Consider the following 69,914-nt stretch of genomic DNA (forward strand, 5'->3'; position numbering starts at 1 on the left):
CTTAGTTTTTTCATCTCTGTCTTGAGTCTCTCTATGTCTCCAAGTTTCATTCTCACAGTTTTTATAGAAGACACATTTGCATTGAAAAATTTAACCCTTAAGAAAGTGTTTTGATAGAAGGAAGTAGACCTTCAAGTAGCATTTATAAATATTTATCTGTATGTTTTGACAGATTGGGGCTAGCTTGATATTTTAACTTGAGTCAAGTCTGAAAAGTAGTATAGATTATTAATAAATTATTAATGCATGTTTTCTGTGTATTTTCCTTGTTTTGTGATGTAATTTCTTGGATTTTGTTGTTAACATATTAGATGAGTGGTTGCGTTAAATAAATTCTCAATTGCGGTCTCACCTAGAAGTCTATACAGTAAATTAATGTTTCCAATTTGTTTGATATTATGAAGAAGACCGTGACTACAAAGGAGTGTTTGCATCGGTTCTGTGCAGATTGCATTATCACAGCCCTTAGACGCGGCAACAAAGAATGCCCTACCTGAAAAAAAAATTAGTTTCTAAAAGATCTCTAAAGCCAGACGTAAATTTTAACTTAAGTTTTAGTTTTCACTTCTGCCTTGAGTCTGTATATGTCTCCTAAGTTTCTGTTCTCACAGTATTCACAGAAGACACGTTTGCATTGAAAAATTTAACCCTTAACAATGTCTTTTTAAATAATCAAGTAGACCTTTAAGTACCATTGTAACTAAGTCTGTTCAGTCATTATAAATATTTATTTATTTTTGACAGAAATAGGCCAGCTTGACATTTTAACTTGAGCCGAGTATGAAAATTTAAAGGCTTACTCAATTTTTTATTAAAATTTTATTAAAAATTTTTTTTAAAAAATTGAAATCTGTTTTTAGAGTTTCTTTGGTAATCTATGCCACAAGATTTGCAATCCACGAAAATATAAGAACTTTTATACCAAATTCTATTTCTGGAGTAATATTATGTTGCATAGTTGATTAATGAAGGTTTGCTGCATATAACCCTTGTTTTTGATGTAATTGCATAGATTTTTGTTGTTAACATATTACATTAGTGGTTGTATTAAATAAATTCTCAATGTTGTCATCAATTGAAAAAATAATTTATTTACTGCTTATTATGTATGCAGTGTTCTTCCTGCATGCATGCCTGCATAACAGAAGAGGGCACCAGATCTCGTAGATGGCTGTGAGCCACCATATTATTGCTGGGAATTGAACTCAGGACCTCTGGAAGAGCAGCCAGTGCTCTTAACCTTTGAGCCATCTTTCCAGCCCCATGCTTCTGCATTTTTTAAAATATTCATTTATTTTATGTATACAAGTATGCATACAATCTTCTGTCTGAGTGTATGCCTGCAGGCCAGAAGAGGGCACCAGACCCCTAGACCCCATTACAGATGGTTATGAGCCACCATGTGGTTGCTGGGAATTGAACTCCGGACTTTTGGAAGAGCAGGTAATGCTCTTAAGCTTTGAGCCATCTCTCCAGCCCCACACTTCTGCATTTTTATTATTCGTGCTACACTATATATATATAGTGTGTGTGTATTAATGTATTAATGCATAAATTATTTAGAGCTAGCTCATCTAATACTTCTTGGGCACAGAGCCCAGGAGAAGGCTTAGGAAGCTACATACAGATGTGCAACAGTGTTGCATTCTCCTAAAAGAAAGTGGTCTGATTTAGAAAGTGGGAAAGCAGGGCAGTAGTGGCACATGCCTTTACCCAGCAGTCAGGAGGCAGAGGCAGACGGATCTCTGTGAGTTCTGGGCCAGCCTGATCTATAAGAGCTAGTTCCAGGACAGGCTCTAAAGCTACAGAGAAACCCTGTCTCGAAAAACCAAAAAGAAGAAGAGGAGGAGGAGGAGGAGGAAGAAGAAGAAGAAGAAGAAGAAGAAGAAGAAGAAGAAGAAGAAGAAGAAGAAGAAGAAGAAGAAGAAGAGGAGAAAAAAGAAAGTGGGGAAAAAAGAAATAAAATATCAGGTGCTGGCAGGTAGCTCAGTTTAAGTAAATTTGCCTGATTCAAAGCCTGAGTACCTGACTTCAGACTACAAAAACCATGTGACATAAGGAATCCACTCCCTCCACATGCATACTCTCACATGTCTACCTACTCAAACATAATCACACACACACATAAAAAAGGAGAAAAATGCCCAAGTATTCAATAGAATCTGTTCATATGTACACGCAGTGGTTAAGCACAGAATTCAAAGAGAAAAATTAGTAGTGAAATGGAAAAATAAAAATGGAATTTTGTGTGTGTGTGTGTGTGCCGAGGCCAAAGATGTTGAGTGCACTGCTCTTAGCATTCTCCACCCTCTCTTTTCCTCCTTCCTTCCTTCCTTCCTTCCTTCCTTCCTTCCTTTCTTTCTTCCTTTTTTTTTTTTTTTTTTGAGACAGAATTTCTCTTGTAGCCTTGACTGTCCTTGAACTCACTCTGTATATCGTGCCAGCCTCGAATTCACATGGAACCACCTGCCTCTGCCAAGGCATGCCCCACCACTGCCCGGCTCTCCACCTTCTTTTTGAGACTGGGTTTCTCCCTGAATCTAAGAACTAGTCTAGGGGCTGGAGAGATGGCTCAGTGGTTAAGAGCACTGGCTATCTTCCAGAGGTCCTGAGTTCAATTCCCAGCAACCACATGGTGGCGCACAACCATCTGTAATGAGATCTGGCGCTCTCTTCTGGCATGTGGGCATACATGGAGCAGAATGTTGTATACATAATAAATAAATAAATCTTAAAAAAAAAAAAGAACTAGTCTAACAGCCAGCAAATATACCAGGTCCTCCTATCTATGTCCACCACTCCTACAGTGGCACTAGGGTTAGTGCCTTAAAGTACGTCCATGATCTGCTTTTAGGTAGCTGTTGAATCCACATTCTGGTCCTCATGATTTTGCAGCAAAAGTGCACACATTCTGAGCCACAGGATGGTGGCACAGCTCAGAAGGAAAGGTGTTGAAATAAGGAGCGGCGGGGCTGTGTCCCCAGCACCCTGGCCGCCTGGCTAACTTATGCCTGAAATAACAACACACAAACTGTATTCATTTAAGCACTGCTTGGCCCATTTCTATCTAGCCTCTTCTAGGCTAATTCTCACACCTGGACTAGCCCATTTCTAATAATGTGTGTAAGCACCCCAAGGTGCGCTTACCAGGAAGATTCTAACCTACATCCATTCTGGGTCGGAGCTTCATCGCGTATGCCCAGGAGAGCGAAGCAGGGCCTCTGCTCCCGGAGAGCAGAGCTGTCTGACCTCGCTTCCTCTTCCTCCCAGCATCCTATTCTGTTTACTCCTCCCACCTGTGTTTTAACCTGTCAGGGCCAAGGAGTTTCTTTATTGCTTAACCAATGAAATCAACAGATTGATATATGACACTCCCACATCAGAAAGGGATTCTGGCAGTCGGGAGCCAGGGAATACTGCGTGTTACAGCTCGTGTGGGTGAGTGCAAGCCATGGTAAGGGTAGCAGCTTACATCCCTGATCTAGGGAAGGTTTCCACAAAGTGACAGTTCTGCTCCAGCAGGAGAAGGCTTCCCCAGCAAAGTTGTTACATTAGCTCTGCTAATGGAAGGCTTCCCTCGCACAAGAGTTACAGCCCTGCTCCACTCCTCTTCTGACTTTTCTGGCTAAGTCGTAACAAGTGCTGCTAGGGGAAGACTTCCCCAGCCAAAGTCCCAGGGCATCTATGCTCAGGCAAAAGAAGGTCTTTATCCAAACTTTGTTCAATAGAGTTATTGGGAGGGAAGAACCCGGGAGAGTGACTGCCTCTACCATGGTGGAAGAAGAACCACCAACTGAACAGGCGCAAGGCTTACATTAGGGCTTCTTAGGGGTGGAATTTTCCCAGGGCTAAGGAGGATTGATTAGTTTTTCCTTGCTCAGGGACTGGTTAGTTTAGTTGGTCAGGGGCAGAGATGGCTGATCTCAGGGCCAAAGTGTGTTTATTTCACTGGCCTTTTTAAGCTTTGGGGCAGGGTATATTTCTTTCATCGATTCTGACTCTAGGGGCAAAGTGTGTTTCTTTGGCACTGGTTTTAGAGTCAGGGTGCATTTCTTTGGGTCTGGGTTGAGGCTAAAGCATTTCTTTCACTGGCTCGGGTCTCAGAACCAGGTGGGTTTCTTTCACTGGCTCTGGCTTCAGAGCCAGATGGGTTTTTTTGGCTGGCCCTTTTACCCTACACCGCTTCTTCACCCCCCCAATCCCTTTTTTTGAGGCATAGTTGTTTCCACGTAGTTCTTGCTAGCACTGAACTCACTACGTAGAAGCTGGCCTCAAATTCACAGAAATACATCTGCGTCTTCCTCGCAGGCACTGGGATTGAAGGCTCTCGCTACGACGACCGGTCCTGTTTGTTTTGAGGCAAGGTCTCATTCTTGCCTAAAAGGATCTGGGACTCACTTTCTTAGCTCAGGCTGATCTAGGTTCCTAGTTAACCGTGCCCAATGCTGGGATTAAAGGCGCAAGCCTCTACTCTTGGTCCCCAGGCAAGATAAATATTATAGAAGATACAGAAGGCTATGCTGTAAAACTCGGTCGCTATATTCAGCCCCTAACATTTCAGTTAAATGTGTCCAGTTTTTGAAGATGACCCCCAAATTGGGTAGTGACTGAGCTTTACACACCCTGACAGGCCGCAAGGTATGCTGGGCTTCGTAGTCTTTTTTTCTAAGACCAATCTCAACGTCGCCTTCCGCACATGGCCTTGACGCAGCCGGAGGGGCGAGGCACATCCAATCGGAGGGTTGTAACGTGGCAGACACCCGCAGCCCCGCCCGCGGCGGCTCCTACCACTCGGCGTGGCGGCGCAGGGGGGGATCGTGGCCCGATCCTCACGCAGTGAGGCCTCCCGGAGGCCCAGGTCCACCCCCGCGCCCGGGCGGCAACGCGCGCACGCCGCGAGTCCACACCCTTTTCCGGTCCGGGCTCCCGCGACCGCTCTCGCTGCTGCCGGTGGATGCTGCGCCTCTCGGAGCGCAACATGAAGGTGCTCTTCGCCGCCGCTCTCATCGTGGGCTCCGTTGTCTTCCTTTTGCTGCCGGGACCCTCTGTGGCCAACGATAAGAAGAAGGGACCCAAAGTCACAGTCCAGGTCTGGGCTCCTCTCACCCGGCGAGGCCTGCTTCCGCCGCTTGCGATCCGGTCCCGGCCTAATCGGGTCTGGCTCAGTAGTTCCTACCTCAGCGCCCTTGTCCTAGTCCAACCCATCCTTGGGTCGGCTATGACCTCTTGGAACCAGGCTCGCCCTACCCACTCAAACTAAAGAATGACCCTGGACTCTCCCTAATCCAGCCTCCGCCCTAATCCTGGATGCTCAACTGTCCAGCCTCAAGGAGGCCCCTTTGCACATACCCTGTCGTACCCTTCTTTTACTGTGGCCACATCCAGCTTACCGTGCTTTGCAGCAAGCACAGTAAATATAGTTAAGCTTGCAAGCATAGTAATCTCTGTGTACTTTTTCCTTTTAATGTCAGTTTCTATAATCTGGAGTTATTGTAAGAGCACAGATTGCTATTCTGTAGTCTGAGAACGTAAAGTTCCTTAAAAATGTTACAGTATTTACTTGCTGGGGAGAGGGATTCATATGTGCCACAGTGCAACTGTTAAGGTCAGAAGACAACTTGCAGGAGTCGATTCTCTATTTTCATCATGTGGGTCTCTGGACTTCAACCTTGGCTGTAACCATATTTATCCATTAAGCCATCTGACCAGCCTGTGGTCATTTCTTTTGGGGTGGGGGTGGAGTGATTAATGCAGCAAGCCAAGTGTTGTGGCGTATGTCTGTAATCCCCCACACTTGGGAGGAATACAGTTTAGCAAGACCCTGCCTATCTCAGAGTATTTATTACTGGGGTTACTTGCTCAGTGGTAGAGCACTTGCCTGCCTTTCGTGGACAAGGCCATTTTGTCGGTCCCTAGTATTGGTTTGGGGAAGTCTAGAGCTTTTATTATTGTGAGCCATCATCTGGGTGAGACACGAAGCTGTGTCCTCTGGAAAAGCAGCGGATGCTCTTAATAACTGAGCCTTTTGTCCAGCCTATACATTTGATTTGTACAGAGGTTTGCCACTGCCAAAATCAGACTTAGCTCAGCTTTAGCACTTTATCCACAACTCTCTCTCACATCAGGGCAATTTGTCAGGCCCTTCCTTCTCTACCAAGGCCCCTTTAAAAGGCTAAGTGTGGCTTGTTCATTTTCTTTAGGTTTACTTTGATCTCCAAATTGGAGATGAGCCTGTAGGCCGAGTAGTCTTTGGACTCTTTGGAAAGACTGTTCCGAAAACGGTGGATAATTTTGTAGCCTTAGCTACAGGAGAGGTAAGTGGCTGGTCCAAAGGTAAGCAGCTCCACGTCTTAGGGGTGAAGCAGGTGGGACTGCGGAGTGGCCCTTCTTCCGCAGGAACTGACACCAGCTTCACTAGCTGGCTTCCCCGAGGACCAGATTGTGTGTGTTGAGAATAAAGGGGTCCAGCCGAGCGGTGATGGTACCCACCTTTAATCCCAGCACTTGGGAGACATGGGCAGGAGGATCTCTCTGAGTTTGAGGCCAGCCTAGTCTACAGAGTGAGTTCCAGGACACCCAGAGCTGTTACACAGAGAAAGAAATCTGTCTTAAGAAAGAATAAAGGGTCCAGTTTGTTTGTTCCTAACTTTTGCAGAAGGCCCTGATACTGCTGAATTACTCAAAGCCTCAGGGCCCTATTTGGGCACTGCACAAAGATCCACTTGGTTCCTCCAGCCCCTGCTGCTTTGCGCAACTGCTCACAGCACAAAACATAATCCAAGGCGCTAAAGCTGGCAGCCTCACAGTTAAGGGAGCCGTGAGAACATAGGTAAACATGGCATTATTTGACTGTAATGTTTATCTTTAACTAAATGTTAAAGACTAATCTTGTACATTTGGATTTACTTGAATGTTCTTAGACCATGTGATACAACTGCTATTGGGATAAAATAAGCTATCAAAATTTTAAGAAGAAAAAAGGGTCCAAGGGACTTGACCCTAGAACTTGGCACAGAATTTTAAGAAAATGTATGTTCTGTTTCGTGAAATTTGTATTTTAAGGTCTTCACCCATTTTGTTTTGTTTTTCCTGTATAGCCCCTGGCTGACCTTGAACCTAAAGTGTAGCTAGGGGTGACCTTGAGCTTCAGATCCTCCTGCTCCTACCTCCTGAGCACTAGGATCCCAGGCACGCAGTGTATATAGTGCTCAGGGTAGAGCCCAGGAGGGTATTCATGCTAGGGCAAATACTTTGCCTGCTGAGATGGTATCCCCAGACCTTGCACTTGTTCTTAGGATGAGAAGAACAGAAGAAAAAGACATAGCATGACCATGGGGCACGTCATTCAGGAATTACATAAGGGCAGAGGCTAGGGATCTGGTCTTTTCCAGATGTGCATGCTTTGAGCTGCAATAGCTAAACTACACTAAATGCCGAATATATCAGAACTGCAGGTGAGTTTCTATAGGGCCTGTTTGACATCTGCTTAATGCCTCCTGCAACCTCCTGCTCACTCCTTTTTCCAGAAAGGATTTGGCTACAAAAACAGCAAATTCCATCGCGTCATCAAGGACTTTATGATCCAGGGTGGAGACTTCACCAGGGGAGATGGCACAGGAGGTAACTTCAGATCCTCTGAACAGAGGCATTTAATTGGACATTTCCTGTTCCAACCACACAGTCCCAAAGAACTGACTCAGAGGCTATTTCTTATAGTGCTCAACTGGTAGCTCAGGCTTGTTACTAGATAACTCTTACATCTAAATTAGCCCATATTTCTGTCTATGCTTTGTCCTGTGGCTAATGACACATCCTGCTTGCTAGGCGGCTGGCTGGTGTCTCTCCTAACTCCTCCCTCCTCGTCATTCTCAGTCTGATCGCCCTGCCTCTACTTTTTGCCTGGCTATTTTTTTTTTCCTGGGTCTCAAACATTGGAAGAAGAGAACGGACTTCTGCAGGGTACCCTCTGACTGCACATGCACCGTGACATGAGTGCGTGTACCCGTACACATGCACAGACTAAAATTCCAGGGGCTGGAGAGAAGACTCACTGGTTAAGATGGCTCTTGCATGGGACCTGGGTTCCCTTGTGAGTTGGTGACTCACAACTGTTAATAGTTCCAGCTCCAGGCAATCCAACGGCCTTTCTCGTCTCTTCAGGTACACGCAAAGATGGGCATGTAGGCAAAGCACCTGTACACTCAAAAACAACAACGAAAACTGAGTGTGGTGATGCATGCTTTAAACCTCAGCACTCGGAAGGAAGGCAGAGACTGATGGAAGAGAATGAAACTAGATTAGTGTTTGGTTTTTGTTTTAAATAGGAGCAATTGAAATCCCATGCTTAGTTACGGTCTCTAAGGAAGTTTCTCAAATAGGAAGTCTTAGCAGTATACAGGCAAGAGTCATTGCAGGAAGCAGGCCACCTCACTCCTGCCTTGATATCTAGTCTAATCTTAGTTTTCTGCCTTCTTGGCTCGTACAATCAACCATCTCTCCCTTGTTGGCCTCTGGCCAGGGCAGGTCCTAACCTGGGGCATCCTGAGGAGCTGTGGAGTGAGCACAGGTGTGCTGAGAGCAAAGGATCCCATGCAAGTGACGTGAACAGAACGGCATTAAACTAAAGAAAATGGCTATGTCTGGAACTGAGAGATCTGCCTCCTAAGTGCGGGGTTAAAGTCAGGACAACTCACAGGAGCTGGTTTTCCTCTTCCACCCTGTCCGCCCCATGCCTGGCAGCAAGTTCCCTTCCGTGCCAAGCTGTCTCTCTGGCCTAAGAAGACGCTGCTTCCATGCTGGTTTTCTCGGGCCCTTCAGTCCATCAGTGGGAAAATAAACTTTGCTCCGTGCTTACTGTCATGGCCCTGGACCCATACCCCACACAGACATGACACACATTCATAAGCATTTTTTATTTTATGTTCCAGCCTTGATAAGAGGCTCTTGGCTCTTAAACCGAGTAACAGCCCTGTGTCCCATTTTTTTCCTCCCCCGGCCAACCCCCACCTGCTCTTCTGCTCCGCAGCTGCTCCTGTCTTGTGACTCTAGAAAGGCCATCCGGTTGGCTATAGCAGCCCTTTCTTCTGAAGGTTTCCACACCCCAGCATCACCAAGGTGCCCCTACAGGCCTCAGGACATAACCAAGATAGCTGGTAACATGTACCTCGGCAGTCATAAAACTCCTCGTAATAGTTCGCCCAAGTCAGCGTGGCCTCATACCCCAGATGGCTTGAGTAGAAGACATGAAGGCCATTTTTATGTCCTTGGCCAGTCAAGCCTGACCTGAGCTCTGAAGATCCTCACCCAAGCACCTGCCTATTTTGGTCCAACCCATTTTGTTTCAACACCATGACCTCTGATTTTCTTGCCAGGAAAGAGCATCTATGGTGAGCGCTTCCCAGATGAGAACTTCAAGCTGAAGCACTATGGGCCTGGATGGGTGAGCATGGCCAATGCAGGCAAAGACACCAATGGCTCCCAGTTCTTCATAACTACCGTCAAGACGTCCTGGCTAGATGGCAAACATGTCGTTTTTGGCAAAGTTCTAGAGGGCATGGTAAGTTTAAAAGTGAGGGCTAAACCTTGGTGGTCCTTACCAAAGATCCAGTTTGAATAGGCAGGGGCTTCAAGTAGGAAATCTTTTCCCTAAAGGCACCTAAGCCACAGATAAAGACCAGCTGTGGTTCCTCCTAATCTGGCGTAGGGATGGGTAGTGTCAAGAACAAACATCCCGACTGAGTGACTCGCACATGCCCATGGTCCTAGCTATTGGGGAGGCTGAGGCAAGAGGCTAGGCTGGACAGCACCATGAGACCACATTTCAGTGTGTCCATGGGGCTTTGGCTGCATGAAAGAGTGTTTAACCTAGCATGCATCAAGTCGTAAGTTCAGTCCCCAACACCACAGTCAGGGAAAAAGAAAAAGTGCAAGATCTTCCCAAACCCCAGACAACCTGTCCAGAAGACCTTGTTGAGTTTGTCCTGCTGTGAGGTCCTCTGTTCGGTTACTCACACCTGAGCGGTATTGAATCAGCTAAGCATCTATGCTCCGCATTCACCCTGGCCATCAGTGCCTGAGCTCCTGGTTCCCTGGGTTTTTGTGTTTATCCCATGTGGGTCTCAACCCTCCTAAGCCACTCCCTGGGGCTGTCCCACGTCCCATCAGTGTGCCTCTCGACTTCTACCCCTCCCCCTGCCTTCTTCCCTAGGATGTGGTGAGGAAGGTGGAGAGCACCAAGACCGACAGCCGGGACAAGCCCCTGAAGGATGTGATCATCGCAGACTGCGGCAAGATCGAAGTGGAGAAGCCCTTCGCCATTGCCAAGGAGTAGTGTCAGGGACTCACCCCTCTAAGCTGCCTGTGCGCAGGTCCTGTCACGACCCTCACAGGGGTGAGGTAGCCAGTCACAAGGTTTCGTGCCACTTGGCCCCAGTGCTTCCATCTGAGGGAGTGGACCCACACCCTCTCACATTCCACAGGCCTGTTTTTATATCAAACTCGTATCAGTGCTGATCAATAAAAAAGTGGGTTTTCTTTTTTTATAACTTAGGTGTGGGCTTTGAGGGTGTATATAAAGCACCTGTCCTGAGTGTGCATCCCAGCATGTCCAGGACTCTTATGTGGAGATAGATGCACCCCTTTCCTTGGGCTCCTTTCTAAGCTTGTGCCTAGGTGGTACCCACTAGTCATCAGACAGAGGCTATCCAGCTACTGTGCCCAGCTTCTGCCACCTGCCAGGCTGAGCTAGGAAATCCACCTGAATCTTCTCAGCCTATGCCTGAAATTACTTAATGCTCTTTTCTTTATCTTGGCTTTGCCGTGGCCCCTGGGCAAGTCTGCCAACTGCAGCTGTCAGTGCACACCAAGTTCAGAGCCTTGAGTGTGGGCACAGCTGAGCCTCAGCTAGTTACACCCTGAGGCTAGTCCAAGGGTCGACCTAGCTTCTTACATGGAACTCCTAGGACCGAGGCACATTAACTGTCCTGACAGGTGACCCGAAGACTGGGCTAGCCAGGGCATTGGTGATGGAGCAGGATGGCGGTTAGCCTTTGGCCGGGCTAGTGCTGAATCCATAGAGACCCTGGAGGACACCATCCACCACCACTTCTGGGAGAGGTTCTGTGGGAGAAAAGGTGAAGGAGAGGGAGCTAGCATATGATGGGCCTGGCCTAGGGCTTTAGCACTCTGAGCTGCCCACAAGCTCAGCTGTCTTTCCCCAGCCCACATTCTGTTCATATTTGCTTTGGAAGACAGGCCACAGGGGAGCAGAGACCAGGTGAACCAACTGGATTACACTAGCTTCTATGAAGTAAGTTACAAAACAGGTTATAGGGGCGGATGTCTCACCTGGGGGAGGGGTGTAAATGTAGGGGTCCATACAGAAGCCAATGACGGGCCGGTGGTGCAGCTGTGAGCTGTGAGGAGGGAGGAAGAGTCATGAGAGTGGAGGTGTGGCAGTGCAAAGACGGGACCAAAATAAGCCGGGAAAGGAACTAGGAGACAGGTTACTGGCCTGCCTCCTAGCATGTGGCCACCAGGGGGCAGCAGGCACTTAGAGCAGGACTTGGACTTGCCTGTTGTCACTAGGCAGGAATTCCCTCAGGGTGCTGAAAAGAAGAGAAACACTGTAAGCTGCTTGAGGATACCCAGGGGACTGTTGCTTCTATTTTGTAACAAGCCCAGTAACGGAGATGGACGCAGCCAGGGTATAATCAAAGCTGTCCAAAATCCAGCCCCTCCACCCTGGTCAAGAAAGTTGGTAGGGGAGGCCACGTATCAGACCAGAGCCCAGCATTTGAATGAAGAAAGGGTTCTTCAGGACCCTTTCACAGCCACTTGCTGCTGAGAGCCCTTGCCACACCCTGGCAAGGGCCATCCTTGCCTCCAGCTGCTGGCCTTGGAGTCTGTAGGGAAGTGGCGAAGCCTCAGGAATTCCAGTAACTCCTTGGGCACATCCTGATTCAGGTACAGGATGCCCTACAGAGGAAGACAGGAAGCCTGTAATCAGACACAGCTACTAATTATACAACCCATTGCAAACAAACATTTGAGGACCTTTGTTCCAAAATAATTAAGAATTTCAAGGCAGTGGAAGCAAGTATTAGTCCAAGCTTCAGGGCCATGCTGGGGAACGGCTGGACTGCAAAGGCTAGCCTCGTAAAGTGGGCAGGTTAGTTCAATGCCAGTCACTGCTGGAGGAATGTGTCCACACACACCTCCTGAAGATAACAGAGTCTTACTCTAGGGCTGGCAGATCTTGAAGGATCCACCTGTTGGTTATTCAAAACTTGCAATAATCCAGATAGAAACATGTACTCACTATTGCTCAGAAAAATGGAGCTTGGGGTGGTAAATAACAAACTCAAGTTGTGCCCCCCCCCCCATATCACTATCTTGGCCACCCCTGGTCCCTGAGACTAGGAGTAACCAAGTGTCCTGTGCACACCTGGATATAGGTCTCCAAGCCCTGCCGGCGCTGTTCCAATCCTCTGGTCCTCCAGTTGGGCAGGCGTTTTGAGGGAAAGTCAGGCACTTTGTACCGCTTCTTGATCTGTCATCAGTTACGGAGGTGAGATCCCAGCAAAGCCCTCAAGCCCATTCCACCTAGGTGATGTGTCTCCAGTCCTCCCTCTGCCTTTAAGCTCTAACCTGGGACTGCTGGTGAGAGTGGTGACGTGCCCGAAAGTAGAAAGGACACACACAGACAAGGTCAGTCTGAGCTGGGATCTAGCCACTGCGCCCTCCCCGCAAGGGGCCCTGCAGCCCTTGGGGGTAGTTGCCCATGATCTGCACCCTCCCGGGACTGGGACAGTGATGGGGGTGGGCAACCAGAAGCTGGGACCGGATCCCTTTCGCCTGCACCCAGGGGATTGGCCTGGAGCCTGATTGGTGAGGTGGGTGCCACCTCACCCTCTTGTGTAGAGCATGGAACTCGCTGTATCGCCTCGGCACCGTGTGTCTGCGTCCGCTGTACAGCACCTCGACTTGGAACACCTAGCGGGCGGAGGAGTGCGGGCGGCTGGCCTAAATGTTGCGGCAGGACCCGCGCCCACTTTCTGGCGTTCGAAAGGGACAAAGACAACTTGGTGTGCGGCCGCTCAGGGAAATCCCTCCCGCACCCCACATACACCTGAAAGAAAAGGCTGACGGGCCCGCCCCTCTGCTCCACAGGATCCCACTAGAGCCCAGATCATCATCCGAGGGACTGGCAAAGCCAGTAACCCCGAACCTTTGCGATGGGCGTCCTACCCCGGTATCCTGGTTCCCTTTTGCGCTCGTCGAGGGGATGGATTTTCGGTGGATCCCCACGCTCACCCTCCATCCATTGCTCACCATGTGGCCTTTCTCTGGGCTCTGCCTGGACTCTTCGGCCTCGGGCCCCACCGAGGGGATGTGAACTTCCAGCATCCGCGCTCTGACCCCGCCGCAGCCTCTCCTTGATTGCTCTCTAAGGCACCCGAACTCCCTAGAGCAGCCAGGCAGCCCTACGAGGCCACCCCGCCCTTGGACTCCAGGCCCTGCCCCCCCCCCCCGGCTGTAAGTCCCGCCCCATTTTCCGGTCCTTCGGGTTTAGGCTCCACCCTCTGGTCCAGGACCACGCCCTCGAATCAGTAGGCCACGCCCTTCCCTCGAGTCCCTGGCTCGCCCCTCCCGAGGCGTTCCCTGTTGCACTAAAGCTGAGGCGAAAAGATAACACCTTGGTCTAGAGAGGTCGCTAGCAGTGCCAGGAGGAGCCCTCCTCAGAGTCAACCGTTTGTCAAATATTTCTGTAGCGTGTACTACCTGCCAGGTACGCAGCCGAGCTAAAATTTCACCTGATCTTTGTTGAGTGTCCTGGATTCTGAAGTGGCAGATGAGGGCACAGGCAGGGTCCCCGTCCCGTCTGGGCGTCCACCCCAGGACTATCCTTGCTCTCGGGGAACCTGACCACCTAGTCCTTCCTCTTTCAGGTGGTCCCTGGTAGCGCTACGTAGAGACTCCAACTGAGTTTCTGGGCGAGGCTAGGATCCTTTCTAGCTTTGATGGGCACCCACAGACCCTTCATTTGCTCTATCCATCCATCCATCCATCCATCCATCCATCCACCCATCCATCCTACTTTAGCATCTCTAACTTGCTTCAAGTTTGCGTGTTGGGAAGAGGCGATTTAAAAACCCAGGTTCAATTGAGGCCAACCTGGTCTAGAGAGCGAGTTCCAGGACAGCCAGGGCCACGCAGAGAAACTGTCTCAAACCAAACCCAAACCAACCAACCAAAAAAATTCTACTACATTCCAAGAAAGACCAGCAGGGTAGATAAGAGCCACCTCCAGGACCCCCACAGTTCCTCTTCCTCACATCCTGCCCTGTACCCACCTACCTTTCTTATCTACCCACCACTGCCCACCCATCTCAGTGGAGCAATCCCCTAAGGAAGCCCTTTTTAAAAAAAAAAAAAAAAATCTTTATTTTAGAAAAAGTGGGCTGAGCTGCTTATGCTGATTTTGAGCTTCTGGTCTCAAACAATTTTCTTAATTCTCTTGCCTCAGCCTCACAATTACCCAGACACAGACCCACCCCTGTTTTGCAGACGTGTAAAAAGTCCACACAGTTCCTGATATCCAGGTTGTGTAACTTTCTTTTTTTTGTTGTTTTTGTTTTTTGTTTTTGTTTTTCTAGACAGGGTTTCTCTGTAGCTTTGGAGCCTGTCCTGGAACTAGCTCTTGTAGACCAGGCTGGCCTAGAACTCACAGAGATCTGCCTGCCTCTGCCTCCCAAGTGCTGGGATTAAAGGTGTGTGCCACCACCGTCTGGCAAGGTTTTGTAATTTCAAAGCTGAGCCTTGTTTCTGTTGCTGTTTGTTTAGTCTTTTTGAGACAGGGTTTCTCTTTGTGGCCTTGGCTGTCTTGGAACTCACTTCCTAGACCATACTCCCAGAGGTCTGCCTGTAAAAGTCAGGCACCACCACCACCCGAGCTATAGCAGGATTTTAATACGGAACTCTCACTTCATGTGACAGAAATAGAAACGACCTCCACTTCTACCTCAAACCCATAGCCCTCACTCAGCAATTCAGGAACACAATGGCACGTGTTCTGCTCTTAAACTGGGTTGTGAGTGGCTATTCTCAGCTGCCAGCACGGCTACAGATGGGATGAACTAAACCTAAGATGTTGGACACACTTGTGAGGGATTTTAATTAACAGGACCATTTGAGGTATGGAGACCCATCCGAAATCTGGCTAGACTTTCTCATGGCAGCCGATGTAAAGGACATGGGAGAAGGAAGCTTTGGCTTTCTGCTTGCATGTCCCCATTCTCCTGGACCCTGCTGCACAGGCATGTCTGAAGACCAATGGAAACATCCAGCATCAGGGACTGAATAACTCCTGGATTCTTGGACGTTGTCAGCAGACAGCCATTGTTGGACTAGATGGGCCACAGCCCATCTAATCACACACGTGCACACACACGCATACACACAACACGCACACACAACACACACACGCACACACAGCGTGTGGGGGGGATCCATCCTATTGGCTCTGGTCCTCTAGAGAACTCTGTAACTCTATGGGGGTGTCTTGAAAACTTGGCAACAATACAAAGTTTCTGAATATGCAACAACTAAAAATTGATTCAAACTCCAGCAAACCCAAGGTCTGTCTGGCAGCCCTTGCCCATGTTACGCCTTGAGACGTTACTTCGGGCTTGGCCGTGAGCACTCGACATGCAGACATGCATGCTTTGCCCTGTGCATGCTGCATGCTGCCACACCATGCACTGCCAATGAACCTCTCCTGAAACGCTTCTGTTGTAATTTGAGAGTATTATTATTAATATTAATGAATTGCTGTGTTTTTAATGTACAAACTTTTCTACTCATAAAAAAAACATAGTGATTTGATTCAAAAACCAGAGGCTTGGCATTTTCCTCTGCCCTTCTTACACGGCAGCATGTATGTGCCCTGTTTGTTCTTTGCCAGCTTGGCACAAACTAGTCATCCTGGAAGAGGAACCTTAGTTGAGACAAGGCTGCCCTCGGAGTGCCTGTAGACCTGTCTGCATTTTCTTGATTCATGATTGACGTAGGAGGGCCCAGCCCACTTTGGATTGAGCTACAACCTGGACAATGGTCAGGGGTGGTATAAGAAACCTGACTGGCTGGATGGTGGCAGCACAAGTCTTAATCCCATCACTCAGGTTCCAGAAGCAGGCCAATCTCAGAGTTCAAGGCCAGCCTAGTCTACAGATCTAGTTCCAGGACAGCCAGGGCTACACAGCAAAATCCTGTCTTGAAAACACCAAACAAAAAAACAAGACAGCAGACTGATAGCCAGATATAGTGGCCCATACCTTTAACCCCAGCACTTGGGAGGCAGATGCATCCCATTCAATATAGTGAATTCTAGGACAGCCAAAGCTACATAGAGAGACCCTGTCTCAAAACAAAACAAAACAAAACAAAAACAAGAAAAGAAAGCTTGAGGCCAGCCTTGTCTACAGAGTGAGTTCCAGAGCAGCCAGGGCTACACAGAGAAACCCTGTCTTGGGGGAAACAAAGAAAGGTGTGGGGGGTGGGGAGAAGAAATGAGGATGACAGGGAGGAAGGAAAGAAAACAATAAAAAAGAAGGCCAGGTGGTGGTGGCGCAAGCCTTTAATCCCAGCACTTGGGAGGCAGAGGCAGGTGGATCTCTGTGACCTTGGGGCCAGCCTGGTCTACAGAGCTGCTTCCAGGACAGGCTCCAAAACTACAGAGAAACCCTGTCTCAAAAAACCAAAAGAAAAAAAAGGGGACAAGCCAGTAAGTGCTGTTCCTCCATGTCTCGGCATCAGCTCCTGCCTCCAGAAGCAGGAGCAAGTGAATGTCTGTGAGTACAAGGCCAGCCTGGTCTACATGAGAAATTCCAGGACAGCCAGGGTTACATGGAGGAAGCCTTTTTCAAAAATCAAACAAAAGATTTGCATAAAAGTTTTACAAAGTTGGGAAGATTTATAGAATATCTGTACTCAGCAGGCTCAGCTACCTTTGATGGAAGAAAATTTTTCTCACATAGATCAACCTGGTCTACATATGGCTAGTTAGGGTTAATTAATAAGGCCCTGTCTCAAAGTGAAAACATTAATTAATTTCGTCTTGGGATTAGGACAGAATTTATAACAATTTCTGAAATGGCCCTACAGATACTTCCGCCACTTTTTCTATGCATTTATGTGAAGAAATGACGCTCACACCACTGATGATTTTAAACTCAGAATACTCATCAACTCTGATAAACATTGATGATGTCCTGTGTCCTACAGCATCAAACATCCAGCAAGATGTCATCTTTTTTGCTGTAGAAATAAACAAGTACATCCATCCCGTTCCTGTGCAAGCTTACTTTCCTCTTCAGTAAGCACTAAAGTTACTGTGTGTACAAAGGGATTCTTCTGTACAGACCTCTCACAATACGGCCCTGTGAAGGTGAGAAACCCTGCCTTTCAAGGTTCAGACCTGGGAGGAGGTGTTGGGGTAGGGCCAAGGTCGGACTCTCTGTCTGAAGGACTGAGGTTAGGAGCCACCTTTCTCGGGCTAGTACAGGGATGCTGTGCTGAGCATGACCTCACCAATACTGGGTCCAACATTCTCTTTCTCCAATTTTAGTGCACCAGGGCCCAGGAATCAGGAAGCTGACACTTCCCAGGTAGAGGTGGAGGTGTGGTCTCTGGAAGGGAAATGACCCACTCGGAGGAGAAGTGCTGTGGTTTCATTTCCTCTTTAGGATCTTGGTATCTGAACTGAGGGGCACTGAGTCTCTTTTACCTACAGGGCCACCCCAGGGTTCAGAGTCATCCTGATGGCCTCTGTCTCTTGGCCTCGTTTCTTTGTCTCTCTCCTGGGAGGGAGACCCGTTCTCTACTTCAGAATACAAACTGCTCTCTCCGAGAACCTGCATCCCCATAGCATCCCACTTGGAGCTGAGACCCTCACTTCCTACCACAGTCTAGGGGTCCAAACCTCACCACCCAGCTCAAGGTCACTCCTTCCTGGCTCTGGTCGCAGAAATCTCCCAGTTCTTCAAACTTCCGCATTCTTTCCTACCGGGAAGATACTTTCTCTTGACTGCTGGTGGATCTGTGGCTTCCTTCCATGTCATTATGAATGCAGTTAGTCCAGGCTGTAATTGCTGTGTGTCAGTAGCAGAGGACAGAGAAAAGGGTCAAACACTTCTCCCTCTCCGCGGTCTTGGCTAGATTTTTGCTTGTTTTGTTTTTCTGTTTGTTTGTTTGGTTGGTTGGTTCGTTTTTCAAGACATGGTTTCTCATGTAACAGCTCTTGTTGTCCTGGAACTCCCTCTTTAGACCAGGCTGGCCTCAAATTCACAGAGACCCACCTGTCTCTGCCTCCTGAATGCTGGGATTAAAGAACTGTTGGCTAATTTTTAGGTCAACTTGACACAGGAGTCATAAGTGAGGCGTGAGCATAAATTAAGAAAACGCCTCCAACCAGGGTGGTGGTGGTGCACTGCACGACAGGCCGTCTACAGTCAGGTGGTCCTGGGTTCTATAAGAAAACAGGCATAAACCTTTAATCCCAAAACAGGAGGCAGAGGCAGAGGCAGGCAGATCTCTGAGTGACAAGCCTGGTCTACAGCGTGAGTCCCAGGACAGCCAAGGCTACATAAGGAAAAATCCTGTCTCTAAAAACAAAAGGAAAAGAAAGAGAAAGCAAGCAGGTAGAGCAGGCCGTAAGAGCAAGATCAAACACTGCAGCTTCCCTCCACCCCTCTGCATCAGCTCCTGCCTCCAGGTCCTGCCACTTGAGTTCTCGCCCTGAGTGGTGTCGAAATGCTTTGTGGGATGTCTCATCACAGCAGTAAAACCCTGCAAGAGCCATGGTAATAATTCCTGCAACAAAAGATAAGTTTGAGCTGCAATGATGGCTTAGTAATTGATCATACTGATCTGGGGGACCCAGGTTTGGTTCTCAGCATCCACACAGAGGCTCATTACCACACATGTCGGTAACTCCAGCTCTAGAGAAGGGGATGACCTCTTTTGGCCTCCTCAGGTACTCACAGGAGCACAGGTGGACACATACACAAAAATAAATACTTTTTTTTCTTTTAAAATCCTGCCAACAGCCAAATTAAAGTTTTATGTGACATGGGATGCTTTAGAAGCAAATGTCCAAAGATCCTGGGAAAACTTTGCGGGTGGGAAGGCCAGGACTGTAGCTCAGTGGTATGGAGACCCTGGATTCAGTCTGCAGCACAACCAAGCAAAGAAAAGCCACTTGGTTTTATGCTTAGGTTTCATGAGGAAAGGACAGCTATATGGAAATGAGATTTGACCAGAGGGTGTGATACATCACAGGAGCCATAAAGGGAGAAATGCAGCGGGGCCTGTCTGCTGAGATTCTTCTCCTGTGTGCACGACCTCCCTCCTTCCCTGGGCGTGGAACAGGCCACTCTGGAATGAGGGCTTCCAGACCATAACTGAGGACACAGTAAAGGGACCTCCGAAATGGCTGGGTTTTCTTGTAGATAAGAGAGAAAGAACATCCAGAGGCCTCTGGAAAAGTCCGGGGCAAAGAGGAAAAGGAGCAGATGTGTGGCCAGTGCCATCTGCCAGAGAAGCAAGAACAGCAGAGAGAACAGGGAAGGGGAGAGTATCAGGGGCTGGGGAAAACCATGCCATTCTCTAGAGCATGAACAGGTACGGGTGTCTGGGAAAGCCCGTGAGCTGCAACAGCCTGGAGCTAGTGTGATGGAGGAGGAGTGGAGAGGTGAGAAGGCCCAGGAGCCTAGCACTGACTTAAAATGCCTGATAAGTACATGTGGCTAGGGGAGGAGCCTAGCGTGGATTCTGAGATGTAACTACAGGTACATACCAAGGGAAGTGGTCCTTTCTGGCAGGCAGAAACCCATTTTCTCAGGTGCCTAGGAAACACTGACCTAGGATCTTAGCAATCCAGCTTGAGCTGAATCAAGGCTTTCATTTCTGGACATATGCACCGCCTTTTGGAGTTTGGGGAAACTGGAGTTTCCTTTGGACCTGATGAGAATGACCTTTCTAGATTTGCTGACTAGCTGTAGGGGTGAGGAGCCTAGCCTGGCCATGAACTCCCTAATACAGATGTCTACCCCCACATATGGGCTGGATTGTCTGTGTCGTTGCTTGGTTTGTGTGTGTGTGTGTGATGTGTGTGGGTGCTAACTGTGCTTGGTGGAAGACAGAGGACAAAGCACACAGTCTGTCCTCCTCTTCCATATTTTACTTGGGTTCAGGAGACTGAGCTCAGGTTGCCAGGTTGGTGTCACCTTCACCCACTGAGTCACCTCACTGCCCATGGGTCCGATGTTATACTTATAAATAACTCAGAAGAAGAGAAATTCTAGTTTCCGTGGCTCACTTCAGGGGAGTATGTAGGGCAAAGATGAGGGGGACCTTACTTCTAAGGCCCTTCCAGTACCCCCACCCCCACCCAGTTGCGTTCAGGACCATGCTAAACACAAATCCTGCCACTGAGTTCCACCCACCGTCCAGTCTCCTTAGCTGGGTGTGCTAAGGCACCGTGGTTTGCGTATTCTGTACTGGCAGGATCCCTAACACACAGAAACAAGTATCTGTTCCCTGAAAGGCTGTGTGATGAACAGGTGGATGGGGCTGCAGGATGAAGGCTGTGGGGGTCGGGGGAGAAGGCCCGAGAGAGGACACACTGACGAGGGATTGTTGGAGGCTGAAGAAGCCTACTGCAGGCAGGCAGAGAACAAAGCGCATCTTCCTCCCTTCACTTCAGAGCTTCTCTTGCTCTCTCTGTAGACTCGGGCATTTTATCCTTACTCAATTTTCAAGTATTCTTTCTCCTTTTAAAAATTGTATTGGTTTACTGTGGGAGAGAGGCACACAAGACACACAGGCATTCAGAGGACTGTTTCAGGGAAGTCATTTTTCTCCCTTCACCATGTGGGACCCAGGGATTGAACTCAGATCGCTAGGTTTGGCAGCAAGCGCCTTTACTGAACCAATTCAGTAGGTATTTTCAAACCCGTGCCTTTTCCTCACCAATTATAGAAAGAAGATCAGTGCAGCTGAAGTGTAAACACATCTGTAGTAACATTTCTGCTCCTAGGTCCCGGGATTCCACAGAACAAGAGTGCAGAGTCAAACGGCTTATGGTCGGTGTGGTGGCATAAGTCTGAAATCCCAGCACATGGCGGGGAGAGGCAGGAGTTATTCTTGGTTTCATAGTGAGTTCTAGCCAGCCCTTGGCTATGTGAGACCCTGTCTCAACCAACAGCACCCCCCCCCCCACACACACACACATTTCTTTGACCCAGAGGAACCACAGTATCTTTGGGGAGACACTGCAAGTTATGTGGATTCTTTTCCTTCAAAGAACAATGCACACCATAACGTCAACCCCAGAGCCATTCCTGCAAAGGACGTCGGCGGCCATTGTGGCGAGTGAACGATTCCTCTGTCCCAGACTTAGGTGATGCAAACCCTAAAGTGACTTCTGTCAAAACAGTCTGAAGGGCAGATCTTGTCTTTCTGCATCCCTATCTAGTACATGAAGTTCATTTCCAAGTTGTGGAGTGGCCGTCACTTAAAAGCACTCGGCTACTTTTTAACGTTTTGTGACACTTTTATTTCTCTGTGTATACACAACTCGAGTGGTGAGGTCAGAGGGCAACTTGCAATAGTTCTGGGCTCTCCTTCCACCAAGCAGGTCCCTGGGAATTAGGCTTAGTGGTGAGTGCCTTCGCTGCTCAGGCATCTCACAGTCTCCTTTTCTAGGTTACATTAGAACCTTGTACTCCCTTATCATAGAGCAACACTTCACCCCCAGAATTTCTGACTGCTTAGAGCTTGAAGGAACCTGACAGTGGCATTTTCAATGAGTTCCAGATCATGTTCCGATCCTCAACATACTTTAAAAAAAAAAAATCGGCGGTTGGGACCCAAATGGCATGCACCTATCCGTCCCTGGACTCCCCACACCAGCTCTCCTGGGACCACTTCACACTGGTTACACCATGCAGACATGGATGCAGCCCACAGCTTTCAGCTCGAAGGCAGGACCAAGGACTAAGCAACAGATAGGAGACACTGGAAGTGATGGTGTCTCCCCAGCGCAAGCCTGCTCCTGCAGCGGCCCTGTGCTGAGGGGAGGTGGGGGGCACCACGAGCTGTTGCTTGCATTGGCTTCCCTCCCGCCTTGGCTGGGGCTCTCGCCCTTCCCTTCGTTGCCATCACACAAAGCCCCTTTTCACCAGCTGGGTTTCTGCAGCTGAGAGGCGCTCAGGACGCTTAGTTAACCCCGTTAAGAAAACAAATAGCTCCTGGGCCGCAGCCGGCGGGCGCCGCTGGGCACAGACACTGCCTTCTTTTCTGGGGCGGGTAGGCATGCTGGCCCAGAGGGCTTCAGCAGGATTGCCTGAGTCCGGGTGGGTCTAACCTGCTCCAGCGGATCCCAGCTTTGCTAGTCTGTGTAATCTTTGCCCCCATTCCCATCCCGAATCCTAATCTGCAGATCTGTACTTGGGTTAAACAGCATGCGTCTGAAGTGTTTAGTATGGGCCTGGCACACAGTGAATAAACATTAGCATTTTTTTATTTATACAAAATTACTATTTTTGTACTCCATAAGCCAGTGGGATACTGGTAACTACATAGGATTCATCTTAATATATTATTACTGACTGATTTCTTTCTTTCAATACATTGAGGTTCAAAGTTTGAGATGCAGCTATTTCAAGTGCTAAATACTGCTGTCATGGGTTCCTCTTCTTCTCCATAGTACACGGAAGTGCTGGGAACAAAGACTGACGTGAGCTAGCATGTCTGTTCATCAGGCGAACTTTGTTTAGACTTTAAAAGATTTTAAAATAGATATGTGATTATAAATATATACTATATATTATTTTACAAATATGCACACGTATACATACATATTACACACACATATATGGAAGAGTATATATATACTTTTTTCTTTTCACTATGTAGTCCTAATTATCCCAGAACTCACTATGTTGACCAGCTAGCTGGCCTCCAACTCACAGAGATCCACCTACCTCTGCCTCCTGAGTGCTGGGATTAAAGGCGTGCTCCACCATGCCTGGCTAAAAGAAATTTTATAATTTTTAGCTTAATTTCTTAGCAACAGGCCCTCTTGTCTGGCCTCCAACTAGCTGTGTAGCCAACCCTGGACTCCTAATTCCCCGACTGCACGTCTTGGGAGACGCTGGGTTTCTCTCTGGTTTCAGGCAGTGCGAGGGAACAAACCCAGGCCTGTGTGTACCCAGCAAGCACTCTACCAGCTGAACTACAGCCCGAGCTTGATTTTAAAACTTACTCCTGCATGTGCGTGTGCGAGCGTGTGTGTGTGCAAGCATGTGCGTGTGCAAGCATGCGCTAGTTTCCCACGGCGTAGAACAGGGACTCTCTTGTTTCTGCTGCTGGCCATACCCTGGAGGCTAGTCGGACCTCAGGCCTCTGGGCGGTTCTCCTTTCTCACCCAGCCATTTTGCTACAGGAATGCTGGGATTACAGATGCATATCACTGCATCTGGATTTTTTTTAAAAAAATATATAGTTTATTTTTATTTTCACTGGTGTTTTTCCTTCATATCTGTCTGTGTCTGTGGGAGGGTGGTGTCAGAAGCCCTGGAACTGGAGTAATAAATAGGCGTGAGCTGCCATGTGGTGCTGGGAATTGAACCTAGAACCTCTAGTAGAATAGTCGGTATTCTTAACCACTGAGCCATCTTTCCAGCTCCCTGGATTTTTTTTTTTTCTGGGGGTTTTGGCAATCAAACTCAGGTTGTCAGTTTGTGACTCTTTTGCTCACTCGGCTATTTCCTTTTCATTCCCCTCCTTTCAAGAGAAAATTTTACTATGTAGCCCAGGCTGGTCTTGAACTCACTATGGATAGCCCCAGGCTGGCTTCAAACTCACAGAAATCCTCCCGCCTCAGTCTCCTAAGTGTTAGGATTACAGTTATGTACCAGATAACACCCACACATTCTAAATTTTAAAATAATAAAAATTTTAGGGTCTGGAGAGATGGCTCAGTGGTTAAGAGCATTAACTGCTCTTCCAGAGGTCCCGAGTTCAATTCCCAGCAACCACATGGTGGCTCACAACAACTTGTAATAAGATCTGGTGCCAACTTCTGTCTGCAGAGACACATGCAGGCAGACCACTGATACATAATAAATAAATAAATCTTGAAAAAAATAATAAAAATTTTAAAGTATTTTTATGTATGAGTGTTGACTTTTAAAGTAGAAAACCTTTTTAAGTTTTACTAAAATTTGAACTACAGAGTTAGTCTAAACTCTCCGTTTTTACAAAGTGGGAACAAGGCTTGAGGAAGGAAGAGAGCGGGTTTTAGACAGGGCTGTGGAACCTTTGGTGAGCATGTCCTGTGTTACCCAAAAGCAAAATCTAGGACAGCAGCCAACAGTATTCCTCCTGGGGGCCACTTCTCTGCCCAGGTATGACAGAGGGGGCATGGCTCAAGGGTGCTTGCGGCATTTTCCCTGGCATAGATTTTTTTTTTTTTGGTGAAGCAATTCAAGTCCCCCTAGTGTGCTCACCTTGGGGTTCACAGAACAAAGACACTCATGTAATTGTACTTCATGAAGATGGCTATCAAGTGAGAACTGAGGACAACGGTGGAATCCAGGAAGGGTCGTGCCTGGGTCGTGCCTGCCGCAGCTCTTCGGCCACTCCCAGCATTCCACCAGCTGTTGTCTGGGGCCACGCAAAAAGTGGAGTTGGTTTTCAGTGTAAGGGATGGAACCAAGGGTCTTATGGATGCCAGTCATGGGTTCTACCCCTAAACTAGATCCTCAGCTCCACTCACGTCCCCTTTGAGACACCTGGGTTGCCCAAGCCGACCTCTAACTCTTAGGCTCAAATGATCCTCCTGCCTTGGGCTCCCTCCACGTAGCTTGGACCCACACAAGGCCCAACAAGAGTAGTATTTATTTATTTATTTATTTATTTAGTTAGTTAGTTAGTTAGTTAGTTAGTTAGTTAGTTTTTTTCGAGACAGGGTTTCTCAGCCTGTCCTGGAACTAGCTCTTGTAGACCAGGCTGGTCTCGAACTCACAGAGATCCACCTGCCTCTGCCTCCAGAGTGCTGGGATTAAAGGCGTGCGCCACCACCACCCAGCCCAACAAGAGTAGTTTTTAAAATCTGTAGTGAGTGTTCCCAGTTACTCAAAGTTGCCCTGTTATGGCTCCCCCTCATACCGGCAGGACAAGTGACCTTGTGAGAGTTCCAGGGAGACTGTCTCGGGTGCTCAAATAGAAGGACAAGTTGGTACCAAAGTGAGACTTATTCGTAATTTTCCAATTGAGTGGGTTTATTTAGGTCTTTAAGAAAACAATTTAGCACTTAATCCCAGAGCACTTGGGAGGCAGAGGCAGGTGAATCTCTGTGAGTTCAAGGCCAGCCTAGTCTACAGAATAAGTTTCAGGATAACCAGGGCTGTACAGAGAAACCCTGTCTTAAAAAACAACAACAACAAAACAAAACAGAAGGAAGGTAGGAAAGAAAAGGAAAGAAAGAAGGAACCTAGCCAGGCATGGTGGCCCACATTTTCCAGTACTTGGGAGGTCAGAGATCAGGTGTTCAAGGCAAGCCTTTGATAAGTAGTACATTTGTGGCCAGCCTGAGTTTTATGAAACCATCTCAAAAGACAAAATAATAAAGCAGCTTAGTAGTTCACTATGTGGGTTTGTGCCGACCATCCCTGTCTACCCCATGTGGAGCGTAAAGGAGCAGGCAAGCAGAGTCAGAAAATCTAGGTTTAAGAATTAATTCTAGGGTGTTTACTTGGCACAGCTCTTACTGGCAGAGTGCCATCTTACAGCCCGAGCACAGTGCCCAGCATGTAGTTTTCAGATGACATTCGCCCTGCACATATCCCTGGCTGCTTGTGCCTCATCATGGTTCTGGTGATGTTCTCCAGAAGACAGACAGGCTGGTTGGGCCCCTGTGGTCTTCATGGCAGCCACTCATATCGCAAGGGGAAGCTGAGGGCTTTGGAGCTCAGGGGCTAACAGTCATTTGGAAACAGTTGTCAGATCTCTTTAGGGAAAGGTCCTGTCTCAGACTGAACAAGGTTTTTCTGTGGCTTTTTTTCTGGACCCACATACCTGCCGGCTGCCTCTGAGCTGCCTTAGGCCTGTGGAACGTTCTGTCCAGGTCTGGTCATCACAACCACAGGGACATTTACAGAGCAAACAGGAACAGAGGGATAAGACTTGTAGCAGGCGAATCTCATGGGACAGGTAGCTACAATGAAGTAGCCTGAAGGCTCAACCTAAGTTGCCAAACACTGGTCTTACCAACCATGGTGAAGCCAATTAGACCTTAAACTAGCACAGATTTCTGGATCCCTTGAAAAGAGGCCCTGGTGAATGCACACGCAGGCCATGGACTTCAGGTGACACTGAAGAGGTCATCTGGGGGATAAACGGGACATAAGGCGGAAGAGGACACGTGTACACCACAGCCAATAAGAGGTGTGCGGGAGATGGGACCCGTTCCTATCAGAAAGTTTACCTATGTTGACGATGTCTGCAACTCCTCAATAGTGAAAATCACTTTATTTTTCTGGTTACAAATATAGAAATTTTAAGCAATATAAAATTACATAAAAAGTAAATTTCCATTCCGAGAGGTAAACTATACCTAAAAGTTCAATCAATGCCCTTCCAATTATAGTTTTATTAAATGTGGATCATATTGTTCATGTAATTCTATTTCCTAATTTTTTTCACTCAAAAATGTTTTGTCAATGAATACAACTAGTCTATGTAATATCTAATTGCATGATTATACCATACCTCATTTAATACCTTTCTGATGGCCATTTAGATTGGTTTCAGGTTTTTTTTATATTTTAAAATTTATTATGTATACAATATTCTGTCTGCATGTGTGCCTGCGGGCCAGAAGAGGGCACCAGACCTCATTACAGATGGTTATGAGCCACCGTGTGGTTGCTGGGAATTGAATTCAGGACCTTTGGAAGAGCAGGCAATGCTCTTAACCACTGAGCCATCTCTCCAGCCCCTGGTTTCAGTTTTTGCAACTGTCCACAATGCCATGACAGATAATTGTCTTTAGTACTTAGTGTCTAGAAATGTCCATGAAGATCTTTAGTGAACAACTCTCACACAACCCATCCACGGCTATCCACACCCAACCACACCTGTCCACACCCGTTCACACTCATCTATACCTGTCCATACCCGTCTACACTTGTCCACACTCATTCACACCTGTCTATACCCGTCCAAACTCATCTATACCCATCCATACCCGTTCACACTCGTCCACACTCATCCACACCTGTCCATACCCATCCACACTCGTCCACACCCGTCCACACCCGTCCACACAGTTGGGAATGACTGGTTCAGGAAGGTGCAATTCTGAGACAGAAGGCAAGCATGGGAGCTGAGGGGCTCGAGAGGGGGCTAAGCAGTTAAAAGCACTTATTGCTCTTGCAGAGGACTTGGGTTCAACTCCTAGCACCCACATGGTAGCATACAACCATCTGTAACTCCATTTCCAGGGGACCCAACTCTGTCTTCTGACCTCCATGGGCCCTGCACACACCTGGTACATTTATGTACACTTAAGAACACATGCATATTAACAACAACAACAAAAAGAATGGGGGTAGAAAGCAGGCTGCAGGCACAAAGCCCAGAGCTAAGAGAAATGAGGAAGGAAAGGAAGAAGGGCAGAGATGCAATCACCTTCCACCAGATGCTAACACCACTGGGAAGGACTAGGGGATAACAGGGAGGGCAGGGTGAGCCAGGGTCCTCACCGTCAGTATGGGCACCAGTGGCAGAGCCTGAGTGAGTGTTTGGCAACTGTTTTGAGTCTGAACTATCCTTGAGCCAGCGACCATGGAGTTGCAAAGGCCCATGAGTTTATAGTTTGGTGGACAGTACCAACATAAATTCACACAACTGATAAGATAGGACATTGACAAGTGACACCCCAACGTTTGGAGGATGGACTAACTGTTCTCATCCATATCTAGCACTCAGCTCAGGCCTGACCCGCCTAAGTATTGGAGAGGCTTAGCCAGCATCTCCAGAGACAAAGTTCCCAAGAATGCAAACTGTAGCAAGGACATGCGTGCCCTTCTCTGCTCCAGAAGGGCCACTCATTATCTCCCTCACTTTCCCTCCCAGTGCTAGAGGGAGAAATCTCAGCACCATGGGGCTACAGTCCCTTCAGTGTCCACAGGCTTCACCTCCTGTGCACCCTGAGCTCGCTCGGCAGGAAAATCCATTACCTTGCTCTGCTTTGCCAGACCCTGACTCCATCCTGAGCACATCTCCGTCTGCACATCTTTTCTAAAATGCACTAATCTTCAGAATGAAATTCTTTTAGGAAGAGCCCAGAGCCGGGCGGCAGAGGCAGACAGATCTCTATGAGTTCGAGGCCAGCCTGGTTCCAGGACAGGCACCAAAGCTAAAGAGAAGCCTTGTCTCCAAACAAACAAACAAACAAACAAACAAACAAACAAACAAACAAAAACAGGAAGAGGAAGAAGAGGAGGAGGAGGAGCCCCAAATTACTGGGATTTATGTGTGTCACTTTCAAACTATTTTATCTCTCTGACTTTGTCACCAAACACTTAAACTAAAAATCGGAATCTCATCTTCAGATGATGTCAAGAGATTTGGTGAGTGTGTGTGTGTGTGTGTGTGTGTGTGTGTGTGTGTGTGTGTAAGAGAGAGAGAGAGAGAGAGAAAGAGAGAGAGAGAGAGAGAGAGAGAGAGAGAGAGAGAGAGAGAGAGAAAGAGAGAGAACTCAAGGGCCATGCAGGCTTCTCTCCTATCTTTTATCTAGGCTCAAATGTGCCCAGCTAGGTCATTCAGTGAACATGGAACTTAAAGGCTCACAAAGGAAGATCCTCCCTGAGAGAAACATGGAACACTTCTTTTCTAAGGTTTCTTTCTCAGCGCTTCCACAGTGAACACTTAAGGGCCCCACCCAGTATTCTTTTGAGACAGGGCCTCATTACACAGCCCCGCCTGGTCTGGAACTTGGTATGTAGACCAGGGAGAGTAGCGTGGAGCCCACTGAGATCTTCTGGCCTCTGCCTCCTGTGTGCTGGAATTAAAGGCTTGTGCCACCAAGCCTGGATGCTTTACCTAAAAAATATTACATATGTGTGTCCAGAGGTCAGAAGAGGGCACCAGCTCCCCTGGAATGGGCACCACAGTTGTTGTGAGCCACGACGTGAGCACTCTAAGTCAAACCTCTGGAACAGCAGCCAGCCCCGAACCACTGAGTCATCTCTCCAGCAGCCCGATTCTCCAGCATTCCCATCTCCTGAGGAAAGAGACTTACATTTGTGCCTCTTATTCTCTGAGGGACTTGTGACCAAGCCCCCCACTTTCCTGCTACTGGCCTTCACTTCTTGTCTGCACCATCCCTGGACGACTGGCCCTGCTAATGTTGGGACATGGCAGGCCGGCATGAAGCTGTGAAGCCAAAGAAGCCTCCATCCCAGCAAACGAGGCGACATGGGGATGATCGCTGGATAGGACAGAGTTAATGTGTAGGAAAACAAGACCACAACAAACGTGAAAAGAGGAGGCAATCGGCTGAACCTGAGCTACTGGTGTGGGTTCTTTATTTCTGTGATAGGACCCAGGGATGAGCCCATGTCGTGCTGGAAAGCCTCTGTTGCTAAGCTACACACTGAATTCCTTGGTTCTGAAAACTACTTAAGTCATGGATCTCCACCTTTCTTGATGTTTCTTTACACTTGTGTGTTGTCTTTGTTTGTGTGTGTGTGTGGCACACAAGTGGAGGTCGGAGGACAACTTGCAGGAGACATTGTCAGGTCTGTCCTTCTACCATGTGGGTCCTCAGGATGGAATTCAGGTTGTCAGACCTGGTGGCTATCACCATTACCCACTGAGCCCTTCTTCGGTTCAGGTATTTTTAATCTCGTGTGTGTGTGTGTGTGTGTGTGTGTGTGTGTGTGTGTGTGTTGTTCTTCTCTTGTCTATGGAGAACGATAGAAACATGACATTCCAAGTAGCAATGAGCACATGCTCATTTTGTCTTTTTGAGACAAGGTTTCTATGTAGCTCTGGCTGTTCTGGAACTTGCCCTATAGACCAGGCTGGCCTTGAACTCAGAGAGCCATCTTCAGCTTAGTCTCTAATACCATTCTACATTTAAGGAATCAAGACTCCTTAGAGAAGTGTTTATTCTAGGCCTAGGCCGGGGAACATAGAAAATAAGCCTGGTGCCAGGCATGGTGGAGCACGCCTTTAATTCCAGTGCCCGTAGGGACAGGCAGATCTCTGTCATCTACACAGTGAGTGCCAAGCCAGCCAGGATACATAGTGAGACCCTGTCTTGCTTGGGTTCTCTTGTTATGCTAGAAGGTAAAAAAGCAACAGGTTAAAGCCACAAGCCAGATGGGTAGCACACACCTTTAATCCCAGCACTTGGGAGGCAGAGGTGGGGAGGGGGGGTTTCTGAGTTCAAGGCCAACCTGGTCTACAAAGCAAATTCCATGGACAGCCAGGATTGTTACACAGAGAAACCCTGTCTTGAAAAACAAACAAACAAACAAAAACCCGGATAAATATAAGACAGTTTGGGAATCAAAGTCAAAGCCAGGACTTAGCTGACGACAGTAGAAATCAACGCATCTGCACGATTGCCAGGCAGTTAAACACACGGTGAAGGTGGACACCAGAAGCACAGAAGGCAGAATGCTGCTCAGTTGCTGTGGTGATTCAGGCAGGACTGACCACCAGCTACGCTGTAACAGTTGATGGGCAATGGCTACAGGCTCTCCCAGTACCTTCCCACACTCCCATGGCATTCTCACCCAACACCCCAGGCTGGTCGGGTGGAACCCTCAGACAAGTCCAAGAGCTAGCCTAGAAAACAACTGGCCTTCATCCTTCAAGAATGCCATGGTAATGAGAGCTAAAGGCAGGATGAGGAATTCTGTCTAACAGATACATGGTAGTCACCCAGCATGTAATCACGTGGCAGTTAGTGTAGCTCCTGATCCTTTACAAGGAAAAGGAATTGCTACAAGGACACTAGAAACAACAGACAAATCTAAGTACAAGCCATGCATTAAAAACAGTATTGGATGTAGACCTTGTGTGTGTGCATGTGTGTGTGTATATGTATGTGTGTGTGGGGGGGGACAGTATATGCATGTGAGTACAGGTACCTGGAGGTCACTGAAGAGTTGGGTCCCTAGAGCTGGAATTACTGGCAGTTATGAGCTGCTCAACATAGGGGCTTGGAACTGAACTTGAGGCTTCTGCAAGAGCCATTCTCCAGCCCCCAACTTCTTGGTTTTGAAACTTTTTTTTTGTTTGTTTGTTTTGAGACAGGGTTTCTATGTGTAGCTGTGGCTGTCCTGGAACTCACTCTATAAAGCAGGCTGGCCTCCAACTCACAGAAATCCACCTAGCTCTACCTCCAAAGTGCTGGGATTAAAGGCGTGTATCACCATTGCCTGGCTGATTTTGATAACTTTATTTAAATTATGATGGGACATTCTTGTTCTTATGGAACCACATACTGAAATTTGGGGATAACTGGTCATGACAGCAACTCTCAAACGACTCAGAAAATACATGTAAATACTTCAGATTAAATGGGTCAGATATGTTGGTGCACATGTATCCTAGCACGTGGGAGGCTCAGGGAGGAGAATCAGGTGTCTAAGAGCAAGCTTGGCTACCCAACAAATTCAAAACCAGCGTGAGCTGCATGAGAGTCTGACTCAAACAAAAACAGACAAACCAGCAAGTGGGGTAAAATGTCAACAATGGGAATCTTCATAAAGAATATACAAGTTCTTTTTGAAATTATATTAACAGTTACCCAATATTTCCTTCCTCAACCAAGACCCAGCAGGGAGTGTTGAATCTGAGTTGCAGTACTCCATGGAAGTCTGTTTGTTTTGTTTGTTTTAGACGGCGTCTCGGCTCACTGTGTAGAGTAGGCTGGTTTTGAACTTAAGAGTGTTAGATATCTTTACCACACCCAGTCTCCATGGAAGCTATATAAAGAGGTGGAGGGAAAATGCTTGTGACATTCCTGATGTTGAATGGTAAAGGCAGGATACAAAATACTTGGTGCACAGTCATCGGCTGCAGCACTAGCACCTCCCCTGGTGCCGGTGTTAAAGCAAACAGGAAGCAGTGTTCCCGAGCCTTAGCCACCCACCTTGTCCCAGCAGCAAGTCCTGGAGCCTCTGGGAAGGGGGACATCTGTGGAGGTTGGGAGGCTGGATAGTAGGATTCCTACAGCAGCCGTTCTGCTCTTTTTTCTCACTGAGGGGCCTCCAGCTCCTTTCTAGCTGGTGCCACTGAGGCAGCTGCAGGAGGGCCCCGGCAATGACTGGTCTGAGACCTGAGCGAGCGAGCACCCTCACACACGAGGGTCGGGGACGGCTCTCTCCAAGGTAAATGGAGAAAGCTTCTCTGATCCCAGGTACATCGGGAAAGCTTCTCTGAACTTTGAAAGGCTTGGGTGCTCTGGGATTACCCTGTCTCAGGATTAAAGCAGCCAGCCCTTATCACCTTATTCAGTCTGAGGGTGGCACAGCTTTCTTTTGGGCAGTGCTAGGGACTGGACCCACACCCTTCACAAGCTGACAAGTACTGGCTCAGCAGCTGCTGAACACACCCCTCCCCCCAGCATGAGGACAGGTTTAGATAGGATTAGAACATAGGATAGGCCAGACAGCTTCAGGCCTAGGGAGGCAGGGTTAGAAGACCAAGGGCCTCCTTCATAGAACAGACTTTAGCTTCTTAAGACAAGCGTGCCTTAAAGCTCCCTCCTACAGAAATAGGAAAAGACTCAAGTGGACTAAGACACTCTGAGCTGGGAGTTGAGGCCGGTAGGCAAGGAACTCCAGTCCCACAGGAAGGCAGCAAAGGCCATGTGAGTGTCTGTGAGTGAACCTACTACCCAGCCACGCTGGGTTAAAAGTGCTCTAGACCTCCTTCTGACTGCTTCCCAGCAGAAAGGAAAAAGTGCAACCACGCTGAGTCCTGTGACCTGATTTTCAAATATTTTATTACATAATCTTTCATGGCACCATCAGGAGTAACAGAAAACGTTATTCCCAGTTCCTAAACCACAGCCTGAAAAATATACATTTGTATTTATATATTTATATCAACACTCCACCCCTAACCTATAATTCCACCACCTATTGTAGGTCTTTTGCTTAAAGCAGGAAACTATTCTCTTAGGTAAGAAAATATATGTGGAAGCTAAATGAAATATTGGTTAGAGTAACTGGGAAGAGTTCGTTTGTGGGGCAGAGTGGAAGAGTTAAGTCCAGCCAAGGCAGGGTGCATCAGTCGGGGTCCATGGAGGGGGGGAGGACAGAATATAAAAAGGCAGCGTCACACAGGTGGGCTCTGGTATCCGTGGTCCCTCAGGAGATGGCCTTCGCTTCAGGAAGGAAGGCTTCCCAGTATTTTGCCAGCTGCAAAGAAGTGGGGAGACAGTAAGCAAGTTCCCCCGTCTAGTGGCAGAGCCTGAGCTAGCCTAGGAGGAAAACCAGTTCAGAGCAATGGCATGCCCCGTGCACCAGCCACCCAGAAGGAAGGCCTGTGGGGCAGATGCAGCTACACTGTGCCTCCTCCCTCTAGACTTAAGAAGCCATCAGTTTCTGTGCCGAGTCCAAAGGCAATCTCTGAAGACCGCAGCTCTGTTTGCACCTCACGATGGTACCATTGTTCCACAGACGGATTAGTCTCAGAAACCAGAGTGGTAGATAGTACCACAGGGTGGGCATTGGAGCTATAGTTGCAGTGAGAGAAGAGATGGCCCATGGGTAAAGAGGGCAATGGAGATGTATCATCATGCTTAGCAAAGGGCCCTGACTGAGAAAGGGCCTGTTTGCAAATATCAACTGCAGCAGAGCCTCCTCCCTCAGAAGCATGACCCCACATCTAGTCACCAAAGCCATGGAGACAGCTGTCATTGGGACAGGCGATGGGGAGGGCTGTGCATAAGTACATACACACGTACCTGCTGCTGGGAATGCAGGAGTGTCTCCAGGTACTTGATCACGTGGTTTTTGAAGTCCTTGGATTTCTCTTTCTATAGGAAACAGATTCTACACTGACCCCCCAAACAGGTGTTCCTTCCCATTTTGGTGGGGTGGTGGGGTTTACTGCTGGCCAAGGTCAAGCACAGCCTTGGAAAGTAGAGCCAGCAGCTTCAAACAGCTGGGGTCTCCAGCCAAATGGCCTCTGCCACAGCTCGGCAAGCTTTCTTAAGAGGGCAGGGAGAGGGCGGTGGAGCGAAAGAACACACAGCAGCTACTGGCTTTGCGCTGGTCCAGCAGCAGACATTAAGACAGCCACCATGCCTCAGGAACTAGCACACAAGTGCAGACACAGCAGACACGGAGACGGCCGCTCAGATTCTATCTCACCTCAAATCGAATCACTTCTTTCCGGACAACTGTTGAGATCCTTTCAAAGTCCCTTTCATACTGAGTCACCCGAGACTCCCACTGGCAAGAGGAAAGAAAGGTTTGCTTATGGCCTGGGATACAGCTACAGGAGCAGAATTCTTGGCTAGTATGTATGAGAGAGAGAGAGAGAGACTGGATTCGAGATCCATTACCACAAGTAAAGATGATAGGGCGGGGCGGTGGTGGCACAAGCCTTTAACACTAGAACTTGGGAGGCAGAGGCAAGCTGATCTGAGTTTGAAGCCAGCCTGGTCTATAGAGTGGGTTCCAGGACAGCCAAGGCTACACAGAGAAATCCTATCTTGAAAACAAAGCAAAGCAAAACAAAACAAAAACCTGAAATTGGTGGTGCAGAATCATTTAACATCAGGTGCAATTCTACGGGAGAACTTAGCGGATCCTTCCGTCTGTCTGTCCCTTTGGGAAGGGTGAGACAGACATACAAGAGATTGTACACTGCATAGCACAGTCCAGGAGGCCACTGTGGGATGATTGGAAAGACAGCCATGTGCCTCAGCCAAGCCTGGTCTGTGGAAAACTCTAGTACCACAGGAGCCTCTGACTTAGGAACTCAAAAGCAGAGTCAAGAAAACATAATTTAGTTCTTGCCTGGTGTGTGGGGCATATCTGAGTCACCTTACGTGTGGGGCCTTTCAAAGATCCATGCAAGGAGCTAGGGCTACCTCAGGGTTTAAGAGCACTGGCTGCTCTCCCAGAGGATCCAGGTCCAAATCCCAACACCCACATGGTGGCTCACAAGTCCCAAGGTATCCAACACTCTCTTCTGTCCTTTTCAGGTACTAGGCAGGTACACTGCATAGACACACATGCAGGAAAACACCCAGAAACACACAAATTAAAAAAGATAGATAGATAGGGAGAGAGAGACAGAGAGATAGATAATGGGCGGGTAGCAGAGTGGTGGAGAGCCAGGCCTCAAGGCTGCTCTGAAGTTGTCTCAGAGACCTGCCCAGGAGCCCTGGCTCTTTAATTATCTCTTTTGACTGTTGTAGGCTCCCAAGCATCTGGTCAGGATGGGAGCAGTGTTCACAGAGGCACCCTGGGGTAACTCAGATGGGGAGCTCACCTCTGTAATCTCATCCTTAGCTTGCTGCAGTTTGTCAGGCTTGTTGGCCCACAGCAGCCGCGCCTCAGACTCCCGCTTCTTCTGCAGCGTGGCTTGCGCATCCTGCCAGCGCTGCCATGTCTTCATGCGCTGGTCGAAGGCAGCCTATGGGGGAGGGCAGTTGGGAGGAGGAGCACAGCCAGCTTTCTGGTAGCCCTGGCTGACTCTGCCTTAGAGGGAAGCTCTCCTAGCAGTTGTGCCAGGGAAGCACTGGCAAGGGTAGGTTCTGCAGCCACTGTTAGTGCCCAGCTGGGGCATTCAATGTCTAAAAGCACAAGCTTGGATCAGGCCCTTTTCAAGCTTCCAGTGGGCCAGTGCCATGCTACTCGGGGCTGGATGGCTGGGGGCACAGTGGGCAGCCTGATGTCTATACCTGACACTAATGAAGTTTCTAGACTGCCAATCTCAACCAAATCAGACCATGAGTCTATACACTTTCCCCAAGTCTGCCACATGCAAGGAGCTAAGAACACAGTGGGAGCTGAAACACAGTCCTGCTCTCAAGGAACACTTCTTCTGGAAAAGCCATCATTGTATTAGGATTACAGCAGATGTTCACACAAACGCAGAGTCCTGGGGAGACAAGCAGGTGCTGAAACCTGAAGCGAGGGACCATGCACAGCTCTGGAGCTGTGAGCCAAGAAGCCGCCTTTCAACTGACACCAATGGCACACTTCCTTTTGAGACAAGGTCTCAGGTAGCAGGGCAGGCCCAGTCTCATTACATAGCTGAGGAAGACACTGAACTCCTGAGCCTTGTGCCTCAGTCTCAAGTGCTGGCATGAGTCACCATGCTGGCAGCTTAAGGATTCTTTACATAAACACTTAAAATGGTCACATGACCTACTTACTTGCCTTCCTCTCACCCACACGTGTCACTTGCCTGCTCTAGGCTATCAAGGCCTGCGAGAAGCTCTCCAAAAGTCATTATTGGCTTCCTGTTTCTAGTCTTTTAAACAGAATTAGCATTTTCAGAGAAGCTCAGTTGTTGGCCTAACCATCTCCCATCCCACCTATATGCTATGGGCTTCCAAAGGCAGTCCGCATAAAAGAGTATGCCAGGGCCCGTCTCCTAACCCTGTTTATACACTCCCCATTCCCTACAAGGGTTCCCTGCATGTCTCCTAGGCTTCCTCAGCTCACACCTGGGCCAAAACATCAGCCCTAGTGAATGCAGAGTGCAGTGTTGCCAAATTCACCTTCCCCAGCCCTGCTGCAGCTACAGTTTCTTTTGTTTCTCAAGACAGGCTTCACTCTGTATCCAGTGAACTCACTATGTAGCACAGGCTGGCCTGGAATTTTACCATGATCTTCTTGCCTCAGCCTCCCAACTGCTGGGATTACAGGCATGTGTTCCCACATCTGGCTCGTGAAATCAATGTTGAAAGTTCAAGTAAACGGTGACTCCATATCTGAGAAAGGCTTTCAGCCTATCCCACGGCTCTAAGAGGGGTTCAGGGAAGGACACAAAAGAAACCTTTGCTCATTTCTCCATTCCCACCGTTAGCTCACAACAGGAGGGTGCATAGGTTCTCTGAGAAAAGACCTGCTCATAGTTCTACATTCTCAAGTTCTGCCCCAGCCCATGGAGAACCAGGCTTGCCTTCTCTACCCTGTTCACACCGGCTTACCCTGGAGGCATATCCAAAAGCTGTGCTCTCTTGGGAATCCCTGGCCCCCAAAACAATGCTCCTCATAGAACGCTTTCCTCAGACAGCCCTTCCCCAGGATGGCTCTCCAGCCCGAGTAGTCTAACTGGTTCTAAGAATCCCACAGCGGGTCCTTTTCAAGCTTATCTCTCTGGAGTTAGCAGCAACCAAGGAGCAGGACAAGGAGCAGGTCGTAGGCTTCTACATTTGGCAGCTGTGACCGCAAGGAAGTGAGAACCCAGTGGGCAGCTCCACAGTGGGAGATGTGCTGAGGATGAGGAGTAGGCTGCGGGCTCATGCACCCTGATACCGTGCAGAATCAGGTCCTAACAGTGCAGGGCCAGGCTCCTCTAGGTTTCTTCCTCCATCAGGGAGGCCATGCAAAGAGCTAAGACTGCCCAGTCAAGCTTCTTTAACTGATCTGAGAGCTCTGGAAACAGACACCCTGGTCATCAAGAGAAGTGAGGTATTTGACCCGAAGGGCAGCGTGCAGTGTTGCCACCAGTGAGGTCAGCACAGCACAAGGAGGGCTCTGGTGGCAAGCTCTCTCAGCACCTGGGCCACACTCCTCCATGCAACTCCAAGCCAGTTCTGTGTCATTACCTGACTGGTCACACTGGAAGGACAAGTGGAAGCCAGCAAGAGCTCTTATCAGGGCAAAGACCAAAGGACTGAAGAGTCACTCACTGCTCCAGGGGCCAAGCAGCAGTCTGTAATAAGCCTTGCTTGGAGAAAGGTGCGCGGAGAATACTGCCTGTCCTCAACATTAAGGAGGCCTAATTTAAGAGTGGGCTGCTGTGGGCCTCAGAATAACAGGAGGTAACTGACTAGTTTAAGTGATTGCTGGGGTCTACAGGGTCCTTGTAACAGGGGTTACAATCACTCCTAAGCTAAAGTGGGATAAACTTTTCTTAGGAAGTGGAGAGCAGGTGACACCTGGGGCAAGGAAGTGAGGCTTACTCGGACAGTGGCCAGGAGGCGAATGTAGTCACTTAGGAGTTCAGCAAGGAGGAAGAAGTCGTTGTTGGCCTGTTCCTGGTGGAGCTGCTCGATCTTCTCTTCCACCTCAGCCAGCTGGGAGAGAGCTCGTGACAGGGCCGTGTTGTCCTCAGAGCTCCCGAGCATGGCAAGACTCTTGGCAAACTGGGCTGTGTTCAGAGCTAGCTCTGGAAGGAAGCAAAGATAGCAGAGGCCTCTGATCTCTCAGGAAAGAGACAAGAGGATCCTGTGAAGCATATCCTGGCAATTCTGGCCCCTGTGTGTCTGACAGCTGAGCGTCCTGTGCCCAGTCACCCAACTCAGTGAAGGAAAAGTGGCCTGAGTTGGTCACAGGACTGGGAGGGAACATTCCTGCTGTCCAACGTGTGACTAGGTCTGGCCACCTGAAGGCTGCAGCTCCAGCACCCTGGAGAGCCAGCTATTCGTTCATGAAGGAGGTCAAGGGAAGGAATGGCTCTGGGGTTTAAGCTCATGAACTGCCTATATGCACCACACATCCACACACATCCACACGCATACACACAAACATACATACACAGACACACACATACACACAGCCACACATACACACACAGCCACACATACACACAGACATACATACACAGACACACACATACACAGACACACACACACATCGCCACACATACACACAGACATACATACATAGACACAGACAGACAGATATACACAGACACACACATACACAATCACATGCATAAACACATACATACATACACACACACATGCATACACACAGATATACATACAGACACACAAACACACACACCCAGACCCTTTCGCTTTTTTTTTTTTTCTTTTTTCAAGACAGGGTTTCTCTGTGTAACAGCCCTAGCTGTTCTGGAACTCGCTCTTGTAGACCAGGCTGGCCTCCACCTGCCTCTGCCTCCCAAGTGCTGGGATTAAAGGTGTGTGCCACCACCACCCGGCAACTCTCACTTTTTAGAGCAGAGCAAACTTTCTGTACAGGGCCAGTCAATACCTCAGGCTCTGCAGGTCTCACAGTCCCTGTAACCATACTCTTTTTCTTTCTATTCTCATGGTGGGAGGGTCCAAATCTGTCCTCTCAGCCACGCCATGGCTTGTCAGCCCTTACGCTGCCTTCATGCTAATGGTCTTTTAGATTTCTTGTTACCAGTATGTTTAGAACACAGAAAGAAAGTAGTTCCCAGTGAAGCAAAGCTCACTCGAGGAAGGGGAGAAAGAAGATACAGATGGCTTCCCTGTGTTTACACCTTGCTAGCATGACCATGTAACAAAAGCACTATTATTTCAGACGCAAGTCACCAACTCCCATCAACAAGAGCAGATGTCTCTAGGCAGGCTCCCTCCACTCACTGCCCATAGTGCTTTGAGTCATGTTCCTTGCCAGGAGATCAGGGCAGAGCGTGTTTATCAGAACATCAAGCAAAAGGTGGGCTGAGAATTTCACCTTGGACGGCTGAGCATTGGGAACACGATGCCTCTCATCTCCAGCCCGCTACAGACACTGCTGTCCCCTGTCCAGGGGGTTTCTGAGCCAGTGGTTACCTTTCCTGTGGTTGACTAGAGTCTCTACCACAGCATGCAGCTTCCGTAGGCGCTGCTCCTCGCATTCCACCTCTTGGAGCTTTTCCTCGAACCACTGAAAACACACAAGCCCAGAGCTGGGTTAAAAATGTTTCATAAAGTGCAGGGAGCAGCTTTTCTTCAGGGGCTATTTTTGTTCTTTCAATTGAAAGGAAAACCATCTCAGAAATATCAGGACTTCTCAGGGCATCTGAGGGGCATAGCTACTCACAATGTCCGACTCATTCATCTTGATGGTCATCTTGCTGACTGCGTCTGTAGCTTTGTTGAACATCTTAAGGAGACCAGCACCACTCAAAGCCTGTGTACCCACGGCACGTGGCAGCTACAAGACCAAGAAGGCGGGGATGGCAAGTTATCTGCTGCCCCTATTTTAGGTTCAGAAGAATTAGTATCCATCAGATGGCATGCCCAAAACGTGTCAAACAAGTTATTCGAACTGTAGATTCTTGTATTCTAAAGAAGTTATAGCAATCTAATGTGCAGAAACAAAAATCAAAGCCCCATGGCAGAAAGATCAATAAGAATTTCAGCTTTTAATGTTATTCATAGAAAGAAAGCAGACGGAGAGTGTTGCATGGCTAGGCAACCTCACAGCGGGACTGTCTGCCCATCCAGGTGTGAGCTACTTAAATACTAAGCATTACTTTATTTTATTATTATTACTTTGCTTTGTTTTGTCTTTTGTTTTTGAGACAGGGTTTCTCTGTGTATCCCTGGCTATCCTGGAACTTGCTCTGTAGACCAGGCTGGCCTCAAACACAGAGAGATCCACCTGTGTCTGCTTCCTGAGTGCTGGGATTAAAGGCATGCACCACCACTGCCTGGCCCTTTATTTTGTAACATTTTAAAATGATTTTGTGTGTGTATGCATGTGCAAGAGCACACCTACGAGGTCAAAGGACAACTCTGTGGAGTCAGTTTTCTCCTTTCACCTCTGCATAGACCTAACTCAGGTCTTCAGGAATCCAGGGCAAGCACTTTTCCTGGCAGAACACTGAATTCCTTTGTTAAAGTAAAAGGATCCTGCAGGGTGTGGTGGCATATGCTCTTGTAGAGAAACCTTTAGATTAGCACGCTCTGCAAGAAGGGGACTCACAACTTTGAGAGTTTCCACAGTGAAGCAAAGTACAAGATAGGGGCATATTCTTTTTTTGTTTTCTTGAAACAGGTTTCTCTCTGTAACAGCCCAGGCTGTCCTGGAACTCCTTTGGTAGACCAGACTGGCCTCAAACTCACTGAGATCTGATGCCTCTGCCTCCCCAGTGCTGGGATTAAAGGCATGCACCACACCGCCTGCCTGGTGGGCATATTCTGCATGCAGCCACTTTTACACAGTAAAACTGTGTTACAAAATCAGTTTCTTAAGTGGCTTAGGTGTTCAGGATGTCATTCAGTACTTCTTAAATTGAGGCCCTCTGCTCCAGAGCACATTTGACAGTATCTGAAAGAGAGTGTGGTTGTTCCAGATGGGGAGAGAGTGCTGCTGGCATCCAGCGCGCAGACATGTTCCTCATTGTAATAAACATTTTGCAGCACAGGACAGCTCAAAGGTCTTCAAAGACAGACGCTGCTCTGGATTATCAAGTGAGCAAGAATAGATTAGAAAATATCCTGAGGGGGTCTGGAGAGATGGCTCAGTGGTTAAGAGCACAGGCTGCCCTCTCAGAGGTCCTGAGTTCAATTCCCAGCAACCACATGGTGGCTCACAACCATTTGTAATGAGACTTCTGGCTTGCAGGCATACATGCAGGTAGAACACTATATATAGTAAGTAAGTAAGTAAGTAAATAAATAAATCTTAAAAAAAAAAAAAAAGAACTATCCAGAGGTAGAATTAAAGGACTTCAGGCTTTGACATTATTTTCAACAACAAAAAAGTCATTTTGAAGGGGAAAAATCTCATTACAATAATCCCATTTTATTATAGTAACATTTTTTTTTAAATTAAAAACAAAAACATAATGACAGTCTCGTCATCTCAGTTTTCTAAGATCATGTTATTTTCCTCTGGTCATGTGACTTCTGCTTTAGAGTGTGCTTGCTATTTGATGTTTCCATATACCCGTCTTTCTTTACACTTTCTGTTTGTGGTCAAAAGAGTTTGCTGTGTGGATATATTTTATGTAGTTCTTCAGTTATTTGTGACTGCAGTGTCTCCAATTTTTCACAATCATGAATAGCCTATGCATAGTCTATAAAAAACAAACCAACCCTGTCTACTTCAATCAACCCTTTCACTATACAGCAGTTCTGTGTCTGTGGTGGCGGGATTCTAACTAATGCCTCTCAGGTTCCTAGCACAGACACATTCAGTGTGAATCCATCAGTGACCTATGCAAGCCAAGGCCCTGCCACACAGCACTGTTTCCTACAAGATTCAGTGAGATCACCGTTTGATACCAGTAGCGCTCTTTTCTTTTGGAGCAGTGGAAATTCTTGTCCCTTTTGGCGGACAAACTCACTGGCTACAGCGTTTTCTTTGTCAAATGAACCTGTTTCATTTCACTAAGGGTAGACAGGGACAATGAAGTTGAACTTTGTATAATACGAACCTCTTCCTTTTCCAAAAACTCCCTGACGTCTGGGTCTTGTAACATGGTAGGATGATTCACAATTCTTTGAAGGTACCTGATGGGTAAAAATCATCAGCAGGTTAGGTTTGGGGTGTCACACAGTGCTGGTCTGGACCTGTGTCTTTTACTATTTAAAATGTCCTCAGATAAGGCATGTAAGCAAATTCCTGTTTGTAACTATTCAAAACTTCATTTGGGGGCTGGAGAGATAGTTCAGTAGTTAAGAGCACTGACGTTTTTTCCAGAGGACCCCAGTTCAATTCCCAGCACCCACTGGGTGGCTCATATCTGGCTGTAACTACAGATCCAGGGGACTGGATACCCTTACACGAGCATACACATAGGCAAAACACCAGTGCACATAAAAATTATAAATACTAAAAACAAACAAAACACTTCACATTCTTCACATTTCCAAAAGTAGCCAACTGACTCATCAGAAAGACTCTGGAACCATCCCTGGCTGGTGCCAGAAGGAAATGTGACTGTCTGTCAGGAGGGGGAGGAAAGAGACGTCTTATGAATGAGGTGGGAAGGTGGGACTTGGGAAAAGCCATCAGGAACAGGAAGGAGAGGCTGTAATTCACCTCAGCTATGTCCACTGATGCAGCGAACCTCACCACTCTACAGTGACCCACCATAGGGTTGGCAGGCACTTACCTTTCCAAAGCAGCCCTCCTTTTTTCAAGAAATTCTGCAGAGGAAGAATCTTCCTTTCCAACTTTCACTTTTGTCATTCCTAGGATGGAATTTAAGAAACAAAATAACCATAAACAGTAAAAAAGGACAAATCTATGTCTTATAAAGAGTCATTTGAGCTAGGCGGTGGGGGCACACGACTTTAATCCCAGCACTCTAGGAGGCAGAAGCAGGAGGATTTCTGTGACTGTGAGACTAGCCTGGTCTACAAGAGCTAGTTCCAGGACAGGCTCCATTTGAAGGAAGGCAGCAAAGACAACTCAATACACCACCATCTAAGGATATTTCTAGGTTAAAAGCAGGAGTGGAGCAAAAGTTCTTTACTAATTAAGTTTTGCACATGCTAGAGGCTATAACTATGGGATTTAGATTGTATATTGTCATTTTTTTTAATGTGCATTGGGGTAAAGGTGTCAGATCCCCTGGAATTGGGTCTTCAGACAGTTGTAAGCTGCTACGTGGGTGCTGGGAATTGAACCTGGGTCCACTGGAAGAGCAGTCAGTGCTCTTAACCACTCAACCATCTATCCAGCACTCCCCTCCCCTTTTTTTTAAGAAAAAAAAAAAAGGCACGTGTGGTGTCACATACAAGGAGATCTCTGTGAGTTCCAGGCCAGCCTGTTCTTCTACACACTGAGTTCCAGGCCATCTAGGGCCACATAGTGAGACCCTTTTTCAAAAAAAGTGGGGGAGGGTCTGGAGTGATGGCTCAGTGGTTATGAGTACTGTCTGCTCTTCCGAAGCATGCAGGTCTGAGTTCTAGCACCCACAGAATGGCTCACAACTCCAGTTCCAAGGGATCTGACAGCCTCTTCTGTCCTACTCAGGCACTCACATACTTGGTGCATATTCATACATGTATGCAGGCAAAACCCCATATATATAAAATTAAAAATAAAATAATAAAACCCTGTCTCAAAAATCAAACAAAAAATAATAAAAAAAATGTTCTGAGATTCTTAGTATAGATCAACAATCACTTGATGGCAGTAAGAAGGCTCCTCCCCTAGTCCACAAAGCAATTTCAATCTGGAGAGAAGAACAATTGTTAACAGTCCTGATGTAACTCAGTGGTAGAGTGTTTACCTAATGCATGCCTGCAATTCTAGCACTCACGAGTCTGAGGCAGAAAGATCAAGGGATGGATGAAGACCTTCCAGGTCTATACAGTGAGTTTGAGGCCTGCATGGGGGATAATAAGACTGTTTCAAAAGGGAACAAAGTGCTACAAAGCTGAAGGCTTGACACTAGAGGACGTGTAAAAATAGCTGCCCATTTCTCTATTCCCCAAAATACTCAGGCCGGGCGGTGGTGGCGCACGCCTTTAATCCCAGCACTCGGGAGGCAGAGGCAGGTGGATCTCTGTGAGTTCGAGACCAGCCTGGTCTACAGAGCTAGTGCCAGGACAGGCTCCAAAACCACAGAGAAACCCTGTCTCGAAAAACCAAAAAANNAAAAAAAAAAAAAAAAAAAAAATACTCAAGTGGATTCAGAACCACAGGCTTACCTATGAGGCTCTTCTCAGGTGGAGGTGGGACGATGAACCCATTCTGAGAGTGTTTCTCTGAAAGCTTCTCATAGAGACCCAGAAAGTCACTGAATCTTCTTTTTACTGCAAACTGCTTACTTCTGAACATTGGTAAGCTCGTCTTGGGAGATGGAAAAAAAAAAATCACAAGGCAATTTCATTCCAAATCCAGGAGTGAATATCTATCCTGCTAACATCAAAGGTAACAGATTTCCCAGATCCCTGACTTTTAGACACCTAGAAAACAACTATGTCCAAGACAGGCTCTTAAACACCAAGCTATAGTCTTTTTTTTTTTTTTTTTTCAGTCTGAGAATCTAAGAAACCCTACTTAGGTTGGGCAGTGGTGGTGCATGCCTTTAATCCCAGCACTCAAGAGGCAGAGGCAGATGGATCTCTGAATTCAAGGCCAGCATGTGAGTTCCAGGACAGGCTCCAAAGTTACAGAGAAACCCCATCTCGAGAAAAAGAAAAAGAAAAGAAACCCTACTTAGAGTAATGATTTGAATAAAATAAGAAAATATAGGATTGAGACTTGGTGGGGGTGGCTCAATGGATAAGCACAGGGAACAGTTTGAATCCTCAGTGTCCACAAAAACGTTGGGCATGGCTGAGTATGGTGGTGTATACTTTTAATCTCAGCTCACAAGAGGCAGAGGCAGAGGCAGAGGCAGAAGGATCTCCTGAGTTCAAAGCCATTCTGGTCTACACACCCAGCTCCAGGATAGCCAGGACTGACAGAGAAACTCTGTCCCCCCAAAAAACAAACCAAACCAAGCCAAACCAACAACAACAACAACAAAACACAAAAGTTGTGCCTGGCTGTACCTCAGCACTGGGGAGGTGGGAATGGAGACAGGTGCCTTCTCGCCAACTAACTCTGCTAAAAGGCAAGGTTTTAGGCCAGTGAGAGACCCTGTCTAAGGCAGTTAAGACAGAGCAATAGACTAAGACACCCAGCATCTTTTTTTTTTTTTTTCAAGACAGGTTTTCTCTGTGTAGTTTTGTCATTGAACTGGTGCCTGTCATTGAACTCGCTCTGTAGACCAGGCTGGCCTCAAACTCACAGAGATCCACCTGCCTCTGCCTGGGATAAAAGTTTTTGCTCCTCCACCGCCTGGCTGATGACACCCAACATCTTATTGTACTTCCATATGAATACACATGAATATGCACACTTGGATATTCAGGTGTAGATGAGGCTATAAAGGCAACCAATAAAATTCAAATATAGCTTCATTCCTAGGTTAAGAACACTTGCTCTAGCCAGGCGGTAGTGGCACACACCTTTAGTATCAACACTCAGGAGGCAGAGGCCGGTGGATCTGTGAGTTCGAGGCCAGCCTGATCTACAGGGCAAATTCCAGGGCAGCTAGGGGTAGGTAGAGAGACACTGTCTCAAAAACAAAAAGAGCACTTGCTCTAATCAAAGAAACACTGACTTCTAGTTAAAAGAATTCTAACGGTCATCTGCAACCAACTTGGCCTTTATTGACTTAATTAAGGGTATCAGCTACTAAAATCAAAGTAGACAAACAAAACAAGACACACTGAGGGATGCTTCTAGGAAGAAATCAGATAAGATGTCTATAGATAGGGGTGGAGAGATGGCTCAGCAGTTAAGAGCACTGGCAGTTCTTCTAGAGGTCCTGAGTTCAATTCCTAGCCATCTATGAGATCTGGTGCCCTCTCCTGGTGTGCAGGATATATGCAAGCAGAACACTGTATACACAATAAATAAATATTAAACAAAAAGATGTCTGTAGATAATAACTCTAAAGTGTTGTGGGGTTTAGAGTCCATAGGAGAGCCAAGGAGTATTAGAGAGAAACATAAAGAAGTCTCCTGATAAAAGTTAAAAAAAAAAAAAAAAAGACTAGGGTGATGGCTCAGTGGTTAAGAGCACTGGCTGTTCTGAAGAATACAGGTTCAACTCCCAGCACCCACACTACATAGTGCATCACAATCATCTGTATGCAATCTAGTCCCAGGAGATCCGACACACACACAAAATCACTCATAAAACATTTTTTAATTAAAAAAAAAAAGTCAGGGTCAGGTGGTGGTGGCATGCGCCTTTAATTCCAGCACTCTGGAGGCAGAGGTAGGTGGATTTCTGTGAGTTCAAGGCCGGCCTGGTCTATAGAGCTAGTTCCAGGACAATTAGGGATGTTACACAGAGAAACACTGTCTCCAAAAAAAGGGGTGGGGCAGGAAAGCTAGGGAATACATTAGGAGACATAACTATATTCACCAGATGGGCAAAATTTACAGGGATTGGGTCCACCAGTTACCTCTGCCTCCTGAGTGTATATGCACTGCCCAGCTGCATATACATAGTTTTTGTTTCTTTGAAAAAGAGTCTCATTTTAAGTACTTCAGACTGTTCTCAGACTCCTGACCCTTCTGCTTCTGCCTCCCTAGTGCTGGGGTTACAGATGTGGTTCACCTTGCCTGCCCCAAGAACTGAAAAGTTTTAGACAGTTACTCTTCATCTGAGGCAATCCACTAAACTAGCTCCAGTCACACAGTTCCTGTGATGGGGTAAAAGTCAGATATGCTGTACATTTTAAACCTTGCAAAGTTTCATATTGAGATATTAGTTTTCTGGCTTTTCCAGCACTTGGGAGGCAGACAGGGGGATCTCAGTGAGTTCAAGGCCAGCCTGGTCTACAGAGAAGTTCCAGGACAGACTCCAAAGTTACAGAAAAACCCTATCTCAAAAAAAAAAAAAAAAAAAAGAAAAAAAAGAAAAGAAAAGAAAAGAAAAGAAAGAAGAAATGAAAAAGAAATACTAGCCTACTCTGGTGTACCTAGTTAAGATTATCAAGGGGGCTAGAGAAATGGCTCAGAGGTTAGGAGGTTAAGAGGCTGCTCTTCCAGAGGATCTGGGTTGAGTTCAGTTCCCAGTACCCAAATGGCAGGTTACAACCATCTGTAACTCCAGTTCCAAGGGGCTTTAATTTAACACTCTTTCTGACCTCTGTGGGCACCAGGCATGCACATGCATACATGCAGGCAAAACACTCATGCACATAAAATAAAATAAAGATTACCAAGGCACTGTAGACTTGCTATGGCTTGAGTAAATAGGAAAAGTTTATTGAAAAAAAAAAACCCAACCAAACAAAAAGATGCCCAGGAATAATCTAAATGTTAACCTATGTATGAGCAACCAGGTCTATTGAGGTGCATCAGCAATGTCACTGAAACTCACCTGTGTAGTGACTTTGTAGGCTACATAGGCATTCATACCGTCCCCTGTGGGAGAATAAGAATGGAGAGAATTATTCTTTTAACTAAAGAAAGAAAAGCTGATCCAGTAACATTTAACTAGACCATAGCTACAGAGCCTCTATTAGACCATAGCTACAGGAACCCTCTATTAGACAGGCTTGTTTCATTTCCAGGCTTTATATGTAATCCTAAAATCCAGTTTTTCCTGTGTCTTGGGGGTTGTGTGGCACACATGCCCCCACGGATGCTGGCTGGGCCCCAGTATGAGTTAGACAAGAGAGTCAGTCCCCTGTTCCAAAGCTAGGCTCCATTTATACCCTCCATAAAGCAGCACCGGCTACTGACAATTCACCAGTTGTTACCATGCCAGTATCTGGGCTGGTTATACACATCTGTCCAAAACCAAACAATTCTCTTGCTGTATAAAGCAGGAGAAAGAAACAACTGCTGTAAAAGGAAACAAGCAGTTCTGCCCTAAGCTAGCTCCAGGCTTGCTCTGCTCTTTCAGAGGTCCTACCACTGCTGCTGGAGACACTGATCTCTCTGATCCAGCACGTTCACTCAGAGCAAAGAGCCTGGCAGGAAGACACTTGGGCTGCCTGATGTCACAAAAATCTTCCTTTCCTGGAGGAATTATTTTTATGAAAAGGCCTTTGACTGTTAAATAATCCAGGATTCAAGCAACTGTTTTTCTCTGTGGCAGTGTCCTGACCTAGACCACTTAGGGAGATAAAGGCACTATTGACTTCCTAAGCCCCAAAAAGATATATATTGGAATCCAGATAAAACCCCAGCACTGGACCATGGGGTTTAGGGTTTTTTGTTTTGTTTTTTCTTTTTCCTTTTCTCTGATTCCTCCTCTTATGAACCAGGAAAGCCTTGGTCAACAATTCCCATTGCCTTTGCTTCTTATCTGATTCTGGAGTGAGGACCAGGAAGAAGAGGTAGAACAATTAGTACCATTTGTAATTTCTATTAAGGATTTTAGCAACTAAGCTTAAAATTAATGTGTTATGCAATATTTGTATCGTAGCTCTAGACTATCAGGCAAGAGATTCCTAGATATGTACTCAAAGCCCTGGTCCTTTTTTTACCTATACCACACTGTGCCTTAACAGGAACACTACTTTCTTTTTGGTCTTCTCTTCCCTCTTCTGGTAGGTGAAGGAACTGAACAAGATGCCCATAAACACCCTGCTGGTGAAGCTGGCAGTTGTGAGTCCCCCACTTTAGGCACTGGGTCCTCTACAAAAGCACTCTTAACTGGGTGCTCTTAACTATTGAGCCATCTCTCCAGCCCCTGTTTGAGGTATTTTTTTTTTTGTTTTTTTTTTTGTTTTGTTTTTCAAGACAGGGTTTCTCTGTAGCTTTGGTGCCTATCCTGGAACTAGCTCTTGTAGACCAGGCTGGCCTCGAACTCCCAGAGATCCGCCTGCCTCTGCCTTCCGAGTGCTGGGATTAAAGGCGTGCGCCACCACCGCCCGGCTGTTTGAGGTTTCTTATTTTTTATTATTAATTAATTTTGTGTTTATAGGTATGAGTGTGGGCATGGTCACACCATAATATACATGTTGTCAGAAACAACTCTCAGAGTGGGGTCTCTCCTACATGTGCGCCCTGGGGAATCAAACTCAGGGGCCAGACTTGGCTGCAGGTGTCCTTAGACCTTCTGACATCTTCTGGACCTCTGTTTTAATTGTTTGTTTTTCTAAGATTTAATTACTTATGAATGTGAGTGCTCTGTCTTCACACACACCAGAAACCAAAGGAAGAAATCTATCTGGTCCCATTACAAATGGTTGTGAGCCACCATGTGGTTGCTGGGAATTGAACTCAGGACCTCTGGAAGAGCTGTCAAGTGCTTGTAATGTTGAGCCATCTCTCCAGCCACCTCTCCCTGTCTGAGTTTTTAAAAATTATAACTATATTTTATGTCTCTATTTTTTTTCTTCCTAAAGATAAGAAAAAAAAATCCCAAGTAATGTGATCAAAAAGCTTAGTTCCAGGAAAGACACTGATGAAGCACTTCACTTTTGCTGGTTCAGCTCTGGAGAAGCCACTCCCGAACTAGCCAGTTAGGATCCCTTATAGCATCACAAGAGTCCAAGGACCTTACCGATCTTCTCAGGATCAGTAATACCGACTGTCAGATCAAACTGGTCCTCCTGTTCTTCTTCCTCTAGCTTTTAAAGAAAAATAAAGAGAGTTGACACAAAAAAGGCTAGACATTACACAGCATTCAACACCTGCCAGTATAACAAAGTCAAGATGTACTTTTCAGTGTTCAGTCTGTCCATTTCCAGGAGCTCCAGTGAAGCAGCTCACAGGTCACTTTCACATCGATTCCTTAAAATCTTACTTTCATGATAATAATTATAGGATTTTGGCAGACTTGGCCTTTTTTGGGCAAAGAGGGAATAGAGCAAGGTTTATGGGAGCTTCTGACAATAAGTAGCACCAGTGACAGCAAAGCCTTTATGCTGCCTAAGAAAGAGTTCCTGTTTGGATTCTGGCTGTGCGTTGAGCAGAGGTCGTCAGGAGCTGTAAATCTTTACTCAGGTTCAAATCCAAATGGACTCCAGACTGGCAGCACACAGTCCTAAGACACAAAAGCAACCAACAGTGCATAGTCTCACCTCCTCGTAGCTTGGCTGCAGTTTCGGAGAATTTGTGGCTCCTTGCAGAGAATGAGAACTAAGGGTTTTGGCTGGCATCATTTTCTGGTTATTCTGTGTACTATCCAGGGAGAGCTCCACTGTGGCATCTGAGAACAGTTGATATTTTAAAATGAATGTCAATAATGGGTTTTCCACAAGAAAAATGGCAAGCACCAACACAACAAAAACAAGAGCCACGGAATTTTGACACGACTCAAAAGAGACAACACTGAGGGACTGTTATTATCATGGGTTTGGTAGAGCAAGCTCTCCCTCTTCTGCCCAGACACAACTGTATGGCTACCTTACGTCAAAGAAACAATGATCTAGCAAAAAGACTCCACAGCCAAAATAAATGCTTAAATAATTTTACTCTTGGAAGTGGTCACTTAAAACCTTACCTGAAACTCATTTATTCTTGTTTTTAGTTGTTTGTATAAGACAGCACCTTTGGTTGTCTGCTTTATAAACAGCATGACAGAACTGGCAATCACACATCAGAGGAAACCTCAGGAAAAGTATCAATTAGAAAATACACAGTAACACTTGGGGAAGGGTAGTTTGGTACACATGAGTTACACTGACAGTTCAAGAACTAGTCACAGCCTACACAGGTGGCCCATGCCTTTAATCACAGCACTTGACAGGCAGAGGCAGGGGAACCTCTGTGAGTTCAAGGCCAGCCTTAACCACAGAGCAAGCTCCAGGACACTCAGGACTGCATAGAGAAACCCTGTCATGAAAAACCAAACTAAAACACCAAAACAAAACAAAAACAAACAAAAAGAACTCATCACAAGACAGTTTAGCTATATCCCAACAGATTAAGCTATAGTTTGTAAATGCCGTTAGAATGGGGAGGGGTGTAGCAGCCCCTCAAAACACTTATGATGAGAACAGTTTTCAGAATGAAGATCTGATTTTATATATTTATTTATTTTTGGTTTTTCGAGACAAGGTTTCTCTGTAGTTTTGGAGCCTGTCCTGAAACTCGCTCTGTAGACCAAGCTGGCCTCGAACTCACAGAGATCCACCTGCCTCTGCCTCCCAAGTGCTGGGATTAAAGGCGTGCACCACCAGATCTGCTCTGTAAGAACAGAAGATTTGCTCTTTAAGAGCAGCCTCTCTGAGAATGCAGGTGAGCAGAACAACTCGTTCTCTAAGTGTTCCGGAGAAATGACTTCTAAAATAGCATTCTGTACCATTTTTAGACATTAAAATTTCTTATGCAAATGCACTTCCAATGTGGAGCAACAAAGCTAGAAGTTCTAACCCCAACCAGTTCATTGCTTTTCTTTTTAGTAAAGAAAAACATAAATATCCACTTGTGGGTCTGACTGTTACGTGTTCAGTTTAATTTTGGGGACTACAGAGAAAGCTGCTTCCTTTTCTTTCTAGACTTGAAAGGGGAGCTAGGCAGAACCATAGGAGTTTAGATTACTGTGCTGACAACTGAAAGTGAGTCATTTCTGTAAAAGACCATGCCATGGGGACATAAAAGAGGAAGCAGCACACGAAACGAGTGAGTGTGTTAGGTTGTGAGGTCTTTGGAACAAGCAGCCAGCTCAAGCTTGTATTGGAGGTTCACCGCCTGAGATCCCACACAACAGATGAAGTTAGTAAGTGTGCGTGTACTGTTCACTGAAAACCTTTAGGTGAAACTGGGTGTCATAGGTTGTACCTGTGACCCCAGCACTCCAGCCAGGCCTAGAGCACAGACCTAAAATCTAGCTATTCATGAGGCTGAGGCAGGAGGACTGATAACTCAAGGTCCACCTGAGCAATTTAGTGAGCCCTTTTCTCAACCAAACAAGCAAACAAAAACTGACTGGTGTCCTGTCTAGCTTTTATGCTGACTTGACATGAGCAAGGTCATCCTAGAGAAGAGAGCCTCAGTTGAATAATGCTTCTGTAAGATTGGGGTGTAGACACTCTGTAGGGTATCTTAATTAGTATTTGATGTGGGCCCAATCCATTGTGGATGGGGTCATCCCTGGGCTGGTCCTAGGTTCTGTAAGAAAGCAGGCTGAGTAAGCCATGAGAAAGAAGTCAGTAAGCAGCACTCTCCATGGCCTCTGCATCAGCTCCTGCCTCCAGGTTCTGCCCTCTGTGATTATGGACTGTGGGATGGAAGTGTCATCAAAATAAATCCTTCCCTTCCCCATTCATTTTGGTTGTGCTGTCTCACCATAGTAATAGAAACCCTAACTAAGATAGCTAGGGACCTAATTCAGCAAAAGGACACTTGCCTAATATATGTGAGGACCAAGAACAATTCCCATACCATGAAAGAAAAAAATTCCTAAGAAGTTGAAGTAGGAAAACAGAATGATAGGGAGTTTGAGGCCATCTTGAGCTACATAAAAGGATGCTGCATCATATGGGTAGGATGTAATCTAAGCTTCATGCTTATAACCTCAGACTTGGGATGCTGAGGCAGAAGGAATGCCATGAGTTTGAAGCTAGCTTGGGTCACAGAGTGATGAGGGAAAGGGAGAAGAGAGAGAAAAGGGAGAGAAATCTTTTTTAAATTTGCTTTTTGATTTTTCAAGACAGGATTTTTCTGTAGCTTTGGAGACTGTCCTGGAACTCACTCTGTAGACCAGGCTGGGCTTGAACTCAAAGAGACCCGCCTGCCTCTGCCTCCCAAGCACTGAGATTAAAGGTGTGAGCCACTACTGTCCAGCTGATATAGTATTTCTATAATTCCCCTGACCACATTTCTAACATTTAATAATTTAGCTCATGTTCTTTCTTTTCTTTTTTATTTTATTTATTTTTTTGGTTTTTCAAGACAGGGTTTCTCTGTGTAACAGTCCTGGCGATCCTGGAACTTGCTCTGTAGACTAGGCTGGCCTTGAGCTCACTGAGAACCACCTATCTCTGCCTCCCAAGTGCTGACATTAAATGTGCATACTACCACTGCCTGGCTTTTTTTTTTTTTTTAAAGGATTTGTTTTGTTTGTTTAGGGATTTTGTTGTAGTTTTTTGGATGACCTCGGACTCCTGATCTTCCTGCCTTCAGTTTCCAAGAGTTGGGATCACAGACATAGACCTCCATTATACTGGGCTGGGCTGAAGCTTTTCAACTTATGCATATGTATGGTGGTTTTGACTTTAATAATTTATAATTTAATAAAGTTAAAAAAAATTTAATAAAGGTGACTAGAAGGTACTTAAACTCTGAGTCTCTACTTGCCTGCAAAGAGATCCTGTGGCTCTTGGTCTTGTTCCTCATGGATCCCATTTTCTTTGGAACCATTTTTGATAGGAAAAAGGGATGTGGTTTTCTTTGGAGACTGGGGCTGACTCTGAAAACAAAGAGATACTCCGAATAAGATAGAACCATTAAAAACCAACTTAGCCTACCTAGAAAGTGACTGTAGTGTCCCTCTGCTCCCACAGGTGTTAAGAAGACAGGCTGGCTAGTTAGCCAGCTCAGTAAGCGGCAAATCATTGCTAGAGTTGAGACTGCTGCTGCTCAGGTGGCCTCAGGGCTAAGTTCACACGGTTTAGGATTAATTTTTATAGCTGTAATCTTGCTGGAATATGATACCCAAACCACAAGATACCAACATAGATATGGATACACACAGATAATTTTTTAAATCTGCCCCAATGCATTTCTGTTTCTCAGCTGATGACTTTTTTATTTCAAATGCTGACAGGGTTTATTCTAGTGACCAGCACACCACATTGGAACTCCAAATTCAAGCTCTGGTTCTAGGCTTCCTTTGAGGTATTAGCTAAATTGTTAACTGAAGCTTAGACATTCCCAACCCACCTGACAGACCCAGGAAGACATAACACTTTCTATCTAATGCTGCTCAGAAATACAGTTCAGGTTTTGTTGTTGTTGTTGTTTAAATCTGGAACTCACATGGACAGAAATTTTAGCCATATTCCATGGTAGGCTGAAAAATAAGACCAGTCATGCTTGGCCTAATGGTCACACAGTGAAAACACAGTTGGTCAGTGCAGAGTCACAAACAAGGGTAGGGAGGATCCCCAGGCCGGTACCAGCAGGAACAAAGCTGGATTGTACAGCACAGAAGCACACAGCTTGTGCTACTGCAGGGCTTTGAAGTCAGGCCCTAAGGCCAAGTCAGTTAAAAGACCTGACGAAAGGAACTTTCCCTAAAGCATTCCCTTAATGAATCTGAGGGAGTCTGTCCCTTGGACAGGCTTTTTTTAGACCCACAGAACAAAGTAAAATGACAGCTCTTTTGGGATAATCCCTGAGCTTGTCATGCAAACAGCTTCCTCTTCATATTGGGCATTTCCCTTTCCAGGACAGAAAATTTTAGTTGCATTTGATTTGTATTAGCTAATAATGCTTTTATGGGGGCTGCTGTGTTAATGAGGTTCAGCGGTAGATGCTCAGACAGTATCCTCATCTGTCAGAGACAGTGGTCCCTCCTCTAGCTGCTCCCAAATCCAGCGAACAAAACTGAATTATTTCTGAGAAGACAAACAAAATGAAAACAAAATTAGCACTTCCTGCCTCAAACACCGCTTGGCCACCCTTCCCATACAACCACTTCCTTCCTACACTTTCACTCCCCATGATCTCAGAAGCCACCTGATTCCACTTCTTTCCCACTGGGACCAGCCTCTTCAGATAGAAAATCTGGAGAGCCGGGCAGTGGTGGAGCACACCTTTAATCCCAGTACTCAGGAGGTAGAGGCAGGCGGATCTCTATGAGTTCGAGGCCAGCCTGGTCTACAGAGCTAGTTCCAGGACAGCCTCCAAAGCTACAGCGAAACCCTGTATTGAAAAACCAAAAGAAAAGAAAAAGGTTTTTTTTGCATGTTTTAAGAAAGCTAGTTTTGAACAAGTAAAATTCCAATATCAATTCATTTTTGGAGAATGAAGAGACACACACAGTACACTGAATGCAGAGCCAATTCTAATGCTTTATAAAGCATACTTGTAAGACTTTTTAGTAAGCAGTCAAGGTAAAGCAGGGCAGCAAGTTCAAGGCCACACTCAGAACTACTCAGAGCCTTGGGGACGCGTGACTGCTACCTATCAGTTTGAAAGAGGAAGCATTTCTAGGCAGCCAATGAAAATAGTGTCTTGTTGTAAGCAGAGTCAAGAAACTATCCTACTATCTCCCCTTGTCCTTTTTCCGTGAAAGCAGCATTCTCTTTTGTTAGCAGAGAGGGTTCCTAGCTCAGATATCCACACCTGCTGACTCCTTTTGGCTGTTAATTATAGCAGGTGGCTCCACTGATAAGTCTGTCCGAAAGCTTCTGCTTATTGCAGTAAGAGCACGGTGGGCTAACGCTACCTAAGCTGTGCTAGAAAGATTGTGCAGAAGAGGGCACACTTGTTAAGACCAATGGGTAATCTCTAACAATTATCCACCTCAAACTCTTAGGCACAGGCCATCAGTGTGGTTTTCTTTTCTTTATATAAACTTTAATTTTCAGTGAGTAAACTTTATTCTTTCTGTTTCTCTTTTTTTAAAACTTTTATATACATTTGTGTTTGAGGGAGTTGGATCCACTGGAACTAGAGTCACAGGCAGTTGTGAGCTGCCTTGTGGGTGCTGGGAAGTGAACTCAGGTCCTCTGGAAGAGCAGCTAGTGCTCCTAACTGTGCAGCCATCTCTCCAGTCCCAAGTGTGATTTTCTTAGTATAGGAAGGCAGGTGTGGGCTCCTCAGAGCTGACGCCACCAGTCTGCACTGAAACCACTGCTGGGATTCTGGGCAACTTCCCTTGAGGTTAGCAGTTGTGATTCTTCCCCTTGTTGCCTAACTGCTCTTTGCTCCACATAGGACAGAAATTACATTTAAGAGATCCCAATAGGGTCTGTCAAAACTCTCAACTGGGGCTGGAAAGAGGCTCAGCAGGTAAAGGTGCTGCCACTAAGCCGACGACACAAGTTCAATCCCTGAGACTTACATGGTGGAAGGAGACACTTGATTTCTGAAAGTTGTCCTATGACCTCCATATGTTGGCAGTGGTATGAATACACATGTGTGCACATACACATAGATAAATATTATAAGTAACTGCATTAAAAAAAACCAGAATTGTACTAAAAGGCCCACTCCAAAGTAAATGCTACGGTAACATGGCTTTTGGATGGTTAGAGTACTTATTTTTAACATTTGTTTATTTACTTTTTTTTTTTTTTTGAGGCAGGGTTTCTCTGTGTAACAGCCCTGGACTGTCCTGGAATTCACTTTGTGGATCAGATTGGCCTCAAACTCGCAGAGATCCTCCTGTCTCTGCCTCCTGAGATTTAAGACATGCACTCTCACGCCAGGCTGAGTATTTCTTAAAGAGAAAACCGAGTATAACTGAGTAAGGCTAAGGAGTTAAGGAAACCGCAACCACGCTGCTTTATTTAGGCAAACGAAAGGAAGAGTCAGTTCCAGGAGCCACACCCACACAGCAGGTAGGGGAGTCTTTACAAGCAACTCTAGAAGTCCCTGGCATGAAATAATACTGCTCCCTTTGCCACCTCTACTAAGGAGAAACAAATATGGCGGTGTCAGTATATTAGCTGCTCGCTAGTAGTAAACTATCACAAATCCAACAGTGTAACGGTGCAATCTCATCATTCTCTAGTCCTCCCAAAGTCCACACATCATATGTCAGGCAAAAATCAAGACGTCAGTGGGGCTGCTTCCCTTCCTGAAGGTATTAGGGGACAATTTTAGAAGGTAAATATCTGCAGATGACTCTTCTCCCAGAATCATGTTCAACATTTAATATTTGTACTTGGGAAAATGAACATTCTGCATCAGTTGGATTCTGTGTGCATCTTACTCTACAAACTGGATAAATAAATGGTTAATTTAAATATTTCACAGTATTACCTTCTCTCATAGCTTTGGCACCCCCTTCCCCCCACACCTTGAACCTCATGAGCCACAGAATTTAAGGGCTGGTCTCTGAATTTGGAGAGGAAAATTAACAATTTCATTTTCCCTTACCTCTGGCCAAAAAGCACCGTTTTCTTTGATCATAAAGGAAGGCATATTGTAACAACAGCACTTGAGACAATAACTAATAGACATTAGGTATTTACACTCTGTTTTGAAGTGCTAGAAATAGAACTCAGAATCTTACCTGTGCTGGGCAAGCACGTCACCAGTGAATCACAACCTAACAGTAGGTACTTTGTGCTTATCTTTATTTAAAAATTGTGATAGTTATATATATTTCTAGATTTTATTATCAAAAATGATATGCTTGCTTTTAATCCTAGCACTCATGAGGCATAGGCACTTGGATCTCTGTGAGTTCAAGGCCAGCCTGGTCTACAAGAGCTAGTTTCAGGAAAGCTACAGAAAAACCCTGTCTCGAAAAACAGACAAACAAAGAAACAAAAGGTAACCCTGTCTCAACACCCCCATCACTTGAAAAAGGATAGTCTAAGCTAGGTATGGTGTTTCAGCATTTGAGGGGCTGAGGCAGGAGGACTGCCTTGAGTTCAAGACCAGTGTGAGCTGTTTAGTGAGATCCTGTTTCAAAAACAAAGCAGTGCATGCTACTAATGCAAGTAGTTTCCTTTGTAAGCTTACATATTTTATTTTATGTATTAAAATATTTTGTTTTGAGAGAGGGTCTACACAATGAGTCCATACCATACAAAAAAGTGAAGGACTTGTGAGGTAGAGGGAAGATCAAATGAAGGGAAAGGTATTCTGGAGGAGTAGAGAAAAGGAGCCCAAAGCTGACCACTTTGCTATTTAAGGAAGAGCACCAGCAAGGCCGTTGGCCATCTAGGAGTAAAAAGGCACACTGTCTGTTGTCAGCTCAAACAGAGCTCAAGACATGGCTCCACTCCTGCTCTAACTCCTTTTCCTCACTTTTGGGTGGGGAAAACTCCAGGAGGACAGAACACTAAAGAGTGGATTAGCTCCGTCATGGAAAAGGCAAACCCAGATTAATCTGTCCTGAAGCCAGTGAAGATGTCCAGCTGGTCGACTGACTCAGCACAGCCTGAGGCAGAAAACAGTTGAGCAACAGGATTTTTCTGGAGATGAGGTGCTTGTGGCTACTCTCTGCAGCAACTACTCACGATCTACTCATGCCACAAGTTATATGAAAGTGCTCAGAGGTTCTGAGGACCAAGCTCTGAGGGAAATTAGAGAGTTCTTTTTCCCTTTCTCCACTCCCAACCCTTACCAACTGCCAATAGCCGAGTCATTAGAGCCAGCCTGACACCAAGTAAGGAGACAGGCAGGCTCTTTCAGAAACCAGAAGTCTGGCGGCAATTTTAGATAAAATTTAGGTTGGGTTCTCCACCGCCCCCTTTACCCCCAAGCAGGGTTACTCTATGAAGCCCTGGTTTGTCCTGGAATTCACTCTGTAGACCAGGCTGGCCTTGAACTCAGAGATCTGCCTGCTTCTGCATCCCCAATGCTGGAATTTAAGGCACATGTCACCACCTCCCAGCATAGTTTGGGTTCTTGTTAGTTATTTTGAGAAATCTTCTCTCTTCCCCCTCGAGTACTTTCTACTTCCTCTACAATGTTGAAAACTAGGTAAACTGCCAGAACAATCCAATGACATATACTTTTTTTTTTCAAGACAGGGTTTCACTTTGTAGCCCTGGTTGTCCTGACTCTGTAGATCAGGCTGGCCTCAAGATCTGCCTGCCTCTGCCTCCCAAGTGTTGAGACTAAAGACGTGGGCCACCATGCCTGACCTTCAACTTCTGAACTTCAAACCAGATCTAACCATATAGTTTGAAGCAATGTGTCTGTACAAGATTCTACTCCCTAAAAGAAACTTTTCTTTTGGTTTCTGAGACAGGGTCTCACACAGTCCTGCTGGCCTTGAAGTTTTTATCCTCCTATCTCTAACCCCTGAGTAAGCGGGCCAGCACGTCCACCTTTAACTATTTACTAGTAGGAGTTCCACTTGACTAAACTATTAACTAAACAAAACAATAACCTTTGTTTAAAAGTACTTATTGCAGGGTGCGGTTCTAGCCTTTAGTCTCAGCCTTAGGAAGGCAGGCTTGTGGACCTCCATGAGTTAGAAGCTAGCCTGGTTCACATAGCAGTGGCAGGGTCAGGATCCTGCCTAAAAAATACAAGGATTCACAATCAGAAATCTTGTTAAAACTAGCAAAGAGGGGTGGGGGTACATCTCAGTGAGTAAAAGCACTAGTCACACAAATCTCACAAACCCAAGTCTGATCCCCTGAACCCACATGGTGCAAGAAGGGAATTAACTAGAAAGCTGCCATCTGACCTCCCCATTACAACCATTTTAAAGAAAAACCAGAGTAGGGTTTGTGTCAAGAAATCTACTGAAGAGCTCAAGAGGTGACTCAGTTGGTAAAGTGTCTATCACTGAAACACGAGAACCAGGTTCAATTGCCACACCCATGTAAAAGTCAGGTGCGTCATGAACCTCCCACCACACACATGCACACTCACTGAGACATAAATACACACAGAAAGTAAGTAACTCCTTTAAAAATAAAATTTACTGAAGGGACTAAGGAGATAAGTTAGTCAGTAACTTACTGTAGTTACAGTAGTTACAGTAGGTAGTAACTAAGGAGATAAGTTAGTTAGCTACTACCAGGTAAGCATAGTCTTATGCCGTCCCCCCAAGAGCTGGGCATGGCTGCACGATGGTATTCCCAGTGCCGTGCAGGTGGAGGCAGGTAGATCCCTAGGATCACTAGTCTAACCAGCAAATCCCATGTCCCAGTGAGAAACTGTTTTTCTTTTTAAGATTTGTTTACTTTTTAAGTATATTGGGATTTTGCCTGCATGTATGTCTGTGTGAGGGTGCCAGATCCCCTGGAACTGGAGTTACAGACAGTTGTGAAGTGCTAAGTGGGTGCTGGGAATTGAACTGGGGTCCTTTGGAAGAGCAGCCAGTGCTCTTAACTGTTGAACCATCTCTCCAGCCATGAGAAACTGTTTCAAAATACAAGACGGATGACTCCTGAGGATCAATGCATGATTTTGACCTCTGGCCTCACACACACAGCACACATGCGCATGCATACACATGCATCTCTCCACCACATGAACTCACTCATACATACTCAAAATTTATTGAATCTTATTGAAGACAGGCTAAACCTCTGGGAACAACCATTATGCATGTTTCACAGAATATAGAATTAAAATGCTGACCAGGGAAATCATCACTCTTCTCATTTTTTAAAAAATAAAATTACCAAATTCTGTCCAGACAGAATGAAGTTATTCTATATGCACTCAAGGTTGAAAAAGAGATGAGATGGGATTGTTAAATGGTATAAGTACAGAGGTTCTTCAAAAAGAAAAATTAAAAATAGAGTCATCATATGATCTAGCAACCCCACTACTAGGAATAGATCTAAAGGAACTAAGAGAGGAGCTTTATGTTTGCACACTCTTGTTCAGAAGTACATTTCATGATAGCCGAAATGTAAAAGTAAGCCAGTGGCTAATGGCATACGAATGAGTGGAAAGAAAAGCTATACAATGGAATATTATTTACCCTTAAGATGAAGTCCTGATATAGGCCACAGCACGGGTAAACCTTGAGGATATTCTACTTAGCAAAATGAGCCTGCACAAAAAGACACATACTGTTGAGCACAGTGGTGCGCGCCTGTAATCCCAGAACTAGGAGGCCACAGCAGACAGATGTGAGTGAGGACACCCTGGATGTCATGGACCCTGTCCCCAAAACCAAACAAACTTCTAGGATTATACTCATATGAGGTATTCACAACAGTCAGAGGTGGAGACAGAAGGGTCAGAAGTTCAAGGTTATCCTCAACTACAAGAGGTCAGTCTGGGCTACTACATGGGACCTTTCTCAAAAATAAAAAAAGTAGCCACCAAGTTCATAAAAACTGTGCTAGTCACAGTAACGCATGCCTGCAGTCCCAGTTACTGAAGAGGCTGAAGCACAGGATCAGCCTGGTCAGATGAGCCTACCGGAATGGACTAGCCTGAGTAGTCCAGTGAGACCCTGGCTCAACAGGGGACAGCCTTACATAGTTAGAATGATGCGCATAGAAACAAGACGAGTGGGTGTTGTTGGATGGCTACGGATTTGCCCAATGAAAACATAAAGATCTGTTTGGCAGCTAAGTGAATATACTTAAACCAAATTAAAAATATGATAAACTGCCAGGTGGCAGTGGCACATGCCTTTAATCCCAGACAGGAGGATCTCTGTGAGTTCAAGGCTAGCCTGGTTAATAGAAAAGCTACAGAGAAACCCTGTCTCGAAAAACCAAAGAAAAAGAAAAAAAAAAAGATAAACTTCATTAGCTTTTACTACAATCTTTGTTAAGCATATATCCACACCCTAGAATATATGTACTAATAACAGATTTAGGGCTGGATTCTAAGAAGTCCATGTCCTTTCCTGTTTAAACATTAATTCTGTCAACCAGGAGACACTACTATACAAGAGTTTTTTTTTATTAAAAAAATTAAATGACATTAATTTGTGTGTGTGCACACACAAACATGCATCACAACACAAAATGTGGAGGAGGTCAGAGGACAACTTTCAGGCGTCAGTTCTCTCCTAGGTGTCAAGGATCAAACTTAGGTTGTCAGGGCTGGCAGCAAGCACCTTTATCTTGCTGGTCTACTATCCAAGACTTTTAAACACCAATAAAGGTAAATTATATTCTCTCGTTAATCTTAAATACCAGAAGTCTTAATGTTTTTGTTTTAAGATAGGGTCTGCTATGTAGCTTAGTCTGGCCTTGACTTTGTGACCTTCTAGCCTTAGCCTCCCAAGATCTGGGACTATAGGCATGTAGCATTTTCACACGGCTCTGTAAGTAATATTAGACTAATCAAAGACAAATTATTCAGCATATGACTTTTCTGGTCCCTTGTATTCCTTCTTTATCCATGTTATTTTCTCATACCTTTCTCTAATTGAAAGGCTTTAGTTCACAAATGAGAGCAAAGAGAAAAAAATTCCCAGTTTGGCTTGACATATCACAAAATAAGACAGTTGCCAGCTTTGGCCAAAACTGGAGGCAGTGATTTCATGTCTCTTTATTTTCTTCCTTCCTCTCAGCATAAGGAAACCACCATAGTTCTCCCCTTTATGCTTGGAGTAATCTACTGTGGCCCTGACATGCTGCTGAGGACACAAGCAGATAGGACTTGGGAGGACAAAGGGGTCTGGTTCTGTGGAACCTTTACTTACAGTGTGCAGTAAGTCACGTGAGGCATTGTGAAGACCTGTGTGCAATTTACATCTTTTGAACACAATGTCAAGAACTTAGAAATGCCAACGGCTCTAATTCAGTCCTTTGCTTTACTGAGATAGAAACCCTATTCTAGAAGAAAACTTCAACTAAATAATTATTCTGATTCAATTTCACATCAAAGATTTGGATATAATTTCAGGCTTTTAATTAATGACTTTAGATTTGTTTCCATGATTCTTTTGATTTCAGGCTTTCCTACTCAAATGAATGGCTTTTATATATTTTAAGATGTACCTCGTGGACCTATCTTTTGATTAAAAATCCCATTTTTATTACTGTAGTGACATGACTTCCTGGCTGTAACAGAGAGCAGATGGGATGATTAGCAACTACAGCTGTCCAGAAAATTACATGCATACCATGAATGAGTTTTAACTGTTACATCCTCAGCTTCCCAATTATTTAATGCCTATTCTTTGCCTCTAAAATGTTAACAAATCACAATAGGGAGATTAACTTGGGCTGGGGGCTGGGGAATGTAACTAGATGGTAGAATGCTTAAGACCCCAAGTTCAAGCAAGCCTCCTCTCTTCTCTCTCTCTCTCTCTCTCTCTCTCTCTCTCTCTCATACACACACACACACACACAAACACACATACAGACATATACACAGATTAACTTAAAACACAAGGAAGCAACTGAAGTCGTCAAGGGCCTATGCTGATGACTTTTAACTGATCAAATCAATCTTATTAGTTAGCTTTGATTCTGATAAACTGTTAACCATTTTAAGATTAAGTAATTTATAATTAGTTTTGTGGGCATTTTGATTCAGAAATGGTCATTAACCAATACAGCCCAAGCTCTCTAAAATAGTTAAGGTTCTTTAAATATTTATTGTGTAGAAACAACTGTTCATAACACTACTAGTAACTACAGCACCTTCCTGTTGACATGTGCATGAGTGTGTGTGTGTGTGTGTGTGTGTGTGTGTGTGTGTGATTCTACTACATCCCTCTTACCCTGTCCATTCCTCAGGATGCTCAGGCTCCTATTTATTTATTTAGTCTCCTGAGACAATGTCCCATAAAGTACAAGGTGGCCTCTTGGTCTTCCTGCCTCAGTTTCCCAAGTGTTGCGATTTCACCATACCCAGACACTTACTTTCTTTTTTGTTAGGAATTGAAGAAATGTAGTTTACAGCACACTTTGTCCAAAGTTAAGCTAGCAACACTGAGCTTGGTGGAGCACGCCTATCATACCATTCAGAGGTGGAGGCAAGAGGTTTGATTGGGAGTTCACAATAGCCTTGGCTGCATAAGAACCTGCCTCAAATAACAACAAATGAAAACCAAAGTTAAAACAGTAAGAAGTACAACCTAGATTAACTTCAGACTTCAAAGCCTTTTTATCTTCTCTATACCCAGGCTGACCTTGAATTTGTGACAGGCCCCTGCCTTAGCTCCAGAGTAGCTGAGATTATAGGCTTGTGTCAATAGGTCCAACTTAATTTCCTTATTTTTCAGTGTTTTTCCTTAACTATAACTGTGCAGAAGTGCTGCGATGTCTACATCCTTTGGTTCACAACTAAAGCATTTATTAAAATATAATTTATAATAAGTGGCTGCTTAATAAAATAGTTTAGTGAAGCCTTTGTTTCCTGAAGATTAGTATTCTGGGTCAAATCTAAAGATAATGAGGACATAGTTCAGAGGTAGAATGTTTGTCCAGCATTTGAAAGACTTAGGTTTGACCCCAGCACCTGCTTTCGGTGGTAGAGCAAAGTCAATCTAACCTTCCTTCTCTCATTTTTTTTGGGGAGAGGCAAGAGATTTCTAGTCTTAAGAAAAAGAGGTATTACGCCTCTATCAACTACCTGGATGAACTCATTGAAACCACAGTCTCCTGAACTTCACTTGAGAGCCCTAGAAAACTCTAGAAAATAGCTGCTTAGCGCCTGTTTCAGTTTCAGCCCAGTAGTTGTTCTCCAAGATTTATGAGAGATTAACTATGTAAAGATACTGAAAACAGAAACAAAGACTACATTAGCAGCAAGTTATTCTTCCTCAGAGTATCAGGCATCATTAGACAGTTTGCTGTTATGTTAGCACTAGAAAGCACTTTATGAGTCGGGATTAAGGCCCTCAATTTCTCAACACAGTAAAATTCTAGCTATGGTCATGGAAGAAATGCCTCCAAAATCTAAACTTTTTCTGACACAAGGAGCACCTCCAAGTTTTCAGATACAGGCTGTATACAGAATTTAAAGTTGTTTAACTCAGATACTGAGAAACAAAAACCAAAACAGAAAGATAAATGCATAGACTCAGTACTGAAGACGATTATAAGCTGGAACTAACTGTACCAAGTGGTATGAGTCAGTGTTCTCATAAAATAGCCCAAAACATCTCTCCCAATACTGTTAACTCATGACATTCCACATAGAAAGGTTAGGGAGTTTTGTTTGTTTTGCCAGCAGCTAGCTCCCATTTGAGACCGGGATATTTATGATGGGAGACGTTCTCCCCCTTTAAATGCACAGATCTGTTTCAAAGCACTTTAACGAATCCTTTTTTTGCCAGAAACAAAGATTTCTGGTATGCGCAGAGAAATTTATCTGGCAGTCTCAACCGGCGTTTGGCCCGATTCTTCGAGAGATCAAAGGAGTCACAACCTAACTTTCCTAAACGAGGATCCAGAATGGGCTTTTGGTAATGACCAGGAAGTGCTGAGTACGAGAAGATCAGTGGGCGGGTCATGATCCTAGACTACCCTACATCAGGTTTCCATGTTCGGAGCAGTAAGGCCGGGGAACTAATGGTCTGCACCCCCATTCTCTTGTCTGTCATATTAAGTCAGTCTGCCCAGGGCAAAACCAGCAGAGCTGCCAGGTGGATCCATGAAGTAACCACATCACGGGGCCAGGGGACGGCCTAGGTTGCTCTTGGCTATTAAGGATCCGCCGGGAAGTCACCACACCCCTCATCCTCTCTTCCCGCCCCTGCATGGACAGCCCGGCTCTAGGGTCCGTTTCTCTTTTAGGGCCCTGGAGTCCTGACCGCTGAGCCGGACGAGGACTGCCCACCAGGCCCACCATCCTCAGAGCCCTCGAACCCTTGATGAGCTTTGCTTCTCTTTTGAGGGGAGCTTTCCTGTTTGGTGCCCCAAGGGTGGGAACTCACAGCTGCTGCAGCGCCAGTGAAAATATCCTCCCCCTCGGTGTCGCTGTCCCCAGCCTCGGGTTCTGACCCCCCGGCAGCCCCTTCGGACTCCGGATCCATGCCAGGGAAGGGCGGAGGGAGTCGCTCCGAAGCGCTACAGCCACCACCTCCCGACGCCATCTTCCTCCACCGGCGGCGGAAGCAGCAACAACAACTTTATAGACAGTGCCGCGAGCAAAGCGCTCCAGCTGTGAGAGGTGCGCGAGGGCCGTTACGGACCCCAAGGGACCAGAGGGGCGGGGCTTCGGGGGGCAGGCACTTGGGGCGGGGCCTGGGCTGTTGCCCAGCCAATCCGAGCCCCGAGCTGCAACGCCGCACTCGGGCGGGCCAAAGCAACAGAGGAGGAGCTAGAGGCTGCCGGGTTCCTCAGGGCCTTTGTGCCCTGCGTAGCTTTATCTGTCACGCTTCTAAGGTTTTGTTGTAATAAAAAAAAGTCTGTGACGAAAAAACGTTTGAAAGTCTCTGCATGCCACCTGCTCATGCCGAGCACAGCGCTCTCACAGAAATTCAATATTTTTAATTGAGGTCTGAAAAGACTGCGGGAAGTTTTGCTATTTTTTGGACATTAATTCATTCAATATATACTGAGCATTCACTGTGAGCTTGGCACCTTACTGTGCGTTTCAAACACAAATACAAAAGCTCCTGGCTCACTAAGTGTTTACACTTTAATGAGGGAGGCAGTCTTGTAAATCAACAATTTAAACACACTTAGTGTTACAGTGTGCAACAATAAAAGAGGTTATTGATTCTCTTGGAAGAAGTCAGGCTTCAAACAAAGGGGAGAGCTTAATGTATTAAACTCGTTAGGTTTGGGGTTATCTCTTCAATGACTATGAAGTGAAACGGAAGACATGTCAGAAGTAGAAGAGATGACAAGGACAATAGTTGGGACTGAACCAGAATTTCATGGGATCTAACCATCGTCTGGTGCGCCGAAGCCAAGTAGAGTTTAAGGACAATGTAGTATGTTATCATGGATTAATTCTGCACGATGATTCTTTCTTTTCAAAGAGACGAAACTTGTCAAGTACCATCAATAAAGGTGACTTGCTCTTCTGGTTGAAACAAGGTCTCACTTCGACAGGCCTGAAATACTGTAACCAAAGTTGGCCACAAACTCATGGCAACGCTCGTAACTCAGCCTCCCAAGTGCTGGAATTACAAGCGCAAAGCCACCATGCCTGGCAAAGTTGGTTGTCTTTAACTGCAAACTCCACGTCAGCGGTGGATTCCTTCACGGACGGTAAGCTGCTTGAGGGTTGGCAGAGTGCCTTAGCTTGTAACCTTTATTCCTGCAAATTAAGTGTCTAATATTTGAGGCTGGAAACACAATCAACCACGTAACCGGCACCCATCACAGCCACGAACACAAAGTTGAAGGGATGCCTTTTCAGAACGATGACCTCCATTATCATCACTACGCACAGTGAACACTGAGAAAGTATCTCGCTGTAAGGTGGTTGGTAGAAATATTCCCCTTGGAGGGAAGTTGAGCTGGACTAAATCTCTAGGAGACAAGAAAACCAAGTTTTCCCTGGCCCTTCGTCACGCCTAACTATCAACGCTTGGTCTCCCCCAATATTCCTTTCCGTAGCAAAGGAAATCCATTTCCGTCCTGATCAGGAAGTAAGATTTGACAGAAAGGAGCTTCCTCCGAGAAATAGCTGTGAAGAGTCTCCGTTCGAGAACTTCATCCAACAGTAGTAACCTTGATCTCCTTTTCCCTACCTCCTCACGATTCATCTTTAGTTATACCTAGGAGCTGAGTGGGGCACTTGGTGACTCGTAACAGTCCGGTACATGATCCTCTGGATGAGACTACAAGTCACAGAATGCAGTTTGCCGCCACTCAACTAACCCAGACATCCCAGCATGCAACGCTCCTAACGGGCATCGAAACCGAGCAAAGCATGCTGGGACATGTAGTCTTTGCCGTTTATTTCCCGAGGTCCTTCGCGTTACTATTTTTGAGTCCCGCCTATTCTCTGCTCTCCTAAACCTTTATATGTGTCTTGGTTAATTTGAAGACCAGGAAGTTGATAGCTCCTGAGGCCGACTGCGGAAAGACGGTGGCTCGGTTGGGACAGTCGCCAGGGATGGCGGAACGTGAGGATGGAGCGAGTGTCCGGGCTGCTCTCCTGGACGCTGAGCAGGGTCCTATGGCTCTCAGGCTTTTCTGAGCAGGGAGCTGCCCGGCAGCCCCGGACCATGGAAGAGAAAGCGCTAGAGGTTTATGGTAATTAACTTTACCCAGAGCAGCATTTGGTGTTGTTTGGAGAGGCGGCAGAGGAGAGAGGGTGGAGGAGGGGCTCACCTTTGAGCTGTAGTGGACACTTGGGCTTTTGCCAGACCTAGAAGGAAGCGTGTTCTTCCGGGTCCCAAGTCACTCAGAATTTCGGCCATTCTAGGACCCGGGCTATCCTTAAACCTGATGCGAAATTGAGTCTGGAACTCATAAACGCTTCATTCCCCTTCTCTGCCCACTGCTCTAGGCACCATGTCAAGACGTGTGGGCAGAATGAGTTTTCAGTGGTCAGGGAGCAAAGCTGGCCTGATTGCACGACTGGAGAGTCTTTCTTTAGTTACTGGACACGCGCTCCTCCCGCCAGAGCTGAGGTCACTGTTGGGTACAGGCTGAGTTGGGGACTGGCCCAAGGTCACAACCACTCCCTTCTGTGACAGTCAGTAGGAAGTGAAGAGGTTGAAATAGACACCTCACAGTGAGGCTTCAAATTTACAATTCTCTTGCACAGTCAAGATCTTATATATATTCTTTTTCTGGATCTAGAAAATCCAGGGTCTCATGCAAGCTAGGTGTGCTCCACCCCTAGGCTAGAAGTAACTCTAAGAGATTTGATCCTACAAATACGATTCTTGGCAGGAAGAATGATTCCAAGGGTGGAAAGAGCCCCGGAGCTAATCAGGTTTACTTCTTGTTGTAGAGGCGAGGCTGACAACCCCAGGCTGAAGATGATTATGAGTGTGCTATCTTCACAAAACATTCCTCTCCTACCTTCCCTCTATCTATAGCATCTGGAGACTGCAACTCTGCAAGAGAGATGATTCCAGTCCTTGAGTTTATAGTGAATGAAACCCACATGGGCAAAAATAGAGTATGCGGTAGAAGGTCATGCGCTTAAGTAGGTACGGACATCGGGAAAGAGAGAGAGTAAACTACTAGAAACATCTGGAAAGGTAGAGACTTACTTGAGTTGGGCCTTGAGGAGCAATCTGGACCTGGATATGTCAGAGGCTGTATACGCTTGAAGGAGCTAGAGAACAATGTGGAGGTGAGAAGACACAGGGAATTAGCAGTTCAGGAGGAGGTACCGGAATTTGCAGGTGGAGGTGTGATTAGGTGCTGCTTTAGATCCTAGATTGGAATTGAATACTGAAGTTTTCAGTTACTTTTGTTACGATTATTTACTATGTGCATGTTTGCACATATGCACATAAGTCACAGTGCAAATTCAGAGGTCAGAGGACAACTTGCTGGAGTCAGTTTTTTTTTTTTGTTTGTTTGTTTGTTTTTTTACTTGCACCAAGTGGGTCCTGGGAGTGGAACCCGGGAGGTTAGGCTTATTTGGTGACAGGCACCTTTACCTGATGAGCCATCTCAGCAACACCCTCCCCCACTGAAACTTTTAAATTTAAATGAGGAATTTTCTCCTTAAATATTATTATTATTATTTATTTTGTTCGAAACAGGGTTTCTTTGTGTAACAGCTCTGGCTGTCCTGGAACTCTTTGTAGACCAGGCTGACCTCGAACTCACTGAGACCTGCCTGCCTCCGCCTCCCAAGTGCTGCGATTAAAGGTGTATGCCACCACTACCCTGGCTGATTTAAATATTAATTTTTAAAAATTTCCATGTGTTCGTGTCCACGAAGGCCAGAAGTGTTGACTCTCCCTGAAGTTACAGGAGGTTCTGCACTGTCAGATGTGGGTGCTGAGACC

The 69,914-nt window shown here is 46.2% G+C and overlaps 4 protein-coding genes and 1 long non-coding RNA gene across 9 annotated transcripts in view; 3 read left to right on the forward strand and 2 right to left on the reverse strand.

Moving 5' to 3' along the window:
• Positions 1-4,850: 4,850 nt before the first annotated feature.
• Positions 4,851-10,540, forward strand: Ppib (peptidylprolyl isomerase B). Its single transcript, XM_050126190.1, has 5 exons — positions 4,851-5,089; positions 6,201-6,314; positions 7,527-7,620; positions 9,372-9,556; positions 10,208-10,540. Exons 1-5 carry the CDS (start codon positions 4,955-4,957, stop codon positions 10,328-10,330), a joined length of 651 nt encoding a protein of 216 aa, XP_049982147.1. The 5' UTR covers positions 4,851-4,954; the 3' UTR covers positions 10,331-10,540.
• Positions 10,541-10,685: 145 nt separating this feature from the next.
• On the reverse strand, positions 10,686-13,457 carry Snx22 (sorting nexin 22). Its single transcript, XM_050126202.1, is given in 8 exon segments — positions 10,686-11,059; positions 11,061-11,118; positions 11,347-11,414; positions 11,574-11,606; positions 11,882-11,976; positions 12,446-12,550; positions 12,910-12,993; positions 13,333-13,457. Coding segments are annotated over 8 exon segments (633 nt in total). The 5' UTR covers positions 13,408-13,457; the 3' UTR covers positions 10,686-10,944.
• LOC126490919 (uncharacterized) lies at positions 12,530-13,340 on the forward strand. The gene is made up of 3 exons (XR_007589272.1): positions 12,530-12,708; positions 12,922-13,085; positions 13,171-13,340. It is a non-coding gene; the product is annotated as an uncharacterized lncRNA (long non-coding RNA).
• A 19,620-nt stretch (positions 13,458-33,077) lies between the features above and the next one.
• Positions 33,078-66,180, reverse strand: Snx1 (sorting nexin 1). Of its 3 annotated transcripts, none has more exons than XM_050125940.1 (15): positions 65,916-66,180; positions 53,768-53,879; positions 50,548-50,675; positions 50,028-50,094; positions 47,892-47,935; positions 44,654-44,795; positions 43,108-43,186; positions 42,427-42,502; positions 40,083-40,196; positions 39,833-39,926; positions 38,246-38,451; positions 35,599-35,742; positions 34,470-34,550; positions 34,061-34,132; positions 33,078-33,512 (listed from the first exon to the last, which is right to left on the reverse strand). In XM_050125940.1, the coding sequence occupies exons 1-15, from the start codon at positions 66,072-66,074 to the stop codon at positions 33,462-33,464; spliced, it is 1,569 nt and encodes a 522-aa protein (XP_049981897.1). In that variant the 5' UTR covers positions 66,075-66,180; the 3' UTR covers positions 33,078-33,461. The 3 variants fall into 3 exon arrangements, with proteins under 3 accessions (XP_049981897.1, XP_049981906.1, XP_049981916.1); XM_050125949.1 differs by lacking the exon at positions 65,916-66,180 and adding an exon at positions 63,898-64,031; XM_050125959.1 differs by lacking the exons at positions 53,768-53,879; positions 65,916-66,180 and adding an exon at positions 50,970-53,746.
• A 1,714-nt stretch (positions 66,181-67,894) lies between these two features.
• The window catches only part of Ciao2a (cytosolic iron-sulfur assembly component 2A), a 14,064-nt gene continuing 12,044 nt past the window's right edge, over positions 67,895-69,914 (forward strand). The window contains exon 1 of one of the 3 annotated variants that reach the window (XM_050126906.1): positions 67,895-68,193. In XM_050126906.1, the coding sequence (XP_049982863.1) occupies positions 68,070-68,193 (124 nt within the window). In that variant the 5' untranslated portion in view covers positions 67,895-68,069. The remainder of the gene's footprint in view (positions 68,194-69,914) is intronic. The other 2 variants (XR_007589377.1, XM_050126894.1) reach the window with 2 other exon arrangements.

Source organism: Alexandromys fortis, unplaced genomic scaffold (assembly GCF_014885135.2).
Source record: "Alexandromys fortis isolate MF-2015 unplaced genomic scaffold, M_Fortis_MF-2015_v1.1 scaffold_22, whole genome shotgun sequence".
In the NCBI taxonomy this organism is placed as follows: Eukaryota; Metazoa; Chordata; class Mammalia; order Rodentia; family Cricetidae; genus Alexandromys; species Alexandromys fortis.

Bases quoted from the DNA above. Each gene is read 5' to 3' on its own strand.
- Ppib (XM_050126190.1), top strand. From the start codon at position 4,955: ATGCTGCGCCTCTCGGAGCGCAACATGAAGGTGCTCTTCGCCGCCGCT. The intron at 6,315-7,526 runs GTAAGTGGCTGG...TCCTTTTTCCAG, and splicing joins TAGCCTTAGCTACAGGAGAG to AAAGGATTTGGCTACAAAAA. The intron at 9,557-10,207 runs GTAAGTTTAAAA...CTTCTTCCCTAG, and splicing joins GCAAAGTTCTAGAGGGCATG to GATGTGGTGAGGAAGGTGGA.
- Snx1 (XM_050125940.1), bottom strand. From the start codon at position 66,074: ATGGCGTCGGGAGGTGGTGGCTGTAGCGCTTCGGAGCGACTCCCTCCG. The intron at 50,676-53,767 runs GCAAGTAGAGAC...AACTGTTCTCAG, and splicing joins GCCACAGGATCTCTTTGCAG to ATGCCACAGTGGAGCTCTCC. The intron at 33,513-34,060 runs GTACGTGTGTAT...ACTTCTTTGCAG, and splicing joins TCCTGCATTCCCAGCAGCAG to CTGGCAAAATACTGGGAAGC.